Source organism: Manihot esculenta, chromosome 5 (genome assembly GCF_001659605.2).
Source record: "Manihot esculenta cultivar AM560-2 chromosome 5, M.esculenta_v8, whole genome shotgun sequence".
In the NCBI taxonomy this organism is placed as follows: domain Eukaryota; kingdom Viridiplantae; phylum Streptophyta; class Magnoliopsida; order Malpighiales; family Euphorbiaceae; genus Manihot; species Manihot esculenta.
In genome coordinates, this window is record NC_035165.2 from 2,855,400 (window position 1) to 2,924,505 (window position 69,106).

Consider the following 69,106-nt stretch of genomic DNA (forward strand, 5'->3'; position numbering starts at 1 on the left):
TTTAATTTTTTATAATTATTTAAAGTCAAAACCCTTCGATTAAAATTATCATTAATAAAATAAAAAATAATCATATTACTCTTATTTAATTTGAAAACTCTCCAAAAATTTTACCGCTCTCATGGAATAAACATGCTTGCTCAACATTTCACTCACATTTTATTAAATAAAACACATGCATCTCTTCGATCTACTTTGTTTTTCCCTATTCACTGATTTTATTACCGTTAAAATTTTAAATATTACTAAATCAAATCCCCACATTTTCAATTTCTTGAAAGTTAAATAACCTATATATATATTTTGTTCAAATAACCAAAGCATTAAAAAGGTATTTGATTATGAATACAACAACAAAAAGGCTCCAAGTACGATAGATAAGCAAATCTAAATAGATTTATCATAAAAAAAATTAAGATAAAAGATAATCTCCAAACCTATAGACATTATCACAAAAATAGCCTTGTCCTTCACCTCCTAAGGAACCATTTGCCAGATCACTTTGATGCTCATGACAACTGGAACTTATTTTGTAGCTGATAGAAGTAATGCATACAGGACTTTTTGCCTTTTTAAATTAAAAAAAAGGAAATCTTAAATTTTAATTAAAAAAAAAATTTGTACGGGAGTGAAATGCGACTCTAGCGTGCTTTTAAAATGCGAGAGCTTGTGCGGTAGAACACAATTTCTTTATTTATTGCGTTCTTAAAGCACAATAAATAAATAATTAAAAAATTTATAAAAATTAAAATGGGTAGAACACCATTTTGTTATTTACTGTACAATAAATAATTAATTAAAAAAATTTATAAAAATTACTGCACATTTCAAGTGCTTACCACACTATAATTAATCTAAATTATTAATTTAATTTTTTAATAATTATATTATATTTATTAATTTAATTTATTTAATTATATATTAAATTTATATAAATATAATTATAAAAATTATATTAATATTATTATTAATATTAATTATTTTAATTTATTTACGATATAATATTATATTTATCAAATAACATTCTTGTAAGTAGTTTAAGATGGAGGTCGAAGAATACTGCATTTTAAGAAACTCCTAGCATGATCTAATAGATTTTATTATTAACAGAAGGGATTTAGAAGGTTCTAAACGTTAGAGATTTAAGTGTTGGATTTAAAATAGAAAGATCGATACGTTAATTATAATAAAATTCAGTGTTAAAATATAATTTTTTTTTAATATTAAAAAAAATTAATATTTAATCTCTATTATATAAAAAAACTCACTAGTTGATCTTTTAATTAGTTTTAAAAAATATATTAAAATATTTTCAATGTTTTAAAAATTTACCATTTTATTTCTTCGTTAATTTTAATTGTTAAATATTACAAAAAAGTGTAAAATGTCTTTGATATGGAGGGATTAATTAGTAAAATTTGTAATGATTTGAGAGGCTAATTAACTAATAACTTTTAAAATTATAGGGACTAAATAATAAAGTATTTAAAAAAAAATTAATAGAGATTAGGGAGTAAATTTTTTAAAATATTAAAAATTATTTAATATATTTTTTAAAATTAAAAAATTAATCAATGAGTTTTTCCATATCACGAGAATTAAATAATAATTTTTTTATTTCATTTAAAATTCTTTTAATAAGAATATGAAGTTGCATTATATACTTGACTTTATACAACAACGAGTTTTAAAATGATGTAAAACATATTAAATGCACAAATTTAAATATAAATATTTAACTAAATCATTTTTTAAAATGTGGTGTTGAATTTACAATAATCGCTCCAAAAATTCACATGAATTAAAAAGTTTTTTTATTCTCTTAAAATAATTAAATATTATGTTGGAGAAGAAGAGTTCATATTACTTATTGCGCATATTCTTGTTAGACCCCATTACATACTAGCTAGTTCCATGTTATGGTATAAGCATTTGAGTTCTGTTTGTAATATTTTCTATTAAAACGTTGTTTAACTCAATATTTTGGATTTTAGGTTTGCTGTAGTGGGATAATATTTTTGTTATGGGTTTAATTTCAACCTGAATTTTTTTATTTTTTTTTCTGGATTTTAATTAAATATAATTCAATTTTAAAAGATCAATGTTTTTTATTGTAAACCAAAAGTTGTTCATAAGAGAATGCAAGCATTTGGAAGAGACCATCCAACATTATTCCTTCACTTTAACAAATCATAACTGTAAAAAAAAAAAAAAAACTTCCCATTCCAACTGGTTTTTTTTTTTTTTTAAAATAGGGGTTGGGGAGTCGAACCTTAGACCTTTCAAGATTACAGGATGCACTTTCCACCAGACTAAGCCTTGGAGTGCCATTCCAACTGGTTTATAATAATTAAATATACTCGTTAAAGGTAAAAAAGAAAGAGTTATCAGTACAATGTGAAATTCTCAAATGGATTCAGTTCACTATAAAAACATTAAAGTAAATTTTTCTGTTTTTTTATGAAAAAATTATTTATCTGTATTTATTTTATAATAGATCGGATTCAGTTAATATTTATCTCGTGAATGCACGAGTAAAAATATTGTAGAATGACAAAATTTCAGTTTACCATGCATGAGCTCAATCATATAAACCCCTGTAGAACTGTCATTTTGTAGATTATGGCAACACTATATTCAGCCTACAAGTGACTTTCGCCGTCTTCTATAGAATAACAAAAAAAATAAATTGATATAATTATTGTATGTACAACAGTATCATTTATTTATTATGGTGGTGGGGCCATAATAAATTATTATAATAATTATTATACATACAATGGTTATATTGTAAAATTTAAAAAAAAAAAAAGAAAGAAAAATGCCTACAAGGAGGACTGTGGACTGTAATATGTGGTCCCATCTCAACATATAACAAGGATACAAAAAAAAAAAAAAAAAAAAAAGAAATTAAGGACATTTCTTTTGGCCACAAAATACAAATGTAGACATATTTACTCATGTACTACTGCTGCAGCCATTCCTTGATTGCCGATCGAAGTGCATGGTTGGGCACGAGATTGCTGTGTGCAAGCTTATGGTTGTTCATGGGCGAAGTATCATGTCCACTGTCCAGCCATCCTCTTATAGCCTCTGCTTCATAAGTATAACCATCAGCTGCTACATGGGGGTCTTGCATGATTTCCTGCATGTTTAATTGCCAAAAAGAGACAAGTTAGTTAATTGTGTTGGAAATGATAAGCCAATAAAGTCAGGTTTGGGGAGCATAGTGTTCTCCAGCTTCTGAGGAGACGTATATATATATATAACCAATAAAAAGAACAAACACAGCTTTTGACCTAAGACAAAAGATGGGAATAAAGGAGCTTGCCTGGAAAATTGGGCATATAAAATATTGAGGAGGTTGGGAAAGCTCTTTTGAACCTAGCCGGAAGCTTGATGACCCTCCACATGAGGCTCTCAATGGTTCAAGTACTCTCCATACTTCTGATGCAAGATCTGGCCGGTTCTCTCGATTCATCTCACAACATCTCACTGCCAAGTGGGCCAACTGTTCTGCCTGCACATATGGCCAGTCTCCAGCCGAAGGATCCAAGAGGATTTTCAAGTTTCCTTTATCTAATGCACACTGCACTTCTTCTCTTATCCTCATTAAGGTGGATCTTCCAGTCAACAGTCGTAGCAATATAATCCCAAATGAATACACATCTGACATTGGAGTAAGCTCTCCTGAGATAAGAAATATAGGATCCATGTATCCGAAAGTGCCCTTGGGGTTAGTTTTGCAACATATTGTTGTGTTGCCGCTTGATCCTTCATTTTGACAAAGGAGACGACAGATTCCAAAGTCACTTAGCTTGCTGACGAAATTGGCATCAAGTAGGACGTTTGCAGGTTTTAGATCGCCATGCACTATGCTGTATGGTTTACTAGAGTGAAGAAAGATAAGGACAGAGCATAACTCAGTGGCAATGCGTGTTCGAGTTTGCCAAGACAAAGGAGGAGAATTGTCCCTGCAGCTCAGTCGGTCTTCCAAGCTTCCATTTGGAAGATACTCATAGATAAGAGCCCAAGATTCTGGACAAGCCCCGAAGAGAGTGATGAGATTTGGATGCCTCATCTTGCTCAAAACGTCAACCTGATATACAACCGATAAATAGAAATCATGCAGTGCAACAGTTAATATTAAATTCAAATCAGTCTTCTAAACTGCATGGTGTAGGTGCTTCCCTTCTTTGGTGAAAAGGCCATTATAGAAGAACACATAATTTCTTAATTAATGTTCAGTCTTTTTTAGCCTGTCATCCAAAACCTATCAATTACAACCGGGTAGCACTATATATTACTGGAGTAATATTGAAATTTTAGTTGCAAACCAAACCAAATTCAACACAACTTAATTATACAATAATTCCTCCACCCCACATAGATAAACCTATAATTATGTTATATATGAATTTAAAAAATAGTTGTTATAGTTAAAGTACTATATTACCTTTACTGATATAACTCCACTCATATTACTTCCTAATTAAATTATTTTTGAAATTAATAAATTTTACCTAATATACTGATATAACTCCGCTCATATTATTTTCTAATTAAATTATTTTTGAAATTAATAAATTTTATTTTTTAATGTATATATATATATACTATAAAATGAATAAATAAATAATTATCATCTGAATTTTGTGAGATAGATGAAGTCAAATTAAATTTTAAAAAGACGTAACAATTGCATTAATATGATTTTGCTCTTGATTGTTTTTTTTTTCTTTTTTCTACTCTTGATTGTTAGTAATTACTAAACACTAGAACATCAATGTCCAAAAATTAAAGAGAAATTATATAATATTAAATATAATACTACCTAATATTTTATGTAAAATTGTCTATATAAAATCATTCTCTCTAAAATCCAATATAATATATCTATGACTGACTTTGATTAATATATATTAAATAAAAGGGAGACGTAAGCAACTTATAAATGTACCATTTTTTTTATCAGCTATATGCAATAATATTATTACATGGCTAAGTGGAACAAGTTATTACCAAATATATGAAGACTAATTAAATTTGTAGTTACAACATTCTTAGTAATTTAGATTTCCAACTGATGATAGAGAACCCATGCCGCAACATTCTACTGTATAAATATAAAGAATAAGGGATGAGCAAACTTAAAGAGAACTTATAACGTTGATAGAATTATACCTCCTGTTGATATTCTGCAGGTCCTTGCTCGCTATGAGAGTGCGGCACCTTTATAGCCACTTGGGAGCGACGTAACACACCTTTATAAATGCTACCATATCCCCCTTCCCCGATCTTGAGGGATGGATTAGAGTTCTGTGTTGCTTCTTCAATCTCTGAGAAAGAGAACTCGGAGAAAAACTGTGGCATCTGCGAACTGGAGGCTTCAGCTCGGCTCTTCCTCAGCTCATCTGCTTCTTTGAGTGCATGATCACGTTCCATCTGCAATTCATCTCGTTCTTTCTTGTAATTTTGCAACATTTTATCAGAAGAGGTAATTTTTAGCTCCAACTCCTTTACCATCTGATCAGCATCTGCAATTTGGCTTTCCAGCGATTTTTCTTGATCCAAGGCAATATGAAGTTCTTCCATGACTTCATCCCTCTCCCTCTTCATCTTTTTATGTTCTTCCTTTCGTTTTGCTAATGCTTCCTCGGTTTCTTTCCTTTGTCTTGACTCCTTAGCATACAAGCTCTCCGATGCCTTGACCTGTGAAAGAGTTGACAACCCATTATTGGCAATTTGCATAATTTATTAATAGTAGTAATTTTTCTCTTGGGAGTGATTCGAACACACACGTTCAAAGCCTTGAGTTTATAATAGAGACAGATGGAAAACGACAGAAACTAATCACAACATTAACTCTGCAGTCTGCATATGACTTAGTTAAGCCTGTTCATCTAATCCTACCAAAATACTAATTAGCAATGTGGATTATATATTCAGCATAACTTATATCATCTATTGACCGTCCTCTATCCATATCTTCAGCTTTGATGAACTGATTTATGTCAACTTCATATTCCATCTTTTTTAAACAACCAGTTCGCTTTGAGACCAAGGAAACAAGGTGAAAAAGGGAAGGGGAGAGCTTGGGAGAGATGGAAAGAAGAGGAAGAAAGAACGACAAGTTCGTGATCGAATATACCCTGCGGATGGTCTCAACGGCATCTCTTTCAGCTTTTGCAAACCTGACCGCCTCTTCACTCGCTTTTTGCCTTGAAATTGCTACCTCTGTCATTGCCTGTTCAAGTTCATCATAAAGACGAGCCTCTTTACTTCCATCCTGCAAGAATCCATCCGTTATTAAATACTCCTAAAATAATAACTGTAATTGTTAGATTACTGCAATAGCTTGGGTGTTAAGTGCAAAAGCAAAGGTTGAACTTGCAAATTGTGCATAATTTAAATGCTCATGTTCATGAAATAGTAATTTTATACCAATACACTCGGAGGAGATGAAGGGCAAAGTTCTTCTTTAAGTTCAAGCCGTGTGCTTAACTCTGATTCAATCTCACACCCGTCGTCAATAACAAGTGGAACCAGACAAAAATTGACGATCCCACTAGGACAGCATGTCGAGAGAAGGGAACCCCGAGAACTAATCCTCGACAATGCATCACATTCATCAGAGGAAGCAGTTAAAGCTCCTTCCACATCTAACCGGTTCTGTGAAGTTGATGCCCCTCCAACGTTATATGAGGAAGCAGGAGTTAGTGATTCTCTTCCCCGTCGGCCAAGCGACACGGAATATGCTCTGCGGAATAATATTTGAGCTGGATTGAACTTTAGGTGATTTTTCTGCTCTAGAGTAACAGATGGTGACCTCAAATGATTTGATTGTCTAGTTTCAGTGACCGAGGTGGCTTCTTGTGGGGATGATCTGAGTTCTGCACCATTTGCATCCAAATGACCTTCCCTGTTTGGGCATGGATGGCCATTATCGACATAATTAATACACAGTTCAATATTCATGGCATTAGGACTTGCAAAACTCTCAAACAATAAAAAAAATAAACGTATTGTATGCATAAACATTCAAGAAAAAAATTAAGTAAAAAAACAGGAAACAAGCAGCAATAATTAATGGACATGTGAAGCATACTTTGTGTATATAAGCTGCTGCTTGCAAATAAAACGTATTTGACAAGAAGCAGGTGCTTGTAGGCACACCGAGATGGCCTTCTTAGACTTGATGTCCGTCATATTCCTGCGAGTTCTAAGCAGTCAGATAACAATCCTATATTTGGAATACACTTGAAGGGATTATTCTCTTTGGGGTTCTAAATTGAACTAATTAGAGGTTGAAAAGATTGTAAGTAATTCGTATGAGTTGTAGTGGTTCTACTTTGAATAGCGGTTTTCTGCTGCTGCTCCCATAACAAGCTTCCTGATACCATGACTGGAGATAAGTTTCAAAATTCCCTTCTCAATACTCTTCATTTCATCATGCAGTTTCTCAGCCTGCACCTACAATACGATAATCGACAAATGCCAAAATCAATAAACAAGTGTTCATGCCAATTCAATAGGGCGACTTTGTCTCTAGTTCTGCAGCAAAAACATGAACTTATTCCTAACCCATTTCATACATATTCATTTCAAAAATAATTTTATATAATAAATAATTTTATATAATAATATTAATAGATGATAAAACGAAAGGAGAACATATACCCTCATTTGTTGACAAAAAAGAAGGTATTCGTCTAGCATTTTGTGCATGTTTTTCCTTTCAATTTCCCGGTAAGCCCTGACTTCCTGTTCTTCAAGTGAGCTTTCATGAAACTTTGCACCCACTGCAGTACAAAGAACAATAGCAAAACCAAAATGAATCAAGAGAGGTAACCCTACAAAGAACAAAAATACTCTATATCTACAAACAAAATCAACAAAATTTGCTATCAGATTTTGTATCTATATTTGAAATCAAAACATGATTAAAACTAGAAGGTAATAGATGCCATAATATGTTTCAAGAGTTCATCGCCTACTTACTTAACGGAATCATTTGCGCCGGTTGGTGAACATGAAGGATGCAAATCTTCTTCCCTCTTGAGTTCTTTAATGCCCAAATAACAAGTGATTTATTTTTCTTCAAATTTTTCCCAACTGCGACGTATATCTTCTCGTTAAGCACCCGCTCCACCGGCTCCTCCTCTATCTCCCTGGTGGATTCCATGTTTCCTGGAGCTCTATATTCAGGAAAGTTTATCGGAATCATCTGTTGCGTAATTGCTGGAGAAGGACTCAAGACCGCCGGGATTACAATAATGAAACACCTCAATCATCTCTAACGGAGCAACTCCAGAGTTCAAAGTCTCGAAATAATCAACTCATCGACCTTCCCTCTCCAAAACTTCATCTGTCATCCTCAAAAGGATTTCTGGAATCAAAACCTTGAATTTGAAGAAGAACATAGAGAAAAGGAGAGGAAAAGATTGTGTCAAACTTGAAAATATCGATGAAAAAGGAATTCAATAGATAAGCTTTTGAGAAATGGAAATGCAGAATATCTTGGTTTTGCTGTGTTGGGAGTTTGGAGGCCTACGTAGCTGTTATCAGGCTTGAAAAGGAGTTGCTTGTCTTAAGCTATGGCGGCTAGTGGCTACACTTCTTAACCCACCGTGAGTAACTATAAATAATTCCCTCCCGGGCAATTTTTTTAATTTTCTTTAACTTTTTAATACTAAAAAAATTAATTATACTAAATTTTATATAAATCCTACCATAATTAATCATTAATATCTATTCATTATATATATGGCTATTGTGTTATAGTATAAATTTTCTTAAAACTCCATTGGTTGAAGTGACAGTAATTTTTTTAAAATTAAAAAAATAAAATTTAAAAATTTTACATTTATCATTAAATTAAAATTATAAATGCATTGAGGCGACCGCAGTTGGCATACGTCTTTTTCGGTACATTCAATACATGTACCTGTCTTTGATAAAACAAAAAACAAAGACATGAACCTATTTCAATTCCAGTAACACCTCCTCGTCCTCTTTGGCAATAAATATATATATAAAAGAAAATATTTACTCCTCGTCCTTTGTCTCCTTAATTAATTCTAGTTCGAGAGGAAAGCTCTCAGCATCGATGGTGCGGTCACTGCGGTGGGCTCCACTCCGACTGTGGTAAACTTGCAAATCGGATAAATTATATCATTTCATCCTCTACTTTCATATTAATTCCTTCAATTTTAATTTTATTTTCATAGAAATTTTCCTTACATATAATAACAAGTTTTTAGATTTAAAAAATAAAAAATATTATTTCATCCTCATTCCTCTTATTTCTCTAAATAATTAAATTAATCAAATATTATATTATATTTTATTATATTTACCAATAAAACTAATTATTATTAAATTAAAATTCAATAACTTTTAAATTTTAGTATTATTTTATAAAATAATTAAAATTCTAGATATTTATTTATTTACGAAATATTTACTTAAAGTTTTTAATATTTTAAATAAATTAGTATTAATATTTTTAAGTAATTAATATTTTAATTAAAATATTGTATAAATAAATAAATATTATAAAATAAAAGAGACAAATAAAAGAAAAAGATAAAAATGTTATTTTATTTTTTAATCTAAAAACAAATTATCACTTTTTCTAAAATAAAATTAAAATTGAGAGATGTTTTTATAATAAAATAAAATTAATGGATGAATATAAAACTAAAAGTTGAGAGAGAAATGATATAATTTGCTTGACAAATCAGTGAAGTTGTAGCCAGTAGCCACCGGCTTATCATGGACCATTTCCGTTTATTGCAATTACTAGTATTATTGATTTCTTTTTTCTCATCTTGTTGATTTCACGTTAAAAATGACTGATTAAGTGAGAGTTCATGATACGAAGGAAAGAGTAGTCCACTTACGATTTTTTCCCTCGTTGCCATATTGGAAGAAGTTTAGGTGGGTCAATCCACAGAGGAATATTTATTTGCCTCTCTACATGACCGCCATGGGCCGGGGCTATTTTCGTTTCTCCAACTCAACCAGCCAAACTTTAACAGCTTGTCACAGCAACAATCTTCCACGCGTCATCATTTTAACGGACGATACAGCTGTTTAAACCGTCGCGTGCGGCAGGATAGTCCTAGTCTCCTAGACCTTAGTCCCGTTCATTCAATTTAAAAATACTTATATAACTCGTATAGTACAGTATTTAAGTCTCTTCGATTAATTTTAATTAAAAATCTACAATTACTTAATTTTTTAGTTTTATGAATGCAGATGTCACTGCTAAATATTTATCATACAGGAGAGATAAACCATGCATGGACAAAATAGCAAGCATCAATCATAAATTATCCAGCAATGCTTGATTTAATTAGGAAGGAAATATTATTGAATATTAAAAGACACGGTTTTAATGAATGAAGCTTTTAAAAGTCAGCGACAAAATTCCAAAGAAGTAAAGACTAAAGACAGCCTCATCTTGTATTGTTTCCTGAAGCCAAATCCAACATCTCAATCGATCATAATTTCCAACTTAATTTCATTGGATCAGTCAAATAAAATGCAATCGGGGAAAAATTGTATCATCATTAATTGACTTTTAGTACAATTAATTTATTTAATGGTAATACTAACTGATTAAATTTTATTTCATAATAATTAAATTACGACGAAAGTTCTCTTTTAATTAATCAATTAAGGATAATTTTATCAATTTTTATTTATATTTAAAATATATAAATTTAATTTATTTTGAAGTATTGATATTTGTGATTAGAAGAGAAAAAAATTACTTTTTTATTAATTATATTCAATTTTTATGCTTCATTTAAAAATATTAACTTTTTAATTCAATAAATCAAGTCTTTTTTTTTTTTTTTACTAGTAAACAAGCTAAATGATCCAGTTGAGTATAAATTTAACAGACAAGAGAAAACTCGAGATTAAGTTCTAAGCCTGAATTCACATTTAATAAAAATCTAAGTAAATTCAACTGAACTTTTAAAACTCCAAATTGGGACCAGAGGGAGATAATTGATTAGGCACACGTGTCTTCTTTTTATTGTCTCCTGCACTTCAGGTCACGTTACAAGGCCGGCCGATGAGTCATGGCTGATGGGCACGCGAGGCGGTGAGAGCGACTGCAGGATACAGTCAACAAATTAATTATTAATTAATTATATATAAACGCGTACACTATTACAATACATATGGGAATCAAGCTTATTCCATGGAAGAATATTCTTGGAATCACTATCCAATGCCAATTAATAAATAATGAGTTAACCTATTACACCAATATTATTTAATCTATGTGGAAATTAAGAGGAAAGAAAATAAATTAACTCAACATATGAAAGGGATTTTTTTTTTAAGGAAGAAAAATATTTTTTTCATATATTTTTCCTTTAATTGAGAGAAAAATTAATAAGTCTATTTGTAAAACATTTAGAACAAATTTATAAATGTACTATAGTTTTTTTTAAAAATTAATAAAATAATTTTATTTTTATTTTGTTTATTTTGTTTTATATAAAAATAAAAAAATAACAGAGAAAAAAAATATTTTATATTCTTCGCTTTTTATTTTTCTTTCACTCTAAAAATATTTCCAAGCTAGAGGTTAAACGATGCATATTTAATATAATCTCAAGGTATACAAAGAACTAGTTTATTAATTATTAAATTAAATAAATATATATTAATTTAATGTAATAACTTTTGATATATTTTTATATAAATTTAAACTTTCATAATCTTATATATACAGTCAAAATCAATGGTATTTTTTAATTTATTAATTAATAAGCTAGTAAATGTACGTATGATAAGGACACAAAGATATATAAGAGCTAGAATTTCAAATTTAAGATTTTTCTTGTTTGAAAAATGATAACACAAAAATTCTTTCAATAAAATTTTCATCTACACCAAAAATATAAAAAAAAAAAAAAATTAATTCATAATAAGTCAAAGGATCGATTCACCTAAAGAATATGTTAAAGCATATTCTTACCTCCCTAAAAAGAAACAGGATAACTATCATATGATTTTTATAATAAAAATATAATACTCTCCTTATCCTAAAAAAAAAAACTTATTTTATTTTCTCTTACTATTAAATTATATGTTTTTTTTTTAAATATAGTTTATTAAATGTATGGAAAATAATATTTTATTAGTCTTAAGAACAATTTAGTAATCAGAATTTTTTCAGTTTTTAATATTTTTAATAAAGTAATATAAGTGAATAGTATATTAAATATTAAATAAAATTTATTACTTTTAATTATATATTAATTATATTTTCTTGTTTAATATGAAAATAAAAGTAACCTTATATTCATGGAGTTGAGAGAGTAAATTAAAATTAAAATTTTAATATTTTTTATTAATATGTTTAAAATAATATTCTTCTTTAACAATAATAAAATAATTAATTGGTAAATGATATACATAGCCATACAGAAATCTCATAAGCATGACCAAGCAATACAGAAATCTTACTTTACAAGAAATGTAAGACTTATAGTTGAAATTTCACTATCATAATAATTAATGTTAAGAAAAAATACATGAAAGAATTTTCATGCATCTTTTATTTTCCTGCTGGGTCAATAAATCCAAACCTACCTTTAAAACGCAGGACGTCACCGCAAATAACGCACGAAATAATTAAATAGTTGAAATTTATACTTTTTAGTATCTTTCTAGAGGGTAGTCAAAATTAAGATTAAAGTTTATAATTTTTGGAATCCAATCAAAAGTACCATCTATATTTCTCTCTCCTTAGAAAATAGAGAAACGACTTGATTATTTAAATAGATTAGAATTATAGAATGGCTACTATATAGTAGGTTGTATTTTATTTTCAAATTTATGCCACGGGACCCATCAGCAATAAATAAAATCTCTGTACTTTTTTCAATGGCTGCTGAGGGGTTACTTGTGATTTTGAGTGGATGCCAAGTCTAGATGTAACCAAGCAAGACTTTAAAGTTGAAATCAATTTGAAATTATATAAATTAAAAATGAGTAAAATAAATATTGAATTTAAGTGAAAACAATTAATTCTAATTTTGAATTAAACTATTCCTTCTATCGTGTCTAATTAAATCCAGCTGATTTCATTTATAAAAAATTTATCTAAATTTAATTCATTATAAAATTTAAAACATGAACGTGTTGATTTTATCTAATTTTTATAAAAATTAATTTTTTAAACCTTGTCATCTATAGTAAATTAATTCTAGGTAAAAATTCTACCCATTTAAACATTTGAAAATTCTTCCAATCTCATAGACAACAAAATTCTCCTATTTATGATTGGCTCCTCGCAAATTCAATGGGAAATTCATCATGAGCACACAGTCACACAGCAAGTCTATGTTTTTTTTTCCCCAACACAAGAAGTCTATGTAAAACTACTACAATCGTGGATGAAAATTAAACTGTATCAAGTATAAATTGGAAATAGTTTGCCGCCGGCCTAAAAAAGAGAAAGTAAATGGGCCTGTCTAAAGAACTCAAGCCCTTCTAAATGAATGGCCCACTATAACAAAAACGTTACCCAACCGGATAGAACTCGGCTCGGAACCCGCAAAATCCATTTCCCGCCATGCCGCCCCCGTCAGGAAGGCGTAACCAGTAACCACCGTGATTTCACGCTCCTTTTCCAGCTCTTGAAGTCCTAGCTCCCAACAGATCTCTCTCTCTCTCTCTCTCTCTTTCTCTCCATCTCTGTATTGTTCAATTCAAAAGATCAATTTCTTTTCTGCCAACGGAACTCACTGTTTCACTTCGCCTTTGAATATGAAGTTGAAGATCAACAAAGCCTGCGATCTCAACTCTATTTCGGTCCTTCCTCCTCATTCAAGGTTTTATTCTGCTTCGTCTTTCTTTCTGTTTGTTTTCTCAGAAAATGCACGAAATCTCAACAACACCAAGCTCTAAAAATCTTCATATTTCACTCCACAGAGTCGCGCGATTTTCTCATGGTTTTGTTGAGTTAGCTTTCCAGATTTTAGAAATTCGAATAGCGTGAAATTAAATTATCATCTTCTACTTTTTCTCGGTTTTCTGAGCTGCCAAACATCGACCACAAGCATGCATTTTGCTTCTCTTGAGATTTTGCAGATTTTGGACATGATTTCAATCAGTATGATCAGATTGTTTGCTGGAAAATAAGGAAATTTCATTTATTTCTAACATAAGTTTGTCATTATAGAATGTTTCACTCTCATATCGCTTTAATAGTTCATAGCTTAGTTTTCTCCCTTCTTAATTTCAAAATTGCCAGACATAAAACTGCTTATCCACTATGATTCTTCTCACCTGTGTCTTTGTCTCTTGTGATTTTTTAACTAAGGCTGAATGCTACCTAATGGTGCGAAAATATTCAGAATTTCGAGCTTTCTAATCTTACGAGTTCATTATCTATTTCTGCTGAAACTATAAAGAATTTCTATGGGTTTTAATTTATTTTATTCAGTTTTATCAATGTAATTCATTTTTCTTCTCCATTATTTCCCCTTAACCGATTAAAAGAAATGAGAATTACGTATCAGTTTGTTTTGGACTATTCTTGTGTATGTGTATTTGTTGGGATGTAAAATTGTTTACCGTCTCCCATGTGCCTACACTTTGGCTCCTTTCATGCCGTAGGAAGAGAGACAAACATTTTGAACTTGGAAACTTTGTAATTTAGGACCTGAGACTTCAGAGAATGGGTAGAGAAAGTTGGCGTTACTTTTTGAATTCCTTGTGCTTTGTCATTTACTCTGTTGTATTAATGATATAAAGGAGATTGAGTGCTATACCAAGCGGACTACAAACATCACAGCTTAGATCGCAACCGTCACAGCAATCATTATCACAGGGCATTTCATCACAGCATGGCGTGTTCTCTCAGCTCTCTCAGACCTCTTTTGACGAAGCTCTGGCAAATGACCAGGTTGAAACTCATTTCTGCTTTTGGTTTTATGGTGTATAACGAGATAATGGAGAATTTAATATACTTGTAGCCATTTAAAGCATGAAAAGTGAGTCATAAGCATATTCCACCCGTGAATGAGAACTGAACGTAGATTACTAGATTTGTCTGTTTCTCTGTCCCTGTTCACCAAATACGACTCTAAACTAGAATGTTATTTTCATGAACAGAGTTCCTTTTCAGGTAGATATGATCACTGTGAACTATGAAGATATAATTTCTCACATTGCATTACTCATTGACCATTGGCCATGCAAGAAATAGAATTGTTTTTATTTTAGTGGGCCTTCTATTGATATTCTGCTCCCCCGCCCCTCAAGTAGTAGATGTTTCTGATAATTAGACTTCGGAGGAGGAAAAATCCTCGGGACTACGTGGTTTTCTTTAGAACTTCTTCTAGATTCCTACTCCAGGGCAGTTTCCTAGTCTGAATTCTTTGCAATCTCATCTTTGCCAAAGATTGGATGTAGACATGTATTTTGCATGATGATTTTGGTCTTATATATCAAAATGACCAGCCAATTTAATATTGCAATCCAATCAATTATATTCACGTTTTTATTCTTATATGTTTTCAATGTGGGATTCCCAACAGTGATGCACTTTTCCGTTGTTCATTTATTATTTACAGAGATTTAGTTCTCAAGAGCGAGAGAATTCTGTGAAGAAGACATCTTTCTTGCCCCCAGTTAGCAATGCATGTGAAGAGAGTCAAATGCCAATCTCGAGATCCACCTCCACTTTAATGCGAAAATGGAATCCGGTATCCATACCACATCATAAATGTAAGTTTTCACTTTGAGGTTTAAAAAATGTTATGATGTTAAGTTCTCAGTGGCTTTGTGTGCATGGCATACCAAGTCTGTATTTATTTGAACAGGTCAGATACTTGAAGAACTTGAGCATCGGGTTGGAATGATGGAAACTTCATTAAACAAGTTTGGAATGATCTTGGGTTCTGTTCAGAGTGATGTCATGCAAGTAAACAAGGGAACAAAAGAAGTATCACTGGAGAGTGAGTTACCTAAGTCTGTTATGTTAGATGGTAGGAGCTCAGTAAGAAAATTGTAGCAAAACCTAATTGAGGAATTTAAATATTTTTCCACAATTTTGAAGTTGAATGCAGTTGAATAATCAAGTGAATTATTTTTATTTATTTATTTATTAAATGTGATCCATGTTCTATCTGCTGTAATTTCAAAAGATAGAATGCCAAAATCATTTTTGTAGTAGTTTCACAGCTTTCTCATGGCATATGATCTTCTAAATAATACTAGCACAAACTCTGTTTTGAAGTAACTTCTTGTACAAATTGTCTTGCAGTGGAAGGCATACGACAGAAACTAATTGTCCTCGACAACTCGTTGCAGCTAATGGTAACAGCAATTTACTTTCGTCCCTTTTTGACTTTCAACATCTACCTGCCTTTGTGTCAATGTAAGTGAACTTATTTGTGACATGACTGAGGTATTGAAAACCAGATCAAGGGACAAGAAGAGACTAAATTTAGCCTTGATGGGAACTTGAAATCCATATCTGATCGACTTAGCAAGGATATATATCAAGACAAATCACAACAGATTTTCTCCGTGCTTTCTGCCTTAAAAAAGCAGATGGAAGCTTCTCTGCTGAAATTGCAAAATGACCTCTGCATGACCTTTACCAAAGTAATGCAGGCATGTATATTGTTTTGTGAATAGTGTTAACTTTCAAATATGAAAAAATAACATCAATATTGTACTCCATTTCTTAGCTTAAAAAAAATTTCACAACTTGCTGTTTTAAGTATTATTACAATTCTCAGCCTGTTAATATCTTTTTTGTAAATCATTTCCATTCTTGCAGGCAACAGCCTGCAGCCTGAAGATCCCCAGTCAAGGTAGCCCGTCAATTACTGTGCTTCCTCCAAAGGTATTCCGTTCTAAACAAAAAAACAGAATAACTTATCCAAGCAGTTAATTTATGAGCATAAGTTCTCAGAAAACTTTTTGCCCTTGCAAATTTTGCAGGTTACTGGTTGTTATACCATTCCGCAAAGAAAGCAGGAGCCCCTTAGGAAGTATGTGGAACTCTTTCTGTCTTTTGTTCTTTACTTCTTTTCAATTAGACAGAATATAGCTTATATCCGCTGGTATGGCCCTATGCATTGTTGATTCTACAAAGGTCAGATTGTTGGGACTTCCAGGCTTATCTAACGGGATTCTTTTCCCCCTCAAGTCCTAATAACTGAGAACGTTACATGTATGGACCATGGAAAGAAATCAGAAAGAAACTTATATTTCGCTTGATGGAAAAATGGTTGACCTCTGAGGATAAATATCTGCACCAATGGATTATCCTATATCTGCAGTTAAATTACTAGAAATGTTTTCAGCATGCTGACATTAGATAGAGGTGCATAATGATCAGTTCAATTGATTTCTGTTCAGATTGCATATCTCCTATTCTTCGTATATGTAAATTCTATAGTTCTTAAGCTTCATTACGTTTATTCCAGCATCTAAGCTCTTGAGAATTGTCAATGCTTTTTCTGGATTATAGTCCAGCCATGCCTCCAAAGGCTTGCGGGCAAGCAATAGTGTGTCCAAAGATAGAAGTGGGAGCTTGGAACACTGTAAGGCCTGAAAAAGCTACGCAAAGGGCATACCACAAGGAAGAGAAGTGCAAGGGAGTTTCTTCTTTTCAGAAGGTAGTTCCAATTTCGTGTTACAGGTGTGTGCATGGCACATGCTTTTGTATCCTTGCCCTTTGGTCAAAGATGTTGCATCTTACATAATTGAGCCAAGTTGCATTCTTTAAAATGATGAGTAGAATTCGTCTCTTACTGGAATAGTTTCTTTATGAAATTTTCGAGCGATTTAAACAGTTCATTTCATTAAAAATTGGAGATGGTATTCCATTATGCAGGAAAAACAATGTAGTGTGATCATTGAATCAGATGAGGAGATTGATGGAGGTTTTTCCTGCTTGATTGCCGAGAAGGAAACAGGTAATTAATGAAGCCAATTTTCCTGGGTTTATTATTTCTTATAATTACTCTCTCGTCCCTATTCAAAAAAATTTACGGAGGGTACATGCTATAGCTGCAATGTTCAACAGAAATTTTGGGTAGTTTTGCAATTAGACATTATTAGCCAGCAGGATATATACGCAGAAGGATGATATTTTATATTTTGGATTATTCTACTGCTCAAAGAACATTATACATTCACTAGCCATGCTCACAGGCTATTTTGAAGAACTATTAGCTGCAATCTCTTATAAGATAAACATGCCTGAAGTTTCAAAATGAGTTCATTAATCCAGTAAAACATGACTTCATTTTTCTCCAGTTTTTTTTTTGGGGTGCTATTATTGCTGTAAACTTAACCTGTTTCCTGGGGCTAGGCATTGGAAAATACATGATTGAAGCAACAGAAGAGTCTGAGCGAATTCTGAGAAGAGCAAGGAGGCGAAAGAGAAAATATTGTAATACAATAATTATTAATTGAAGGTATACCTCTGCCCGTTGCATTTCCTTTATTCTCCACCGACTCTCTGAATTTTCTTATAAATCTTGTCTTCTGTAAATTGATCTCCTTCTGATTCAATATTTCCAATGAAATTAGGTACTGAAACCAAGGATGTAACATGCAGATTGATTTGTGCTTGTGTGTATCGTCCTGATGGAAGATTTTCCCGTCATGAGGTATGGACTCTTTTGAAGGAGTTATTGCCAATGTCCCTAATTCAGATGTCCCATATAAGCTTTTTATATGAGTTTTGACTAGATTACCATTTTCTTCCCTCACATTGAGATGCTTTCTTTACTTAGAAGCATGCGACCGAGTATAGGCAATGCACGCAATAATTAGTGGTTGAGCGAGTATATAATTTTTTTTTCTCGGAAATTAGTAGTGGGATCGGGTTGTATTTGTGGGGGATCTTTGACTGAATTCATGTGCACTGATCTAATAACCGGTAGATATTATTGGGAAGAAATTTTTTTTTTTTTTAATTGAAGGGAAGAAAAGTTGATGTGACTTTCGGTGCGCAAGGAATATGAAACAATGTATGGGAACGCTTTAAAACCTAAATTTGGATAGTAGTGATGAAACAATTTTAATGTTTAGGTGAAAGAAAATAAAGGATAAAAAAAACACCACTTAGTTCTCTCAAGTAAAATGTCACAAGAAAATTAACTCTCATCTTCACACAATATTTTTTGAGTGGAGTGATAAGTTGAATTTGCCATATTAAATAGTGATAAGAATTAGAACTTGCAAAAGCAATATGATATATTAAACTCAATTAATTGAAACATTATAAACTTGATAGGCAGTTTTAACTTTATATAAATCCTACTTAAATAGTCATACTAACATATGAGTTGAAATCCTGACAGAAACAATATAACATAATCTTATTGAACTATAAAAATAAAAAATAACCTAATTAGAAAATAATAAACTAAGTGTAAAGAAATATAAACTGAGTAGAAAATAAAAATAAGAGCTTGTTGTTTTTAGTTCATATGTCACTCCTGAATTATTGATAGTCTTTTAACTTAGTCTAGAACTATAAAATTTTCCATCTTAGTAACTTTCCAAAATTAAACTCATAATCCAATAAAAAACCACAAAAATTTACCACATATAGACAAATATGACCCTTTTTCTAATTTCTAACCTTCCAGGAAAATAGAATTTGAGTTGAACCTCTCCACTTGTGTTTGGCCTATCCAAAATAGACCCAATTTGACTACAGTTAGGCCATGCATCTATGAACCTTACTCTCACATGATTTTTTCTTTTTTTTTTTTTTTCACTTTATATATATATGATTGACATATTTCAAGGTTCTATAGTTATGAAAACCTTTAACCTGGAGGCACATCAAAGGTGCTTTTCTTTGTTGGGTTTCTTTTTCCACTTTCCTTGAGGAATGGAAGACCGATGTTGCACAGCAGCCACAATCCATTCCATGAATGACTTTACCAGGAAAGGATAAAAGAAAATCAATTAAAATTGAGTTGGAAGTAACTACTCCATAAATTTGAATTTTAAACGGCTATCAATAAACACTAAATGATGCGTGAATTTTTCGCCTAAAAGAAACATATAACTATCGATAAGCAGTTCATGAATAATTGCAGGCATGTGATAAAAAGGCAGGGCAAGCAGACAAGATAGACTTTTTCTGGTGACAAATTGGCAATTGCACGAATCCTTGATGTTTAACAGTTGGGCCTGTTTCAAAGGAAAAGTGCTTGTCTTGTCAGTTTAAAATTTTCAAGTTGGGCCCATCATCATGTGGGAATTTAAAGCCCAACTACTTATTTCGTGTGTAATGCTGGGCATGACAGCTTAAAATATGCGGAGCATGCGATGAAAATTCCTCCCCGTCTCAATTTCAATTTAATAATTTTTTTTTTTTTATAAAAAGTATATTTAGATTCAAACCGATTACTTCCAAAACAAATATATAACTTAATTTAAATCAGTTTTATTTTTCAAATTATATTCTGATTCGCTTTTAAATGTCAACAGAGCAATATCAAATTTACTATTTTTTTTATCATAAATCCTCATTTAAAAAATCGAAAGCCTAATTCTTATGTTGGATAGATAAATTAACATGAGAGTAAATTTTTTATTATATTCAAATTCAAATTATTTTGTTAGATAGAACCCTAGACGATTTAAACTTTTAATGGGCTATTTTTTTTTCTTTGTATAGAACAACCATTCATGTATTGCCTTTATTAAGAGCAATCATATAGCATATGCTCAAAATCCTTCTTTGTTGTTGTTTCTTTTAATATTTAAAACTCACTTAAAAATAATAGGACAAGGATCAAACTCAAAATTTCAAAATCGCGCCAGATACTGTCAACTAAGCGGACTAAGTGTCTTTAATTTTTTTTTATTTGTAGTCATTTTCCCTTCCCTCCTTCTATTATATAGCCTTTTGTATAAATAGGGTATGCGTAATCCGGAGCCTTCTAAAAACTGTCGGCAATGTGTTGTGGGACTTTCACATTTTAAAGATTAGCCTGTGCTCCCAAACATTTTTAAAAAATAACACGTGCATCCCATCAACACCTAACTATAACTCATTAATATATATTATAAAAAAAAACAATCATGATTATTATATGTCCATCAGCAAAAGGATAAGGAAAAGGATTTCAGCTCCCTTTGTTTGAAGTTGGTAAAACGACAATTCTTGTTCTTGTTATCTTCGATGATTCTCTTTTAATTGCAAAGCCAACTAATTAAATATTTAGTGTTAATTATGTTATTGAAATAGAAAGTACATATTGTGTTGCTTATGAGGAAAGTTCATGTAAAGATAATGTAATGGAGGTTGTTTATATTTTCTATCAACATTAAACTAATGATTAAAAGTTGATTACATTAGTAGAATGTTGCTTACCAATCAAAAAAAAAAAAAAAAAAAAATCAAAATGCCTTAGTTTGTTTTTCATAGACGAAAGCTTTCTTGTCTTACTTGGAAAGGAATATATAAAGAAATGCCTACAGTTTCAATGATTTAAACAACTCATTTTTTAATGATATTGATATTTGATGCCATTGTTAAAGCATCTTGTGCATATTTTCAATAAATATTTTTGCGGCAAAACTAATCACCGTGTTTCCGGAGCCTCCTTTTCGTATCATGTTTAAAAGACTTTATATTACATTTAATAAAATAGTTTAACATTATTTAATTGTTTTAGAGTTATCTAATTAAATTGATCCTAATATATCTTTTTTTTTTTTGGTTGGTTTGTTGTGATTTGAGGATATTTGAAGGTTAAAAAAAAGCTTAAATGCTAATTAGAGCATATACTTTCAACCCTATATATACATATTCCATTAAATTGGGAAAAAAAAAATTTCATATTATTAAACAAAATCCTTATATTTTACAATTTTTATTTTTAATTAAACATAAATATGAATTTTCTTATAAGTTAGTTTTTTTTTTCTTAATTCTTATATGTTAGTTGTCTTTTATTTTCAAACTATATGAAATTAAAGGTGACATTATGTTAGAGAAATCAAATTCTTTTGGATCTCCCTTATAAGTTTGAGGTATTAAATTGAGTATTTTTTTGGCATGATATTAATCTTCTTAAATAAAAACATTAGAGTTTTATTTCTAAATTTTTATTAATTAAATTTCAGAAATCTTTTGTCTTCCTAGCTGAAGCATATATAAAAAAAAATTTTGGTTAGAGTTGTTGTTGGTCTCAATGGATTTAAACTAAAGTGGATTTCATCACCTCTATAAAATCTGTTACTCGAAATACAACTTCAATTATCCTAATTAGAATTGGTTTGGTGGATTTTATTCATCACTTAAAAAAATAGATAAAAATTATTATTTAATCCCTTAAATTTAGTAAAATTCACTAGTTAATCCACTGAAAAAATACAATAAAATACTTTTGAATTATTAGAAAATCTATTAATTAGTCTCTCTATTAATTTTAATAATTAAGTGTTGAGAAAAAAATTAAATAAACATTAATTAGTTTAATTTTTATAAAATTAAAAGACCAATTAATAAATTTTATTCATATTATAAAAATTAAATAAAATAACACTTAATATTTAAAGTCAACAAATGATTGATTAGTGGATTTTTTTAATATTTTAGAAATGTTTTAATGAGTTTTTTTTTGAAATAATAAGTGAATAGTGAATTTTATTATATATGGGAATTAAATAATTATTTTTTCAAATATATATATATATGTATACATAAACTCAACTACAACGTGACTGTCATTTTCTTTATAAAAAAATGAGGTATGGGATGGGATTCCGCTTTAAGATATGGGGTGTTCATCAAAAGATGGAGCATCCAATCCAATGCTAATAAGAAAGAGTGGTTGAAGTGGAAAGAGATAAAATCATGTATAATTAGAAACAATCAAAACCTACCCACCTACATTAGTTGAAGAAGTTAACTTGCAAGACTCAAGTAAGTTGTAACAATGAAGTCAGTATTCTAACTAGCTTTATTATGACCATTCGCACTAACTTAAATAAACAAATCCATTTGCTGTCCCAACAAATTGGCTCACCTGAATAAATGACCTCATTTTGAGTGACCTTACATTGAGAACCACTAATCACCAAATTAATGTTGGATGCTTTTGTTTTTGTAATGTAGTGACCTAATCTGACTATAGGGTTTCAACCAACTATATATATACCCAGAAAAAGAAATTATTAATTAGGGTTAGATCAGCTGATTTTAGAGAGAGAGAATGAAATTGGGCAACTGGGTAACTTGAATTACACTGAAACATGAATCATCTATAAAGAGCATGGTTATTTTCCATGGTGGTTATAGTAATTGTCATTGATAAAATTTTCACCTGCATTTGGACACCCATTGTCTCCATCTGCATGCAGAAGGAGAGTTGATGGAGAATGATTGAATTAGAAATGAGAGCTTGAATGGTGTGGACTTCTGTTTCCAATTCCCCATTTCTATGCCCCTCAGCCTTTAATAATCTTCAATATCTTTAAAGGAAAGCAATTAAAAAAAGCTGCCTGCCTGCCTAAAAGTTAGCATGCAAAAGCTTTATGAGGCTCCTCCTTCCCTTTCTTTCCTTCCCCACCCTAACCCCAAATAAAAATCATACCATGCAGCTCCTCCCATAATTATTTGTTCTATAATTTATTAATTATAAGTTATATTTTAATAAAATATATATTAGGGCTTAAACTTAGTTGTTAAGACTAGTTTAATTTGTCTTAATTAATGAAATTAAAAAAAACAAATCCAATTCAATATAATGCAAGAATTGTAGCAATTTAAGCCTTTGATTGGTTCAAATTGTTTGATTTTTCATAAAATTAAGAAAAATAATCAATTAAGTAAACATAATTTTTATATTTTTGAAAAATCAAAATTTTTACATGAATATTGTCATTTTATAAAAATTATTTTAAATTATTTATCACTCTAAAAATTTTAAAGTATCATTAATTTTTATTTTACATATATATACTTTATTATTTTTTAAGTAATTTCATATTAATATACTTTCAATTTAAAATATATAACATTAATAGATTAATATTTATCATAGCATCCATTAAACGTCACGAGATTTAAAAAAGGTCATGATCTGAGTCCTATGAATGCATAAGAAGAGCATATGACAGGACTGTGAGAGGAGCACAGGCATGGCTGCTAAATTGTCTGACATAGGCCCGGCTCCAAATATTCGCTATTAGAGCTGGCGAATGAGTGGGCCCAACTCTTTTTACTACGGTGGTGACCCGACTCAACCTATCATCATTAAATCACTTCTGAGTTTTTCGATAATATTAACTGTTTTAATAATAAATAATAATAATTATAATAATTAATTAAATATTATAAAAAATAAATTTTTATAATTTATTATTTAAATTAATAAATCATTATATATTTATTAAATTAAAAAATTAAACACTTCTTTTTAAAATCAATATGTGTCTTAGCCTTACGACTACATCAAATGTTTTAATATATATCATTTTAAATATATTAATTAAAATTTCATTGACCAATTTAATTTAATATATTTTAATTATAATAACTTTTCAATCTTACAGGTGTAATATCTGTAGATTCTGTTTAAATTTTGAAAAAAAAAAATTACATTGAACACTTAAGAAAATTATCAATAAGAAGTATTTTATTATAAAAAATGTCATTTTGAATGAATTTATTTTCTCTTTCAAAATAAAAAATTTTCACTTTTAGATCTAAATAACGTTATTAACACTATAACTATTTTATGAAAAATAAAATTTTAAAAACATTTTTCACATTTAAATGGGAAACAAGTGGATTCTTAGAAAAATAAATTATTAATTATAAATACCAAAAAAATTCTAAGTTTATTTCACTTTATATTATATTTTAAATTGAATCTTTTATATTAAATTAGAAAAAAAGTAAACTTTATATAAAAAATTAAATTTACAATAAGAACCCAATTTAATTTAAGGCAAAATTCATATTCGAATTCAAATTGGAACTATCCATCATTACTACCATAATAGCATTTCACGAAAAGTGTTTTAGTCATAAGCAAGCCACTGGTAATAATATTATTATATCTTTAATTATCCCTACCATAATCTCATTTACCCTAATCTTCCAAAACAAAACAAACAAATAATACAAAATAATGATTGTATTATTTTCAATAATATTAAAATAGCATGTGTTAGACTATTTTTTTAAAACATTAAAAATATAAGGAATGACAGCTAAATTTCGTACACTCGAAACAAGAGTATATCCTAAAGAATAATATAAGTCCAAGAGATCCATCAAATTCTTTTTAAAGTAAGTGAGTTCTATGTGACGCATTCTAGTTTGGTGATGAGAATCAAGTTGGATAAGTCACGCGCAGACCCATTTGAATTAAGTCTAGTCTAGTGATGTAACAAGAGATAGAAAAACAAGACAAGTCACTTTTAATTCAGTTGACATGGAGAGAGATTCTAACACATTTATATGTACGGATCTGAATAACGGATGTGGATGATATTGTAATGAAAAAACGATAGCGAATAAATTGAAAAAGATTTAATATAATAAGAAATTGTATAATTTATTTTAATAAAAATAAACTCATCTCATTTAATTTAGCAATTTGTTTAATATTTTAATAAATAAAACAAATTATTCAATATATTTCCCTACAAAATAAAATAATATAATTTAACTTATATAAATAATTAGATATATAATTTATAAATGAATTTTTTCTCGATGTGAATCCGTCTAGTGTATTTCTTTTCCATAGTATTATTACCGTTTCGCTAAAAGGAATAAACCGTTAAAAATGGTTGATTCGCTTCCGAATTCAAATTACAAATGTGCCCCTAGATTTGTCTATTTACAACTTTGCCCCTGTCATTGATCGCATTCATCGTTGCTATGCTATGCTTACAGTCAGAGTCCATAACTATCACTTCTCCCTCCTTCCCTCTCTCTTGAAAAGGAGGGAGACTAAAATCCAGAAGCTAATTCTGTGCGTGTTCTCTATCCGAAAGACACAGAGAGAGGGAGAGAACGTGGAGCTGCAGAGGAGAAAATGGAGCAGCAAAACCTTTTCTTCAATTTCAATGCAAAGCTCTCTCTCTCTATCTCCTTGCAAATGGGCCCATAATCAATCTCAATCCCAAACCCAACTGTCACGTATTCTTCTTCTGCGCTACTCTCTATTTCTATTTCTCTTTCTCTTTCTCCTCGCCTTGCCAGCAGAAACTTTGTAAAGCTATCAACTATCACTTTCACTCCTGTCACAGCCTCTCTTTCCCCGCTTTTTTCAGTCTTTAATGCCTGCCCACGCGAAGAAGAATTTCGCCTGAAAATAAAAAATATTGGGTCGGTGCTAGATGCCTAGATAAGCATTTCAGTCTTCTATTCCTCGTTCTTTTTTGCTTGTCAAAAGATGCCCACTCACCTAACCTCTTTAGAAAACAAAATTCCTTGTTTTTACCTTCTCGTATACTAGAACACGTTGAATATTGATCTGGTTTTTTTTTTCTTCTGCCAGCTTTACGTTTTTTTATCCGTGAAGGGGGGGGACAATTGCGTTCTCTGTTTCGCAATCTGTACTGTTGCTGGCAGATTTTACACTTTTTTTCCCTTATACTTCTACGATGATTGATGCATTCCTCTAAGAACCTGTTGCATAATTGATTTGGGTATTGAAGAAAAAGGCCGGTTCATCGGTGTTGACTGCCAATTGCAGAAAGTTAAGTTTGTAATTAGAAGTTGCAGATATTAACATCGAAACCAAGTTTTCAGATGATAATGCCTTCTGCTGGAAATTTCGATTAGTCTCTGCTTCGATATTGGGTATTACGGTGTAAAAGAAAGCAAGCTTTTATGCCAAGTTTCTATCGATTAATTTTGCTGATCGGTGACATTTTGAAGCTGAATTCTTCATCTGTGACCCACTCGTGAGCTTGAAATGTTACAGTTACTTCCGTTAAAGGAAAGATCAAAATATCTAAAGCTTGAGGAAGTGAGGAACTTCAGGCGCTAGTTAAGGCTTGTGGAAAAAAAAAAAAGAAGCTTTTCAATAACTTGCAATCCAAAGAAAGCTTGGGCTATTTTGAGATTGAAGCGTCTGAAGAAGCTTCAATTGTTGCAATTGGAATTTTTGTCCACTTTCCTTTGGTCCAGTACACACAGTTGCACTGTTGTCCTTCTTGGCTTCATCGAATTTGAGGTATTTCTTTTGCTCATTCCATTCTACTTCTTTATCGTCAAAATCTATGTCCCATTCTATAAGTTAGTTAGGACTATTTTCTCTCCTTTTTTACGCATATTTCTGGACTTAAATTATTTGATAGTTCATGTGTTCTTGTATCTGAAATTTTTGGATGATAAGAAAACGAAGGAATATGTGATATTACTGAACAGAAGTTGTCAAATTACTGTTGGGACTCTGGAGCCACTGGTACTGGATCTTCCTTTGAGAGGCACTAGTGATTTGAGTTAAATCTCCGTCAATTGACTATTCTCAGTTTGATTGTGAGCATACAGAATAAAAACTTGTTGATTGACATTAGATATGTCTGATTGAATTTCATTCTAGCTGTTCACAGAATCACTTTCTTGTTTGAATAATGAGAATTAAGCTAAATGATGAAGAGTCCGAAATCAGAACCTCTTGATGTTCTCCCCACACACTTATCCCTCTTCAACTTTTCTTTAATTTTTTTTTAAAGAATGGATATTGAATTGTTCTTTTTAAATGACCAGGCTAGAAAACTTGTTCTTGTGGATTTAATTCTCTTGGTTTGATTATCTTCAATGGAGAGATATGGCTAGAGAAAAAGTTATTCTTCGTTTTTTGTCATTGAGGAGTGGAAGTTGGATAATTTATTGTTTCTAGACATTTACGTCTTTTTTCCAATTTTTCTCCTATTTTGTGATCTGATACTGATGAGATCATTAAATATGTTAGGAGGACCACTAATTTGTATTACCACGTGGACTGTGGATGTAGGAGAGTTGAGGGAGATCATTGATATCCAATTTTATTACGTGTTATTATAAGATGTGCAAGTTCCCTCTTGTACTGCAAGTAATCATGCCATGAGTATTGGTTTTCCTTTAGGACTTTTATTGATTAGAAAAACTTTCAGCGTTCCTTAGTCCATATGTATGGAGTTTTGATTTAAAGCATCTGTGATTGCCGTCTTTCCAATTGCTGTTTCTTTACTTATTGCCCTTGTTTATCAGATTCAAGTGAGCCCCAGTAGTGCAGAAAGTTGGATGAGCAAAACATAGCAAGTATCAAACATTCATCATGGCAAAGAAATCTCAGAGACGCTCTGTGCGACACGAAAGAGACCAATCTGGGTGTATGTGGGGTTTAGTTAGTATGTTTGACTTCCGCCATGGTCGATCAACTCAAAAGCTGCTTTCAGATAGGAGACATGGGCCCAGGCGTGCTGTTGGTAAGAAACTCTCTTCTACATCCATAATCTAAACAATTATTTGACATTTGCCAGCATATAGGTGGACACACACACGTGCAGTGTAGAATCTTTGGGCAAGAAGGGATGGTACATGCAACATACAGCATTCTTTCTATGATTTTTATCTGGCCAATCTTCCTTAGAATAAGCAAATTCAGGAAGCATTGATAACCTGTTAATGATTTTGTACTTATTATTGAACCACAGTGTTCTAGTTAACATGTTAGCTATATCCTGAGAATTTCTGACAGATGAATTTTTATTATTCACTTTAAGTTTGCAAAACTTTTCCATAACTGTTGAACTGTGTTGTTCTTCTGCAGCTGCTGTGAATGCAATGAATAAGTCTGCCTTGCTGACCAATCTCGATGAAAATCATCAAGGAATTATTGTAAGTTTGTCAACTTTTGCATCCACAACTGAATCTCTCTTGCACAATTTTTCTTGTGATAATTTTCCTTTTGATGAAGGGATCTATAATTGTAGTGAAAGCCTGTGAAATTTTGTAGGCTGCTCTCTCTTTGTAAATTACTTAATATTTACTTCTTTGCAAAAATATCAGGGGGGTGAAGAGAGCATAACAGTAGCAGTTGATGATGGTAAACCTAGTGTGAAGAAACTAATGGAAGAAGAGATGTTTTGTGAGGAAGACTTAAAGAAGCATATGGACAGTGCGGAACCAAAACAGTCTAATTCAGAATATGGAGGCAATAAAAGGAAAAACTGCAAAAGGACAAACAGAAGTCGCTCAAAAAGTTGTGAGATATGCATAGAAGATCTGGATGATTCTGAGAAGTTGGAACCTGAAATGCCTTGCCTTCAGAATTTAGAAAAGCAATCTACTAATATTCTTGATGTGGATGATATGATGGAAGAGTTCTGCCGCCAGATCCATCACATTAGCTGCGTAAAGCATGATGAGCATGATGAAGTTCACAGCCAACTAAACCAGAAGAATCCTGATCTTGAAGAGAAATTGCGCGAGGCAATCGAACTTTTTATAAGTCAGAGGCTTATCAGTGCAAAACATGTCTCCGGAGATGGAGAAATCCATCCTTCTAAAGAGCTCAAGGATGCACTCAGGATTCTATGTTCTGATGAGGAATTATCTCAGAAACTCTTACACGGTCAAAAGTCCGTAATGGTGAAATATGTTGAGAACTTGTGGAGAGCTCATGTAGAGAAAGATGACATCTCCAAGCCACTTGTAAGATCAAACTTGTCAGAACATGTGATTGATGACTTCAAACAGTCTAATGAGATTATCCCTGGTAAACGGCTCAATTTTTTCAGGAGGAAGGCCAAATCTCTAGAAAAGAACCCATCAAAGGAAATTATGGCTTCTCAAGCTTCAAATAAGATTGTTATTTTAAAACCTGGACCTATAGGTGTGGAAAAAACTGGAACGGAAAAAACCCTTGGGTCATCACCTGAATCTCAGAGTATCACAAGAAACAAGGGGGCAAATGGAGTTGGTTCCTACTTTTTTCTCACTGAAATTAAAAGAAGATTAAAACAAGCTATAGGCAAAGAGCAGCAAGAGATCGCTCCTGATGGTGCTTCAAAGAGATTTGCTAACAAATATCGAGCAAGGGGTGATAGTGACAAAAAATATAGAGAGAATAATGGAAGAAATTCTCTTGGTAAGGACCACTTCTTTATTGAAAAGATTGCCAGGCCTCCATCTGCTGTCAGAAAGGGAGAGAAGACTGACATGTTGAAAGAATGTGAAATAGGTTTGGAGCGGGAAACTGCTGCTTACCCCAATAATAGAATGGCTAACATTTACGTTGAGGCCAAGAAGCATCTCTCTGATATGCTTACCAGTGGCACAGGGGTTCAGAATTTTTCGAGTGGACAGGTTCCAAAATCTCTTGGGAGGATTCTCTCCTTTCCTGAGTACAACTTTTCTCCTACTGGAAGTCCTGGAAGAGAGTGGGGGCAAGGCTTTGTTACTGCACAGATGAGGTTTTCTAACAATAACGAGTTTCAGAAACATGAAAGTAATGGTGGCCATCGTGGTCGAATGACACTAAACTCAGAAACTGACTTGTGTGTTTCTAATGACCCTGCTCATAGTCAAGCAATAACATCTGCAAACCCAAATTCAAGTTCTCCGAGTGAACTTGCCCAGGATAATGAAGTTGATAAAATCTTGTGCACTATTGGAGATACTTCAGGAGGTATTACCTTCTCAGTTGCCTATGGCAATATATGGATGGATAAATTATTTCCTCCTGCATTTTTCCTTAATATTTCATCGTCCATAAATTATGCAGGTGATGTGGATATTGTAAAATCAGCTGAAATTGGAGTACAAGAAGACTGCAATATCTCAGATACTCTTTCTGAACCAATCAACTCTTCTGGGACTGGAGATGACCAAAATGGTGACTTATCTGAAGCTTGTGATGGAAAAACATTTTCTGGCTGCTCAAAACATGTAAATTTTCTTGCTGATTTCTGTGTCCTTGGCTACCTACTAATTCTTCCTCCTTCTTCATCTGTAACATTTTAAGCCTAAAAGCTTTATTGTTCCTTGTCCAGGATTTAAATGAAGAAAACCAACTTCCACCTTCTGAATTAACATCCCCATCCACCTCTCCAATCACCAAGAACGATAACAATCTAGAAGGTGCTGTAGAAGTGTCAGAGCGGCCAAGTCCTGTATCTGTTCTTGAGCCACTTTTCACAGAGGAGGATGTCAGCCCAGCAAGCACCAGACTCCAACCTGGTAGGAACTCATACAAAATTTTGGTGACAAAATATTTATTTGGTACTTCAATATCAAATGATGTTTGAGCTAATATCAGTTCATTTGGCTTCAGCTCCTCTGCCAATTCAACCCCAAAGAATTCAGTTTGAAGAGCATGCCCCTTCCTCTGTGGATATAGGAACTCATTTCAAAGCTCATATAGCATACAAGGAATCAATATTCGAGTATGTGAAAGCAGTAGTGCAAGCCTCTGGAGAGAACTGGGATGAATTTTATATCATGTCCAATTCTTCTGACCCACTTCTTGACCCATCAATATTTGATGAGGTAGAGTTCTTTCCGAACCAGTTTTGCTATGACAAGAAACTTCTCTTTGATTGTGTTGATGAGGTTCTCATGGAGGTATATGGGAAGAATTTTGGTTGCCCCCTTGGGTTATCATTCGCAAAACCTACTGTCCGGCCTGCTCTAGACATGAAAAATTCTATTCATGAGATATGGGAAGGAGTTTATTGGTATCTCCTCCCATTGCCACTGCCTTGTACATTAGAGCTCATAGTCAAGAAAGATATGGCTAAAACTGGAACATGGATGGACCTTCGATATGATAGTGAAACTATCATCATTGAGATTGGGGAAGCCATTTTCAAAGATCTGATGGAAGAAATTATGTTAGGCTGTATAAGTGGGATTTCAGAAGGTGGATATTTTTCAAATGCAGCTGAATTGAAGGATCAGAGTAGCATCAAGTTGTGAATGACATTTTACTTCTATTTTTTCATACCAATAATTGACTTCCATTGTTACTGGGTGGGAAGGAAACTAACGAAGCCATTGCTTGTGCGGCCGGAGCAGTTACATTTCAGCAGAAGGCAGCTTCTTTGACCTTTTGGGATGTCCAGGACAGACTTGACACAGATTTTTATTTCTAACTTTGCCATTGAGATCGTGCACATATCCAACAGTTCTGACATAAAACCATGAGAGCTTGGGAACTCTACTAGGCACAAGTCCTCTAATGAAGGTTGCACACTTCATGGACAGGAATCAGAGGGAGCAATCAGGCAAGTGCTTGTTGCTATCAACAAAGACTACTTGCTCTCCATGGCAATTTCTTCAACCATGACCAGATCAGCGCCTTACGCTCAGTTGAAAATAGAAGTTGTTATCATTGTAGAATTTGTAGATTACGGTGATTGGTGTGCATTGTGTCAGTTAAGAATGCTGTGTTATTTCTTGTTTGCCCTGATTTCATTCATGTTCTCCAGTCCAACTTTTGTTTATTTTGCCTCTTCTTTATTTATGAAGTTGGGTTTCTGTGAGTTTGTGGCTATTTGGATGTATCATAGGGGGTGATTTTGCACGAGTGCAATTAACAAGCCATTACTTTGTGATCTGATTTATGAATAATTAATGCAGGGAATTTATGGAATACATGTGATGTGCTTGCTTAGCGGCTCTCTCTCACACTCTTTCCCCCTCTCTCCCTCTCCTTCTCTCCTTTCTTGTATGAGGAGATTAATTACTGCTTGTTCTTTAATCAAATATTTTGGAGCTTGATCTTAAGCTACCACCATGGAGATGGAGCCCATTAATCACACATGAAAACTTTTTTTTCTTCGTAGCCTTGCAATCCTTTTTTTCTTTTTTTAAAAATTTTCTAGTAGTTGCTATTGTAAAATCTCCGTCTGAGTCTGAAACTCTTAGATAAAGCAACTGAATTGGGTGTTGCATATTAATAACATGTGCACCAAGTTAAAACTCGTCGAAAATTTTGTCAATAGCTGTATCTTTGCGTCCGCCATTTGGCGTTGGTGGGGTAAGTAGTGAGTGTGGGCTTGACGCCTGCTCCAACGCAAGAGGACAACGGTCAAAGAGACAGCAAACCGGCGAGTTAGTATTATTTATTTCCCATATATCATACTTGGTCGTCTCCTCAAAAAGGATAAAAAAATTAGGGGTCAAAAGTCATTGTTATGGCCTATAAGAAAAATAAAAAAGAAAACAATAGTAAGACATAAGGAAAATGTACTTCAAGAAATTGAAGCCTTCATCTAGACCTCAAAGCTGGAGCGAAATTAGTCCAAAACCAGTTTGGCCTAATTTCAATATAATTTTTTTCTCTTTCTAAAAAGGTTATATTGATTAATTTGGTTTTCTATAATTTCTTATTATAGAAACCAAATAAATATATGTGTTATAAATTTAAATTTTATAAATTTATATATAAAATTGAATATTAGTATTTTTTTAGAAAAAGAAATTGAACCAAAGCGGAATTCAAACTTCAATGGAAATTGTTTTGAATCATAACAATTTTAAAATCATAATTCTTGTGAATTGTAATCGTTTTGAATCAAAATCAGTTTGAATTATAAAACTCATAAATCGGCAGTTCCAGCCCAAAATCATATCAAAACCAACTACTGTGCTTGTTCTGAAGAATCTCTAATCTATTGAGGTATCAATATTTCCTTTTCTCTCAAGTTCTAACTTCACTGGTTCCGAATGGAACTCTTCTCAATTTCCTGCATAGGAGCCTTGTAAATATTTATTAATGGTTAAATTAATAAAAATAAATAAATAGATAAACAAAAGCATGTAACGCATACGAAATTAAAAAACATATTAATTTATTTGAAGCATAAAAAATACAAATAAAGATATAATTTTAATAATTTTTTTAAAATGTAATTTATATGTATACTTTTGTTATTTGGATCAAGGAATGCAATTATCATAATGGGATTTTAGCATTTAGTTTTTATTTATTTGTTTTATAAAAAGTATTTTGTTAACAAAATAATTTATTTTTTATTGTTTACTTTTAATTTAAAGAATAAAATATACAAATTTATATATAGATATTTTTTATAAAGTTATATATATATAGATGTTTTACTAAAATTTTAAAATATAAAATTATTTATTTTTTTGTTAATTAATTTTTTAAAATATTTTAAATACTAAAAATATATATATATATAATATTTTATATGAAACAAAAATCGCTATATATTTTTTTTTTTGTCTGTTTCACATTATATTTTTAAGGGATACAAACCTAATATGAAAGCCAATAAATTATCGATTCTGTCACCACTGCGTCACGTGCAAAGACAATGGATTGGGTAGCCTACCCTACCCTCCACGTAACATTATTTTATTATCCAAATAATTGCGAGATTTTGAAATATAGCATTTATTCTCCTTTTATCTCTTTGTACATATAAATATTTAAATTGAATTTATATAAAAATATAATATAAAATAATAATATGTTATTATAAATACATGTAAATTTGATATAAATAAAAATTTATTTATTTTTAAGTAAAAAATAATTTGTGAATAATTGTGCTTGAAATTAAGTGGCCATCGATTAAATTTGCAATCAAGCCTTTGTTCATTATATTGAAAAAATATTTTTATATTTTCTGTTTGGAATACCTAAATATTAAAGTAAATCCTGAATTATTTATATCCGTTACTGATAAATTTGCTACTAACAGGATAACTAGTGAATTTAAATTAAAAATTAAAATGTCAAATTATCATTTTAATAACATAGATAAAGTACACTTAAAGAAAATATAAAATACACAAATCCTGTTTTTCTATACATATAAAATTATTGTCAATCACTTCATCATAATTTTTAACAGTAAAATATTGGATAATTAAATATTTAAAATAAATAAATATAAACATAAACATAAAACTTTAATAATACAAACTAATAATAAATACATTGATGAATTGAGATCTAAAGGGTTTTAAAATTAAGATAACCTTCCATTTTGAAAAAAAATTAAGATAACCTTGATTCAATGAAAATTTAATAAATTATATTAATTTTTAAAGATGTTAAAATTTTTTGAGAGAGAATAAAAATGGTAAATTTAGTGAAAATTTAAAAAAAAATACGTGACTTTGGATTAGATTACAGGTATATATATTTTGGTCATTTTTATACTCTTTACGTTACGTTCCAATCGAATTGAACAAAAATATTTTTTTATAAAAATGTCAGCAGCTTATTAATAGTGAACAATTAACTGATAAATATAGAGTCGTTTAACTCATATCTTATCTATTGTATACATTACATCACTCATATTCTATTTACTGCACTCATTACATCAGTTTAATTCATGTACATTTATGATCTCGAAGATATTCTAAAGAGACGATCGATCTGTAAGGGATTGATTTTGTATTCTAGTTTCTTTAGGTCATATTTAGCTATCCGGTCTATATTAAAATGAGCTCTACTCGATTAAAAAAATCTATCAAATCATATATACATATTTTGATTAAAAATTTCTTATAATTTATATGTTATTATGTGTATGCATTATATAATTTTGATAAACTTATATTGAAATGAAGAATTAATTTTTTTTAAAGGGTAATTGAATGGAAACAAAACTATATATTTAAAATATAAAATCTTATATTGCTGTTATATATACACAAATTCACAATGAAATCACTGGTATAAAAAAAATAATCATAATTATTTAATAGTCCAAGTGGATATACGGTGCTTGAATTTACCAATACTGGTGAAACATGCTTTACCTAGTGGCTATGCATCATGCATATAATATTTTCTATAAAATTGATTATTTATCTAAAAGGTTATTATTCAACCTCTCTTTAAGAACGCTTTCTTTTTCTATAAAATCCACATCATCTTTCATTTGTCTCTAGTTTTTTATTTTTTGTATATTTGAATCTGTTTAGTTATTTTTCCTGTTCCTACTAGACAGAGGGAGGCCTTTTTCTTCATTGATGAGTTTTTTTGTTTTTATTTTGATTTTGGTATGCCCTTTAGGGTTTGTAAATGGTGCTCTTATTGTCTATTAAGTCTGAACTACTCGCATGCATGTGATTGTTGGATATATAGTGTTTGACTTATTTGGTTAGTTTTCTTTTGTGTGCTTGATGTTTCTTTGATTTTTCATGAAAGTTAAAAGACTCTTATTGTTGGTTTTGAGTTCGACAGTCTAAATTATAATCCATTTTATCTCAATATTTTTGAATTAAGGACGATATGCTTAGTATGCCACATATTGGATTTGTGGGTGTCTTACTGTGAGCTCCAGTATTTTCTTCTAATAATAGCATTCTTGTTTTGACTGTTTTCGAGAGTTTGTTTAATTTAAAATCGAATTTAATAAATTAAAAATTAAAATTTTAGTATTTATAAAAATTAAATTAAATTTGATCACTGCTAGTAACGGACACTCAGATTATTTTTGTGTTAGGAGGTTTCTATTTTGAGTTTGATTGGGTTTTCAATAGGCTTAAAGACCTAAGGTTTTTTTATTAATTTTTTGTTATTTAATTAATAAATTATATCTTTAAAGAAACCTAAAAAAGAATATCTTCAGCTTGTACTATACTACTGTCCTAATAAAGAGACAAAATTAATTATCACAAAATAATAAAAAAAAACTAATAAGAACATGTTTGAATATATACATATGTCTATATTTATTATTCAAATATGGAAATTATTGAAAAAATTTGGAAAAAAAAGAATGAAAAAGGAGATTAAATATTGAATAATGGAATTTGTGATGGTTCCTACTTCCTATCTTATGAAAAATACCCATGTCGAATTTGAATTTTGTACATTTGAATACCCATAATCTAAAGTTATTTATATAAGTAAATATATAATATTATTTATACTTTTTTACATGTGAAATAAAAAATAAAAAATTAAGTTTTAAATGATATCAATTATAAAATTAAATGAGTTTGAATAAATGGAGTATTAATTATTTTTAGCAAATGGATATAAATTAATTAATGTACACCATGCTAATATTTGTACGGACATCTCAAGCTCTTTCATAGTAATTAGTGTGCAAATCAAACTCTTGGCTCTTGCTGCCATATTTACTGACAATAAAAAAAAATCTCCATTTTGAATTTACATAAAGCATTATTTATATTATATGAAATCTTATTTAATTTCATATAAATAAATATATAAAAAATTAATTTATAAATTACTCCGTCCCTCATATAATATTATTCACCTTTTCTTTTCTTTTTATTGTGGCTAACACATAAATTAATTATTATAATCATATTTAATTTTAATTTATTTTTATATTAAACATAGTTACAATTGAAAATTCAATAAAAAACTATTTTTTTAATTTATATAAAAATAAAATAAATAAAAATTATAGAATAAAGTGAATATTAAGATATTTTTTTGACATAAAATCAAAATGGAAAAATAAGAAAAACTCAAACCTACCCAACATGACCAATGTGATCCTTTTCCTTTCCTCCTTTTTGGCATGAACTTTTTTGGGTTTTATATAATGCAATAATAGGTCCAAGGAATTATGTCACTTTAAAGCTTATAAATGCCCAAAATGAATTTCATCTTCACCAATGTGAAAAAGTGACCCATTTCCACCATTACCATCCTCATCACTTATCCACCAAAAGCAGCAAACCCTATCCCTCTATCCCCATTCTCTCCCCTTAAGTTATAAAAAAACAGGACTCACATTTCACCCACTTACACATTTCCTAAAAACTATGTAGCCAAAAACACCCCAGATTTAGATTTGTCATTAGTCTTGGGTATCCATTCACTTTTACCATTTTGCCCCTTAGATCATCAACCCAATTGTCCAAATGGCAAAAAGGAGAAGGCTTTGGAGGGCAAAATGGGAACAAAAAACATAAAGTATGTTTAAGAGTGGTTATTTATTTTTTTTAAAAAAGATGATTAGATCGCTCCCCACCTTCTCTTGTATTCTAACTCAAGGGTAGTAACAGAAGCATCATCATCATCGTCATCATCATCAAAGCTAAGAGAGTCAAAGACCTCAAAGCCCGAGACCCTTCTCCAGCCCACTTTCTCTCTCTAAAATAACACACATCCTTTTTATTTCCTTTCTCTTTCTGTACAGATTTTTCTGTCTTCCTCTCTTTAATTCATTCAAGGTACGGACATGAGCTACCTCTCTCTCTCTCTCAAATCGCAATCTTTAATTTTTGGGTTTTTCGTTATCGACCGGAGATTAGGTATTAATTTGCGAATTTGCCATCAAAACCCTAGCTTTCCCGTCTGCTTGGAAACTCAATCTTGTGGCTTTTAGTAGTTTGCTTGTTACGTTTGAGTTAGGATCAGAGCCTCGGTCTAAACCCTAGTTTTGATTTGTGATAAATTATGATACTTTTTCTTTTAGATTTGGCGGCTTTAGGACGGAATTTTATTTAGTTTAATAGTGCATACTTGGTGGGTATTGTCCGATTGGGTGTTGGTTTGATTCAGTAGATTTATGATATTTGCGTATGGATATTGTGCTATTTGCATTTGGTTTTTGATTAATTTGTATAAAGTTTTCAGCTGTCTGGGTTGCTATGTTTGGAGGGAAGAAAAGTAAAGAATTTGAGGTATTGTTGATATTATTTACGCCTAGATCGTGTAGATCAAAGTAATATCGTTTAGTGTACGGTCTTGTTTGTTATGAAGGCAGCTGGTTTTGTGGTTGATTTAAACTCTAATAAAGAGAACTCTAGAATTATGGGCATTTAGCATATTCTAGCTTCAGTATTCTGTCAATTAAAATTTTTTATTTGCAGCCTTGATCCTTGTAACCTCACTTATGCTGTTTCCAATTTAATTTGTTTCACAATTTAAATTTTTTCTGAAGCTACAGCTGAGTTAAGCTGCAGCAACTTCAGGATTCAAATAGTTGTTGCTTGCAATAGCTTAAACATTATTGATATTCGATCCTTATGTTGGTTATTCTTTGAGTTATTTCATAATTTAACGTTTTTTTTTGAAATATGTACTTAATTTAATGGATGCTAATCACTACAAAATAACCTAGTTAAACCACTTCGCTTCTTGTCTCCTTTTTTTTTTATATATATAATAAAAGTTTGCTGGGAGAAGCAGCCTGAAATTTAGTGACTTTGACAAAGATCATTTTTACTCCAATTGGTGCTGAATTATCATCTTGAAAGTTCTACATCTGTGTGTATACTTATTTATTTAGTTTAAATTGTTAGATTATAAAACTGATGGGCAATGCTTAAGTTTGGATGAAAAGTATAGAATGCATTCTTGATCTTTAAGTATGAGAAATTTAGAGTTCAAATATTTATTTCGCTTTGAAAGGCCTTTAAAATTCTAGCTCAAAGTTGAGTTAGATTCATGAAAAGTATTGTTAATCAATGGAAACATTCGGTTTTAACTTGCCCTAATGGGAGTTCTTATTCTGATGATTTGTCGACTAGCCATCTTTTCCTCCCCATATTCCTTTGTTCTTGCTTACTTTTGACTCTATGACATGCTGCTTCTTGTATCTATTGTCCAACAAGTCAGACAGTTAGAAAGCAATGCCATATAGTTGGTTTTCTACTTGGTGTTTTAAAATGTAATACTTGAGAGGAACATAGTTTCCGATTCACATTATGCAGTTGTTGATGAAAAGTTATCATATTAGCTTGCGGTCAGCAATTGCAATTCCTGTTTGTGGGATGCCATTCATGTCTGTTTATGTTGACTTTAGTTTTGAATAAATAAAAATACTTTCTTAATGCAGTTTAGCTTGTGGAGCTTCTTATAGTGGTTTGATGTTGGGAGCAGTATGCCGGTGACAGTTTGGAGAAATGCAAAGGTATCATACTGCAAACTGCACTGGTGCAGTTAATAATTCAATTGGTGGGGCATCTGCTAGGGATACCAGCAGGGCTGACTCATCTTCATTGCCAGCTAACTTCTCTATTAATTCTAGGTAACTTGGTTAATTGGTGCCATTCATGTCCTTTTATACGCAAATAGCGAACTAAATTGTCCATCTTTCATCCAGTCCACTTTTTTTGTTTTAATTATAATTTTAATGCTTTGTTTTGTGATGATCATCAAGTAATAGCCTGTTAATTTCCTCTGGTGAATATTAAACATAGCCCATTAGTATTTTCTGAAACTAAGAGTGATTGGATCTCTGTATGCACTCATTTTGTTGTTATATTTATTATTAATTGCATCCATTGGCGAAGATCCAAATACTTGCATGTTATGATTCTTTCTTTTTATTTATGGAGTTTGTAGATGCTATGATAATTTATAGTTCTTGCATTCTATCTTTTGAAATTGTGTTGCAATGTTGAAACTTTCTTTATATGTCTTTTGGCCTAACATAGAATAAGGGGCTTGCATGGCCTATTTCTCTAGTATTTCCATAAGTTGAATATTATTTTTTTGTGGATGGTGGTTCACTTTTCATTCTCTCTGGTCTGCTGTCAAGTGGGAAGAGGCATTCTCTCTTTAAAATAGATAATAGTCATTATAGTTATTCTGAGAGTTATGAAATCTGCAACATTCTAGATAGCCAATTTGTTGTCTATGATGCCAGCTCAGTTAGTTGCTCTGTGTGGTGCAGGAGGCCGCCTCCACTAACTCCGTACAAGTTGAAGTGTGACAAGGACCCCTTGAATTCCCGGTAAAGTCAGCATTAGTATTTTTTTTTTTCAGTTTGATTATTTTTCTGGTTGCTGAATGATTTTGTTTGGTAATTTAATGGAATGCAACATTGTTTAATGATTTTTACATGCTCTCTTTTTTGCTGTTTAACTGTTCCACTATTATTTTTTTTTTTCTGGATGTCATATGGATATGGTTCTTATCCATGTTATGCATGTTAAATGCTTTAAAATCTCAGACTTGGGCCGCCCGACTTTCATCCCCAGACTCCAAATTGTCCTGAGGAGACTCTGACCAGAGAATATGTGCAGTCTGGATACAGGGAGACAGTTGAAGGACTCGAGGTATGTTTTTGTTGATTGAGGTTAATTGCTTTTAGTTGAATTTGTATATGCTGATGTCATAATGCACTTCAGTAATTGGTTGGTACAATTATATTGTTTATCTATTGATTTTACCATTTGCTAAAATACATTACTTCCTTGGCTGTTTGGTCTAATTTCCTAGATCTCATGTTCCTGAAAATAAAACATTTATCAGCTTGTTCAATTTGTTTTGAGAATACAGTTTCTGCTGAATGCTGCTTGTTAAACGGGCGATTTATATTTTCATGTAAAAATATAAACATTCCGCGCTATTAGTTTGGCGTATTCTTACATTGGTTTAATTGCTGATTTGTCAGGAAGCTAGAGAGATCTCACTGACTGAGGTTCAAGTCTTTACGAAGCCTGTTGTCATAAAATGCAGAGAGGTGACTATTTTTATTTTTTATTCTTTCCTTATTTTCTAATAGTAATTAAAAAGAAAAAAAAATTCTTTGTAAAAATTGACTGGCAGTTGATGGTAGTTGAGTCTTTGCTTCTGTCTGCAGGCAATTAGAAAATGTCTGAGGGCCATTAATGAGTCTCGTGCTCAAAAGCGCAAGGTAATCCTTTTTTTCTTTTTAGTTATAGGTGGTGTCCCCAGGGTGCAGAGCCTTTCTTTGCAGTTTTATGCTGATCCAGTTTTTCATTTCAAAAACTTTCCCAGTCTCCACATTTTTAGGTTTTGAGGAATCAAATGAATGAATCTAAACCTATACATTTATCCTCAATGTGACAGGCTGGTCAAGTGTATGGTGTGCCTCTTTCTGGGGCATTATTAACTAAGCCTGCTGTCTTTCCAGACCAAAGGGCATGTGGTGAAGACTTCAAGAAGAAATGGATTGAGGTATAATATTCTTTTGTGTTCCACTTATTATGCAATTTGTTTTCCCATTCTGAAATGATAGTAGCATACCTCTTTTTCTTTTTCAAGTTTGACAAAAAACATAATTTATGTCATGATGAACTGTTAGTAATATCTCCTCTTGCTTGCTCATTCATTCTGTGTAACTGTGTGTTTGTTTTGTGGCTATGTATGTTGGATCAAGTGAAAAGTGTTTGTAAGAGTAGTCATATATGTATACAGAATACTGGAAAAAGCATTCTCACATCTCTGCTTTACTGGGGGACTTCAGTGATTGAATTCGCTTCCTCAAAGCCAAATTATAGTTACTATATGCATTTGGATATTGTTGCATTTACATGATGATTAGAGTTCCAGTTTTGTCTTGAGTTCAAACATTTAGTTATACTGAGAAGTTCTAAACTGGTTACTCTTTCAGTTATAAGTATAATCAAATTATTGAAGATTATGGATTTAAGTTGCTTTTGCAGGCAACATAAACAGGCCTATAACTGCTGTAAATATAATGCTAATGGCCTATCGCTACACAAGTTTTTCTTGAAAAATTTGCTTAATTCATGAAATGAATAGTCTTTGAAGATATAATTGAAATAAAGGGACAAGACCGAAATATAATGATAAATACATCAAATAAAGACATTATCATCTTTGAGTATCATGCATTAATCGATTTAAAACTAAATCAACTAGGATCCTGAATGGGCATATAGAGTGTTATGTTAGAATCCTTCATTTCAAATAAACCTTCACTCTTTGATGATCTTAGATCAAGAAATGAAGATGTGTGAAGATGGAAATTTGAGAGATACAAATGAATTGCAGAAACTAGAAACGAATTACACTCTTTGCCTCTCCACACCACAAGTGAAAACAAATGTTCCCTGTCTGCCAATGTGGGTAACAGCCGATACTCGTTAAGTGGAGGCCTTCACCCATTTCAGTTTTTTTTTTTCCCCTTTTTAAAGGTGGTTAGCTATAACAGTACCTCTAAAAACTAGTATAACAGCTTTATATTACATAATGGTTTTATGTAAAACTGTTAAGTCCACACAGGCCGAGTATTGGGCATAAATAGCTTCATATATGATTTGGGCAATCCTCCCCCGTCCCCCCCACAAGGTGCCTTTTTCAGACTTTGTCCATTTTATCAACATGGTATGAGAACTAACCTTAGTTTCGTTGTTGGACCGCCTGCAAATGTCGATTCTTGCAAATTTCTCATTCAGATATCCAATCCTAGGCATGAAGTGTTGTGTTATCAGCTGGCTATTGTGAAGGATGCTTCAAATATAATTTGGATAATCCCTCCAAGGTGCCTTTTGGGTGGAGTTGCGCCCTATAATTTTATCAACAAAAACCGTGCTGAAGATATTATGAAGCTGAAATTCTTGCCTTCCCTATTTAGTCACAGTGCATACATTGACAATATCTCTTAGGCTAATGCTTATGTTTCCAAATTCATCTGTCTTGCTTTTCTCGAAGACTACGTAGCTGGAGCTGGTTGTATCTTGATGCTTCCTGTATTAATTAACTCCTTAGAAATTTGGAATTGTTCTTTGATTAGGAAATTTAGAGGGAGAGATGGATTCAGACTTCAGAATTTTGTTAAAGAATTTTACTTGTTTTATATATTTTCTTGTGTAGTTTTGAATTTTAATAGCACTAGTCTCTAATGGATGTTGATTCTTTAAATTAGTTCAGTGTTTTGAATGTCTTGTTGTTTTTTTTATTATAACTATAAAAAATGTGAAGCCACAAAGAAAAAAGTTGTTCGAGGAGGTAACAGTTAACCTAATATAGGCTAGACGTACAATGCCTTTTCTGTTCATCAGGAATGTGACAATGTGGTGGGGTTTTCTTTTGATGCAAGCTGTATAACTTAGGTAAATATGTCTATCCATGATGCAGGGTGCAGGCTATATGCTTTTACCAGTAAAAGTGCCAAGTGTTATTACTGTTATTTGCTACTATATAATTTCTTTATACTGTTTGGTTCTGGCTGTAGAAAAAATGATGGTTATTAGAGAAATTTTGAGAGCCTTGAAGATGTTATTGTTGAGCATTTATATCAACTTAGAGAAGCAACATATTTAATAAAGCGCCTTTGTTCTTATGACCATAGGGACCTCTTATTCTGTAGCAGAGTGTAATGTGCTTAATTTTAGCAGATATCATGTTTTATGGTAGAAAAATAAGTACTTGTGGGTCCCTTTTCATTTTGAGCCCTTTAGCTTTGTTCCCTATAATTATTCCCCTTGTGTTTCTTCTTACACGCCAGGGTTTATCACAACCGCATAAACGATTGCGATCTTTGGCCGATCATGTGCCTCATGGGTACAGGAGGAAATCCCTTTTTGAAGTTCTTATAAGGAACAATGTTCCATTACTACGAGCAACTTGGTTTATCAAAGTAACTTATCTCAATCAGGTAAAGCTGATTAAAATACTATTCATTTATTTGTGGATGCCTTAGTCATAGATGGCCACTTCTAATGGCAGATTATGTTTGTCTTTTGCAGGTCCGTCCTAGTTCCGCTAGCATTTCGTCTGGCACACCTGATAAAACTCAGTTGTCGCGGACAGAGCTTTGGACAAAAGATGTTATTGAGTATTTGCAAATACTGCTGGATGAATTTTTTTCCAGAAATAATTCCCACTCTGCCCCACACGCTAGAGATAGATCGCCTCAAATGCTTTATGCTGGTTCAGTACATCACAGGAGTGATCCAGCACCAGCACTTATTGATGGTGAGGAGCCTTCCCTACATTTTAAGTGGTGGTATGTGGTAAGGCTCTTACATTGGCACCACGCTGAAGGGCTGCTTCTTCCTTCCGCAATCATTGACTGGGTTCTTAGTCAATTGCAGGTACTATTGTATTGTGCCAATTTCCTTTTTTCCTAGTTCTTTTAAGATAAGTCATAAGAGGAATTGTTTCTGAACAGGGTTAAATGACAATACTTTATTGATTTTTTTTTTTGCTTCTGGTTTTGTACTTGAGCTTTTTCAGGAAAAGGACATACTTGAGATTTTGCAGTTGCTGTTACCAATCATATATGGTGTTTTAGATACCATTGTTTTATCTCAAACTTATGTACGTATGCTTGCGGGAATAGCAGTTCGTTACATTCGTGAACCTTCTCCAGGCGGATCAGATCTGGTAGATAATTCTCGAAGGGCCTATACGATGTCTGCTTTAATTGAGATGCTTCGATACTTAATTTTGGCTGTACCGGATACATTCGTTGCTTTGGATTGCTTTCCTTTACCACTAAGCATATTGTCTTATGCAGTAAATGATGGGTCTTTTGTGTCGAAGATATCTGAGGAGGCGAGAAAGACTAAAGATAATTCAGCTGGTATCCTCAGTATATTCAGAAATAAAGGTCTTGATGCTCAATATCAGTCCTTTTCCTTTGATCAGGTTGTTTCATCCATTCAGAAGCGAGCAGATAATCTTGCAAAGGCTGCTTGTCCTGGATATCTGGTTCACAGTGTAGCAAAAGCTGTACAAGCATTGGACAAGTCTCTTTTGCAGGGAGACATTAGAGAGGCATATAGTTTTCTTTTTGAAAATTTTTGTGATGGAGCAGTTGATGAAGGTTGGATTGAAGAAGTCAGTCCTTGCCTAAGATCATCATTGAAATGGATTGGTACTGTGAGCTTGTCATTTGTTTGCTCTGTATTTTTTCTTTGTGAGTGGGCAACATGTGACTTTAGGGATTTTCGGGCTGCTCCACCTCATGATCTGAAGTTTACAGGCAGAAAGGACTTTTCTCAAGTTCATATTGCAAGTAGGCTTCTTAAGCTTACGATAAAAGATTTGCAGAGCAGGTCTCGACAGAAGAATGATAGATCCCTTGGAATCAACAGTCTTGCCAAAGGTCTTGGTCGGCATAATAACGTTGGAAGGGTTCCTGTGGGAAATGGGTATGAAAATAAGGGTAAGTTAAAAAATGTGAATAGAAAAAATGCTAATTCATCATATATATTTGAGAGCCCTGGTCCTTTACATGATATTATTGTGTGTTGGATTGATCAACATGAAGTTCAAAAAGGAGAAGGCTTGAAGCGTCTTCAGCTGCTTATAGTGGAACTCATACGATCTGGTATTTTCTACCCCCAGTCATATGTAAGGCAGTTGATAGTAAGTGGAATTATGGATGCAAGTGGGCCTCTAGGCGACTTTAACAGACGGAGGAGGCATTATCAAATTCTGAAACAACTACCTGGGCTTTTCATCCGTGATGTTTTGGAAGAGGGGAGGATTGCAGAAGGGTCAGAACTTTTGGAGGCTGTGCATGTTTACTCGAATGAACGTCGCCTTCTCCTACGTGGGGTCCTTTGTGAACAGTATCAAAATTCATTCAAATCAAATATATCAATGCAGAAGCAAAAGCATCATCTAGCCTCTGTAAAGGATGGTGGTTCTACATCTTCTATTGATCAGTGGAAATCTATCCAGTCCTGGTCCAATATCTTGATGTCTAAAAAAGCCAAGTCCAATGCTGACATTGAGGAACTGAAGACTACCATTTTGTTGCTCTTACAGATTCCTAACTTGTCCACATCTTCAGACACAGGACCTGATGAATCTCAAGGGAGTGTTAAGAGGGCTGCTGAGTCAATATCCAGCAAAATGGATTCAGTAGAAGGTACACCTGGGTGTGAGGATTGTAGAAGGGCAAAGAGGCAAAAGTTAAATGAAGAAAAGAGCTCTTGCTTTCAGGGTCATTCTCCAACATCAGATGATGAAGATACATGGTGGATGCGGAAGGGGCCCAAATCCTTAGATTCATCCAAAGTAGATCCACCACTGAAGTCATCCAAACAGGTCTCTAAGGTTAGGCAGAAGGTTGTACGTAAAAGTCTTGCTCAGTTAACGGCTGCTAGAATTGAGGGTAGCCAGGGAGCTTCTACAAGTCATGTGTGTGATAATAAGGTTGGCTGCCCTCACCATAGAAATGGAACAGAAGGAGAAACTCTCAAGTCAGTGGATGGAATTAGAACGTTGCATGGTGGAGATATCGTTTCAACTGCAAAAGCTTTAAAGCAATTGCGTTTTGTACAGAAGAGGTCCATTACTCTTTGGTTGGTAGCTACTGTTAAACAGCTTATTGAGGAGACTGAAAGGAATATTGCCAACTCTAATCAGTTTGCTAGACCTTTTGGTTCAGCTGATGATAGAAGCTCCATTCGATGGAAGCTTGGTGAGGATGAGCTCTCCATTATATTGTATTTGATGGATGTTTGTAATGATTTAGTTTCTGCATGCAAGTTACTGCTCTGGCTGTTGCCGAAGGTAGTCACCAATCCCAGTCCTACAATCCATAGTGGAAGGAACATTATGATGCTCCAAAGAAATGTGGAGAACCATGTGTGTGAAGTGGGAGAGGCATTTTTATTATCATGCCTCCGAAGGTGAACTCACATTTGCCTAATTTTGAAGTTCTAGTCTTATCGTGACATTATATTTTAAGTTCATTATTACTTGTTACCTATGTGCGCTTATTGGCTTCTTATATCAAAGATAATTTTGAATTTGTTTATGGCTCACAGACTGGCATTTTTAGCTGAGTAGTGCTGCGTTGATATAAGTCTGACAAATTTATTTAATGAATGAATTGGCAGATATGTAGGTAGAATACTGACTGTTACATGGGAGAGTGGTGATTGTACTCCAATGGAACTCTTTTAAGCTAAACATTATGTAACATCTTCTTTTTTTTATTATTCTGTTTAAAAGGATCTCCCTTGTGTTCTGCTCTTTTTTTTTTTTTTAATTGGCAGTGCTTGTCAATATTATATCATAAAATTCTGAATTTGTTTTCATAATGCTAATAGTTCAACTGTTACTTTTGGTAATGTATTTCTTGGTTCATTGGTGGGTTCAATGTTTGCTATCATGCGGCTATCTTGTGTATACTTACTGTACAGTTTTAAACTGTTGAGTTTTAAGTGAACACTTTGCTGGATCATAGGTCCAAAACTTCTGTTTGTGGGATAAGTTGTCCCATGGAATTGAAAAAATGCCTTCTGTCAGTAAAGGTAAATAGTGTTTTCTTGTAAAGCAACATTCTGCAATTTAGAAATATGTACTTTTTCCTGCAAAATTATATCATTAACCCCAACTTTTTGTTCTTGTAAGATGTGCTTCATATATTGGTATTCTCTTTATCATTTCTTCATTGTTGGGCTTGCATAATAAAAATTGACTCTTCTCTTATGTGCATTGCAATGTTGGTTGTTCAGGTATGAGAACATACTCGTTGCAACTGATCTGATTCCTGAAGTCTTGACAGCTGCAATGCAACGTGTTGCAGCACTTCTGGCTTCTAGTGGAAGGGTTTCAGGTTCAGCAGTCTTAAATTATTCTCGGTATTTGTTGAAGAAGTATGCCAATTTGCCGAGTGTCTTTGAATGGGACAAGAGTTTTAAAGCAACTTGTGATAAGAGACTTATTTCTGAACTTGAACCAAGTCGATCGCTTGATGGAGAGTTTGGATTTCCACTTGGAGTTCCAGCAGGTGTTGAAGATCTTGATGATTTTCTTCGTCAAAAGATAAGTGGTAATCGGATAACCCGAGCTGGTATCAGCATGAAAGATACTGTTCAAAGGCACATTGACGATGTTTTTCACTATTTCTCTGGTAAGGACAGAAAGTTCTTTGGTGCTGGTACACAAAAAAGCCCTGGGTATGAAAAATCTGATGATGGTTACCAGATAGCTCAGCAAATAACTGTGGGATTGCTGGATTGCTTTCGGCAGACTGGTGGTGCTGCTCAAGAAGGTGATCCTTCTTTGGTGTCTTCGGCTGTATCTGCCATAGTCAATAATATCGGACCAACTATTGCAAAAATGCCTGATTTTACTGTGGCCTCTAAGCATTCAAATTCATCATCTGCTATGGCTTCATTAAGTGTTGCTAGGCGTATTTTGCGCATCCACATAAGCTGCCTCTGTCTGCTTAAGGAAGCCCTTGGAGAGCGTCAGAGCCGGGTTTTTGAGATAGCCTTGGCAACAGAAGCCTCTTCTGCTCTTGCTACAGCTTTTGGTCCAGGAAAAACTTCTCGAAGTCAGTTTCAATTGTCTCCTGAAGATTCCAATGTGAACAATGATGTGTTGAACAGTTCTGCAAGATCTGGAAGGGTAACAAAAAGTGCTGCTGCAATCTCTGCGCTAGTTGTTGGGGCTGTTATTCATGGTGTTACGAGCCTGGAGAGAATGGTAACTGTCTTCAGATTAAAGGAAGGATTGGAAGTAATTCAATTTATAAGGAGCACAAAATCCTATTCAAATGGAAATGCTCGATCGATTCCAGCTTTTAAGGTGGATAACTCGATAGATGTTTACGTGCATTGGTTTAGGCTGCTTGTTGGAAATTGCAGAACTTTATCTGATGGTTTAATAGTGGAACTCCTGGGTGAACCATCTATAGTTGCTCTTTCAAGGATGCAGCGAATGCTCCCACTTAGTTTGGTATTTCCACCTGCCTATTCAATATTTGCCTTTGTTATATGGAAACAAATTATTCTTAGCAAAGATCTTGCAAACCGAGAAGACATAAATCAATTGTATCAATCTTTGACAATGGCCATAGGTGATGCCATAAAACACCTGCCCTTTCGGGATATATGTTTGAGGGACAGTCAAGGCTTTTATGACATTGTAGCTGCAGATGCTAGTGATGCTGAGGTTGCTGCCACGTTAAATGGTTTGGACATGCACTCTAAATCTGCAGCATTTGTTCCCCTTCGTGGAAGGCTGTTTTTAAATGCACTTGTTGATTGTAAAATGCCACAGTCTCTATCCGCTCATGATGACAGCAATCGAGTTTCTGGACTTGGTGGATCTAAAGGACAACATTCAGAGAACGAGACAAAGCTTGTGGATAAGCTTGTGAATGTATTGGATACTATACAGCCTGCAAAGTTCCATTGGCAGTGGGTTGAACTCAGGTTACTTTTAAATGAACAAGCCGTTGTTGAAAAGCTGGAGGCCCGTGATATGTCTCTAGCAGATGCTATCCGTTCTTCCTCCCCTGGTCCTGAAAAAGCTGCTGCTTCTGAAAATGAGAACAATTTCATTGTGATAATCCTCACAAGATTATTGGTCAGGCCTGATGCTGCACCCCTTTTCTCAGAGTTGGTTCATCTTTTTGGGCGGTCACTAGAGGACTCAATGTTATTGCAGGCTAAATGGTTTTTGGGAGGCCAAGATGTTCTTTTGGGACGAAAAACCATTAGACAACGTCTTATTAATATTGCAGAGAGTAAAAATCTTTCAACTAAGGCTCAGTTTTGGAAGCCATGGGGCTGGTGTAGATCAGGTTTTGATACTGTGACAAACAGAGGAGAAAAGAAGAAAATTGAGGTCACCTCCCTTGAAGAAGGGGAAGTTATTGAAGATGGCACAGACACAAAAAGATCTGGAAAAGGATCAACTCAAATGTATAATTCTGAAGGCTTCAATATGAGCCAGCAATATACAACTGAAAGGGCACTTGTTGAACTAGTTCTGCCCTGCATAGATCAAGGTTCTGATGAGTCGCGCAATACATTTGCAAGTGATTTGATCAAGCAGTTGAATAATATTGAGCAACAGATAAATATGGTTACTCGTGGTGCAAGTAAGCAGTCAGGATCAACTTCTTCTGGACTGGAAGGTCCTGCAAATAAGGGTAGCAATCGCAAAGTTATGAGAGGTGGTAGTCCAGGAATGAATAGACGGAATGCTGGAGGAGCTGCTGATTCTGCTCTGCCACCCCCTGCAGCGTTGAGATCATCCATGTCGCTGCGGTTGCAATTGTTGCTAAGATTGCTTCCCATCATATGCACAGATGGGTAATTGTTCAATTTTTTTTCATATTTTGTTATGTCCTCCATTTTGCTTTATTGCTATTGTTAAAATCTCAATTTTCAGTACCCATTTGCATTTTTATGAGTTATTCTTTATGTTCACTAATTAGTTGTGGGGATGATTTGGTGTTATATATATTCATTATATGTGTCCTCTTCGATAAACTGCTGTTCTGTTTTCTGTTGTAGGTTATGTTTGCATTTTCTTTACCAATGTATAGGGTAATATTTATTCTGTGTGAACATCTAATTGAACGTGAAACACCAAAGCAGGCTTCAACACTAACACGAAGGTTTAATTTTGTAGGTTGGGTTGGCAAGACTTGCCAGACCAAATAACTACAACATCTCTCAACATGAATATCATACACATAATTGTTGTTGTTGTTTTTTTTTTTTTTTTTTCCAGCCTAGTGCATAAGGTATATTGTGCATTCCCTCCCCTCCCCCCCCCCCCCCCCCCACACACACACACACAGAGTTAGGCTCACAGACAACCACACACGGTTTCAACTAGAGACACCACACTCCTTGATGCTGTTGTTAAAAAACTTTGCTATGGCAGATACTCAGTTTTGCTTTATGTTTTCATTTGTTGGACTTGTCAGGGAGCCATCTGGCCGGAACATGCGGCACATGCTTGCATCTGTCATACTTCGTCTCCTTGGTAATCGGGTTGTGCATGAGGATGCGGACCTATCATTCTCTCCAGTACAAAGCTCTCAATCCAAGATGGATATGGAGTCACTATTGGAAATTGTGTCTGTTGATTTGTCTGGTGAGAGTCTTTTTGATAGGATGCTGTTGGTCCTGCATGGATTGTTGAGTAACAGCCAGCCAAGTTGGTTAAAGTCGAGGTCTCCCTCCAAGTTAATGAATGAATTTCCTAAGGACTCTTCTGGTCTTGATCGTGAGGTGGTGGAGAGTTTACAGGTTTGCTCTATGATGATGTGCTTTTTGAGTTAAAAATTGTTTTGCTATTAGCAAACCCACCTTCCCCACCCCCCTCTCCAAATCTCCTTTCTTTTCCTTTTGTCGAACTTGGCTACTTTCAGGTATGGGTAAAGTTACCAGATTATTATCTTAGTATGTTTGGGTTGAATTATTTGACCATTAACCATTTGCCCATGTTTTTGAGGCATATTTGTCATGGAGAACCCTAAAATGAGTTCTTGATGCCCTATGAAATTTTTAGAGAACAATCGAGTTGGCTAACATGCATTCATCAGCACATTCACCAAATCAGAATAAATAGAAGAAAGTGGTGTATCTTTATTGGAATGTCAGAATAAATGTCTGATTGTATATTCTTGATTCTTAGTGTTGCCAAATGCATTCACTTTATAAATATGATATGATTTGATTTCAACAATTATTGAGGTTGAGATGCCCTTCAATCCTGTCACTTTTTTTCTGCTGGAGTATTGAATTAATATATTTTCCCTTAAGTGTTGCACTTTGGTGTACAAGTGTTTCTACATCTCATATTTATCAGTTATTTGAAATTCTTTGTTTCCAGCTTTGTCAACTATTTAAATCTTATTTAATGGATAGAAAATTAATTAATTATATTTTACTAATTTATTTTAAATGGTTAATATGCTTATTCATGAAAAGGCATTAGTTTGTGCGTTCATGTCTTTTATCACCTCCATTCCTCGAGTTTAAGACTTGTCTGAATAATAAATGTATTCTATCATACTAAACTAACAGTGATGTTGTGAATGCAGAATGACTTGGATCGAATGCAGCTTCCAGGCTCAATCCGGTGGCGCATCCAAGCTGCAATGCCAGTTCTTCTTCCTTCAGCAAGATGGTCTGTCTCCTGCCAGCTACCATATGTTCCTGGTGCTGCTGTTGCTTCACTTCAACCAAGTATCACATTGTCTGGGTTCTACTCTTTAAACCCCTCACAGAAAAGTCCTCTTCCTTTGGCACGGATTATGACAAGTGGACCTGGAAAATCCAAGCCATTGCCATTGCAACAGGAAAATGATGTGGAAATTGACCCATGGACACTGTTGGAAGATGGTACGGGATCAGGCCCATCTTCAAGTAACGCCGCTGCGATTGGCAGTGGTGACCAAGCTAATCTTCGAGCCTCCAGCTGGCTTAAAGGGGCTGTAAGGGTCAGAAGGACAGACCTCACATACATTGGGGCTGTGGATGATGACAGCTGATTTAAGTTTAACTTTCATTCTTGATTTGGCCTGGAGTGAATAATCCCCTCAACAGGTAATGTTTTTGTATAATGCATATTTGGCGATCAAGGTTCACCTTGTTCTAGCCGTTCTTGCCTTTGATGGCAAAGTGAGCCGTTGGGAGGGACATTCTTAAAGTGAGCTGTCGGGAGGACATTCTTAGGGGAGGGAATGTAATGCTTGTGAAGGTAGTGAAAGAAAGATGCTCTTACACAGCCTCCCCCCAGGTCTGGAGCTGCTTGACTGCTAACATTTTGATCACCGCCAATCTGGACTGTGTACTCCAGGTGCAGTTCGGAGGCTTGTTGTATATATAGAGATAATTTTTTACTCTACCAATTCATCAGGGTAAAATATCAAAAGAATGATCTGTATCCGTTTCATGTGCATCAATCTATTGTCGCTCTCTCTGTCTCTGTCTCTGTCTCCCCCCCTCCCCAAATACCCCACCCCCCCCCCCCCCCAAAAAAAAAAAAAATAAAAAAAATAAAAAAAAGGTAGAAGAAGAAGAAAAAAAGAAAAACAACCTTCATGGCTTGTGAATTAATGCCTGTGCTGCATGCTAATGTGAGTGCATGTGACATTTTGATGCCTGAAGTCTTGTTCTATTTATGGTGGCACGAGGCTTACTAGTTTGTTGATTTTCTTTTTTTCAAGTAACAGATCAATTACTCCTCTTGTTGTTTGATAGTGGCAGCTGTTTTAAGATCATTTGATAATGGATTATGAGTGATCGAATTCAAGATGAAATATAATTTACAACAGAAGGGTGATTATGTTGGATGATAGAATCAGAATGCGTGTCTTATATTTTTGTTAAGTATAAAGAGCATATAATGCGGGTACGTCGACTCCAAACATGGGGAGGGGATGAGATCGGATGTTTGATTTTGCTAGGTAGAAGCGGTGTTTGAGTTAAAGCTTTCGTTACCGGGATTCCTTAAAGAAGTCTTTCCGTTGGGTAATGGATTTGCAATGTTACACTATAAATTTACTCTACTTGTAATCTTACCCTGAAACTCGACTCAGATGCCTTGCTGTTCTTGCATTTTCTTGGAGCCTTACTCTGCCTATGGAGCATGTAATGTTTCTTATCGACTCGAGAATTATCAGTAGTGGTTTTGCATTTCATACTCTTACCTTTTTGTGGCTTTGAAATTTGAGAATCATAGTATAGTCAGATTTTTGAGATTTAATAACCTTTTACAGTTCAACATTTTCTGAGCCGAGTGAGCAACATATCATTAACCTACTGTCTGGTTCTTACTGTTGGATATGAATCTCTAAGATGCTCTCTTTCTCTTTTTGCCTTAAAGAGAAGGTGATTTTCACCTTAAATAATTTGAAGGTTATACTTTTCTATTTTGTCTGGGTGCATTAGGATAGTTTTATCGATAAAGATTGGCTTACATTTTTGTCAAAGTAATATACGTGTTTGTCAATGGAATTTTCCGTCATCGACGATTTAGGCAGTTAAATTGAAGACTCCAAACTCTTGCTATGTGAAATGTTAGTATCAAATATTGATCAACTTGAACTCACGGTAGTGCTGGCCAAAACAGAACTTCTCTACAAAAGTTGTTCATTGGTGGTATGAGAACTCCTCCTGGATTAAAATAGCCCTTGTTGATTTTTGAACTCATTTATGACCTTGCTTTCTCACAGATTTATCTACAAACTGAACATCTTCAATCCACGCAACTATGTTGAATGCTAGGCCTTCCAAAACTCTTGAGTAGCTCTCTAGAATTGCTTTTCCCACATCCTGCAAATATTTATATTCCCATTGTTAGATTGTTCACTGATGTACAGGAATTTGGGAATGAAATTTCACTTTACTTACTCTATTGTACTGTATCTTGCACGTGTCCAAGGATGTCTGTGAAAGTTCAGGATACCTCTGCTTCAAGCAGAAGAGCAAGCTCTCTGCTCTTTCTGCTAAAACGTGATTTTTGTCGGTCCGATCAATGTCGGACATTAGATCTTTTACCATTTCCCAAGATGATTTTGAATGATTCATGCATGCTTTACGCCTCCATGTGTACATTGAAGCTTCTACTCGATCTGCAAGCTCAAGTGCTTCATGCTCTGATGCTACATTGAGACAGTTGAGAACATGGTCGGGTGAAAATTTGTCTGTTGCAGACATGTAACGGTAAATTATGTCCCCAAGACTTGCTCTTCCACTCTGAATTTGCATAGAACAAATTGTTAAACTACTGGATCAGCAATGTTTATGTAATATTCAAGTGCCAATGATTTGATTTGATCAGCAGGGAGGTACTACGGCTAACCTTAGGAAGAGATGCCATGTATGTGTCTGGAATATCCATCTCAGCAAGAACACTACTATTTATAGCCATGGCTGCTTTGTGAATTTGATTAGCACAGTCCCGTTTATGTCTCAAGTGCTTCCTTGACTTCTCAGAGACACCACCTGGAGGAACACATGGAACTGGCACCCACCACTTCTCCTCTTTCCGCTGAACAATAATTCTGCGAAACGAACCTGAACGAGTTGAATTCGATGACATGCTTCCCTGTTCTGCATACCAGAATTCTGTTTCCTGGAAACCGTCCAGTATTTCCTGTCGAAATAAAGAAAAATATGAGCTATGATCTTTGGAAGAAAACAGAATTCCTTTGGTTTAAGCCAAAGAAAAGAGGGTCTTACAATTAGCATTGCATCGAGCTTTCTTAATGCGGGAAGGTTGATATAAATGTCTGAACGTGGTATGGTCTCCATGAACTGAAAAGCCAATGGATCATGTTAGAAACAGGAGAAACATCCAAATTCTCATCTGAAACTCGGTTATGGATTACAAAACTATACCTCGAGAGCTGATCCATTTTTCAGATTCTGCGACTTTGGGACAAATTCTACAATGTAATCACAAACAGAAAGAAGACAATCCATTTCTCTCTTCCACATAGCCTTTTTCTCAGGATTCAGTGGCTCCAACCTCAAATTCTGTCCGAATACAGTTGCTGCAGAAAGTAAAATAGATTTAAGTAATCACAGGAAAAGAAAACAAGAACGTTTTATTTTAATGATTTAATGTCGTCTGTGTTTGAAATGTACACACCATAGAGATTGGTTATGGAATTTGAGATTGTGACTGCCGTACAGACGCCTTTGCCACTTCCAGACATGTCTTCACCGAGCAAGAGCTTGGCGAATCTTTCTTTCATCATCTCAAGTTCTGTCAGAAATTTCCATGAATTTAACGAAAACTTACTACCTACAGAACAATGTCCCACCAAAAAGGCTCAAAACTTGGCAGATGTAAGCTCACCTGTATCTACTGATTCATGATCATCGATTATTTGCTTTCTTTGCTTCATAGCTAGCCTTCCAAGAACAGGCTGATTATGGGGTGAGGATCTGTTTTCTGACCAGTGACAAGGAGAAGGTTCACTAGAATAGCTGTTGTCGTCTGTGGGGTCAGAGAAGGCAGAGGTCTGTGAATAAACCCGGCGAAACAAGAAAGAATCGCCACTGGTTGTTGAGAACCTTGGAGTTTCAGTTTGATCCAAAGAAGAAGGTGATGGATGATAACCCTGATCAGAATTATCATCATAATTCGATGAAGTATCCATTTGAGGCGTAATAATTATCAATGGAGGCCTGCTCGCTCAAGTCTCTACTCTGAAAAGATAATCAGGAAATTGTGACAAATGTGGTTACTGGAGCCTCTTTTTGATCATTAGAGAAACAAAATAAAATGGTGGAAATTTAGGATTCTTCAGAATTTTATTTACTTCTGGAAGAATAAAAGAAAAGAAAAAGAACTGTTCATCTTTGTTGCTACAAAAAGCAAAAGGGGTTACTCACAGGTCGTTATTGTCATCAGAAACGCAAATAATTCGCTGAAAACTCCGAAGATTTATACGTAAAAGCCTTCTTTGGTAAAGTTATCAACTCCTTTTTGAAACAGAAAATTGAAAATTTCAAGGCAACGGTCTGAAATTCCTTTAACATACCTTTAACGTGCACAGGATTTGAATTTGAGCAGTTGATTTGATGCAGGTGATTACCGTTACAAACAGTTTCTTCTTCTCCTATGCTTATCTTTCCCTTCTGTAAGCTTTTCTTTCCAAAAGAATCACTTTATTTGAGCAAACCCACGTCGCCATTATCGTAGAAATTGAAAACTATCAGCCGTCTGGTCGTGGATGAGCTCAGATGAAGAAAGATGGAACGCGAAGACTCAGTTACAGAGTTGGCAGTGTTTTTCACCAAAGAACACGTAGAAGTGCGTCTTAGTTGGACATGAACATTAGTGGGTTAGTGGGGTTATTTATTCTATATGGGTATTGAGTACGTGAGAAATACAATATTTTTATGGAGGAATCAACAAATGATTTGAATTATTTTAATGGGAAATTATCCTTCTTGAGAGATTCGATTTATATTTGGATAAACTAAAAATGGGGAGAAATGGAATTCAAGACTTACCTTATCGGGGAAAAACTTATTCCATAGACATATAAATAGCGACTTATTTGGCAATTATTAGCAGCTAGAAGGCTAAAATCAACTTTAGTTGCCTAAAACTAATTGAAAAATTCCTAGAACGTGTAAATACAGATTGCATGTTTTAGGAATATAATAAGGTGCAGTAGTTAGCATGGTCGGGGGTTGGCTTAGAAGAGAGCAAATAGATGATGACTTCTTAACTCTCATTTTACACAAATTCTCAAAGAAAAATATTAGTTGAATACAAACTCTGTTTCCTCATTATATTATTTAGAAGAATCAAATGATTTCTGAAAATGGGTAGTGAGAAGATAGACGTGCATCCCATTCCTCAATTTGAGTTTTATGCTTTATTTCATTTGGCCTATGGATGTTCCGATGGGGTGGGGGGCGGAAGTAACAAAAATAAACAATAGAAAGTGTCTTCAGGTCAAATACTTCTCTACGAAGCAAATGCATAAACAAGCTTATAAGCAGCAAAATAATAATTCCTCAACTAATGTGGTCCAGCGATTGAAAGTCATCTGGTAACCCAAATTTGAATATTCTCTCTTTCAATCTCTACCAATAAAAAAGTTCTCAGTTGAGAAATTTAAGTTCTTATTAGTGTTATAAATTTATCTGTTTAATTGTTATTTTTTCTTATCTGAAAAATCAAAACATTTCATCCTTTAGTATATGGAAAATAAGTTATTTCTTTAAATTACTTTCTAGAAGGTGAAAGTCTCGAAAAAAAAAAAAAAACCATTTGAGCTAAATAAGGTCCAGGTCTCTTGTCCATGAAGTTACTGAGCAAAGTAGAGCAATCAATCCAGGGCTCTTCAACTAGTCTGTGTCCATCCAGTTACTAAACAAAGTCAAGTTTCCAGAAAAGGATCAACAGCAATAGATTATTCAAGAGCTTCACTCTAGGCCAATAACACATGGGAGAGAATGTATTAGCTGGTTGGTCTTATTGATTCTGAGCCATCAAGTGTCTGTCAATAGCATAACCCTCTTGTCTACTCACGCTAACAGACCTAAAATTCTATGCATGGCAAGGCTATGGCCTATAAGCAATAAATTCTATTTTCCCGAGTCTTAAGCATGATGTTATCCTAACCTCAAGGGGAGAATCTATGTTCCTGATTTCTTTACAAAGCTCAGCTTCACATCAGAATTCCAGATCAAGGAGCGTGTTTCTTCTAATTTTCCTTTGGCTTATTCCTGGTTATCAATTGACTACAATAAAAATAGAACCTTGACCATGAAGATTTCAAGTGATTGATTATATATCTGCAGAATGATTGTCTTGGTTCATTGACTGGTGTCACGGACGCTGTTTCTTCTGTAGGCATTTCTTTCTGCAAAATGTGTGATTATATCCTCTTTCAGTGATCTAACCCGCTAAGGCATAACAAATAACAGAAACATTGATAAATTTCATACTATATGGGACTCACATTGGTAATGAATTTGAGCCCAACTTTTATCTCTCCTTTGTAAGTGTCATCTTCAAGCACCACATTGTATGGAACTGGTTTTACTTCTAGAATTCCTTCATCAATTCCGTCAGCTATCATTCCTCCAATGTAAATTCTAAAGCACAAAGAAGAAAAAAAAGATAAGCTGAAAAATATATAACAGCAAAAGTTCAAGAAGAGATAAGAAACTTGTCCTTAGTCATTACATTGTTACTACACCTACAGGAATTTATTGCGAAACAAACTGTACAATGCAAAGTACCTTTGTTAATGTTGAAGCAAATTTTATTACGAAACGAACTATAAATTTGGTTATTCTGCTGCAAGCATGGATGAAACAGAAGAAGTAAAAAATCAGATCTTATTCCAGCAACTCTTTCTCTCTTCCTTAGTTTTCTTTTCTCCCTCCCAATCCAACAGTTAAGAATAATCACTCTCACAGGTTCTCTTCTGTCTAATTCTATCATTTAATGACCATGAGACATAAGAGTAGTATCATTGTTGAGTTTAATTAGAGGTGGAAAAATATACTTTACTCTCATACTTAGAAATTAGAATATTGATTTTCCCATTCGTTCCACATGGAAGTTAACATAATATCAAATTTCAAGAATCTGGTTAGGTTGGCAATGTCATCTATGTAAAATTATACAACATCGAGATTTCAAAATTAAAGTACCAGAAGTATATTCTAAAATAGAATTATTTAATATTTACATTGTTTCACCGACAAATCCACCATGTCTGAGGAATTCCTTATCCATGATTCTGAATTTCAGATGGGTCAGGTATTTCCAATCAATTAGTGGAAATTCAAACCTGAATTTCTCATTCCACCGTGCTTCTTCATCTTTTCCTGCATGACGAAATGCAAGCACTAGGATGCTTCAACAATCTAGTAAGTATGCTACAGGAGTTATTCGTAAAAAAAATTCAAAGATGAAAGACAGGAAGCAAACCTAATGATACTTTGCTTTTATGTACTTTATTTCCACATTGTGTGACGACATAGTAGGCTGGTGTTCCTATAACCAAATGATCAACTGAAAATATCAATTAGCTGTAAGGAGTTAAAAACTGAAACAACACACAATCACACACATATATTTCAGCGAAAGGAAACTCTAGCTACTTCCAGGGAGAAATTGAGATGCAGAACTATCAGAAAACATAACACTGCAGATAGTTCATAGCTAGAAGCAGGAAGAAAAACACTACCAACAAGGTTTGTGTGCCGAATGCGTTCAGCTCGAACAAGTAGCACTTCAAGGATTCCTTTTTCCATTTTTGAACAGGTACACCTAGCATGCATGTAAAAGCAAGCAACTATACATGCGCATACCAAGACAGAGAAAGAGAGGGAGAGAGAGAGAGAGAGAGAGAGAGAGAGAGAGAGAGAGAGAGAGAGGGACAATGTTCTTACAAGAAAAAGGACTTGGAGTTGTATTGGATTAAGAACTTAATTACGGGGAAGTTTCAAAAGTTCATTTAATTCAACAAAATTGCTACGTTTGTATTTGAATTCATAGCTGTCATGTGAGAAGAGATATAAATAAGTAATTAAAACTAATTAAATGAATCCCAAAATTGATAACTTTAAAGCAATAAAAACTTAGTTATTTCATCTTTATTACAGTAACAAAAAAAATCAGCTTTTACAGGGTTGAAATTTCCACATTCGAGCTTTGCTTGAATAACTTGGCGTCTTCAACTTCATCTAACTGCATCTTTCTTGAGATTCAGAATTTTATTATACCTGTTCTGTATAAGTAATGTGATAAGGAAATCAAAGAAGCTAGACAAAAGAGTGGTGTCATTAAGTTCAAACTTTTTTCAAGTGACCTAAAACTCAGGTGCATCAAGTTCTTTCTAGTTTAAATTCCAGAATCATCCATCCTCTCATATTATTACCAATAAACTTCCTTTCCAGACAGCTATTCTTTACTAGGAATTCACTCGCTAAACATTATGATTAAACAGCCATTTCAAATTTCTCAGGATTATCACAAGTGAACTGAAGTTACTGAAGTCCATAATTGCAATTTATAATCCACGATCATCATTTAACCTCATCTATAATTATCCAAATAAAAATCATGAACTGAGAAGGGCAAAGAACAATCAAACTCACATTCCTTAGCAACCATGCATGTTACGATTGCAGACGCAAAACAAACGCAATTAGGACAAAGCATAAGAGCAATTGAACATTACCCCTCATGACTCCTTAATTGAAACCACGGTGTAACGATTAATTTGATTCATGTCTGTTCTCTTTGTCCATCCCTTCTCATCTACTAATTTTTTTAAGCCTTTCAACATATTTCCACACATCCCCTTCTACATACAAGGGACCACCTCAATTGACCCATCGCGTTTGGATCTACAACAAGCAAGAAGAGCTCCCAGATTCTTTTATCAGGCTCCACTGTCATTTCCTTTACAAATTTAAAGCTTCCTTATATTGCCACGTACGGAGACTTGTTAAATGCACCAAACAAGCATAGTCCGCAAGTTTTGCAGTAATTCCACATTTTACTTGCAAAAAATAACACACCAGGACTCGCTCATGTCCGCTCTTCTTACCAACTTGGAAATTTTAGATGTCCTAGTCTTTATAGTGTGTAAACATTATGGAGCATGGAAGTGTATTACAAACAATATAAGGAGTTGCTTATGTGAGAGTTCCCCTTGGCAATTCATCGAACAGTTTGTCTTCATGTTTTAGAAGATAAAACATAATTATTAATAGGTTTAGCGTATTGGGAAAGATAGATACTTGAGACGTTGAGCGAGATTTTGGACATGAAATAGACTGCTTTTTTCTTGGGAGGTCATGAGAGGGTGGGCGAGAGAGAGGACCCGCATGTAATCCAAAACACCGTTTTACGCGCAAGGACGTGCGTTATTGTGAGACGACGGTGAAAATAGAAGTCGGAGGATTCAACGACGCCTTGTAAGGCGAAGGAAGATATAGCGTTCAACGCTTGGGAACAACGACGTCGTCCACACGCACGGGCCAAAATTAATGAAAGAAATTTAAATTTGCTAATTCACATTTTTCTGTTTCAAATATTAAAAAATAATATATATATTAATAATTGACACTAGTATATAAATATCAAGAAGCATTTTATTTAATAAAACATAAAATGAACTAATTTAAACACACACACACAAAAAAAAAAGAGTAAATCTAAACTTTCTTCCAACATTAGTCTAATGGCTGGCCTGCTTGGATACAGAAATTGATACTTCGAAGGGCCGAAATATGTAATAATAAAAAATATTTAAAAAAAAATACATTACGTGTAATTTTTTTAATTCTATTAAAAAAATAAAATAATAAAGTAGAACTTTAAATGGCCTAAAAGGAAGTTAAGGTTAAGCTAAGCAAAATCGCATATAATAAGATAGCTTCCGCAAGTTGAAATTAATGGTGTTAGAATTTTATTTTATTTTTTTAACATAGAATAAATATCTTTCTTCGGAATTTTTTTTAATTTTTTAATTTATTTTTTATAAATTTTAACAGTTTAATATATATTTTTAATAATATAAATAGAAGTAAATAAAAAAATTATATAAAAATAAATTAAATAATAAGTAAATAATTTATTTTATAAATATTTAAAAATTAAAAAAATAATTTACTTAAAATTAAAAACTTGAAAATTATAATAAAAATTTTTGTACCGAAAAAAGAATAGAGAAATAGGATGGTTTATGAGAAAAGTAATTACAAAATTTTAAAAAAAAATTCATTAGTTCAACTCAATATCAAAATTATTCAAGCAAAATATATTAAATAATATGTGATATTCCGAAATTCAGAGAATAGGGTTTACAATAGTTGGGTAAGCTCTATCTTTAAGAGATCCCCTCCCTTTTATCTCTTTTCGTCTGACTTGTTAGTGACGCTTAACGGCTTTTCTGCTATAGTGACACATGTCTCTCTCGTCTAGCTCCGTTTTCTGCTACAGTGACACATGTCTCTCTCGTCCAGCTCCGTACGCACAGTGGTGTTAGTTTCTTTATTCCTATCAGGCGGCCATTTAATTTCCTACAGTGCACGTGCAAGAAGAGCTGCGAAAAGACCGAACCTGCTGCCCATCCTTGGGTTCCATCACGAGGCTGGCTTCAACACAACGGATTCTGGGCTCGCAGGAGGCCCAAGTCGGCTAATATCTTCATGTCCGGTCCACTGTTGTGGGCAGAATTCCCTTGAGGTGCTCCGAGCTCTAGGCCGACCTTTGCTATCATGGGCCCTGACCCAGCCTGGGAGGGGAAGAAATTCAGCGGTTATCAATATGTATAATTAAAATTATATGAACTAAATAACATAAATATTCAAGTAGATTAATGAAATTTTTTAATAAAATGAATAAAAAATTTAATTTTATAAAATATAAAAATATTTTAATTGTATAATTTTAAAATAAAGACATATTAATGAACTGTTAAAAATATAGGGGTTTAGTAATATACTTACTTCTTATTTATTTAGAATTAAGAGAAAATGGTAGATAATTGAAAAAAAATTATCTAAATACTTCTTATAAATAAAAAAAATGTATAAAAATAATTTAAATAATCTTGAATATTAAAAAAAATCTAAGTAGAAAACTTTAAAATTGAAAAGTTCAAGATTTAGAAAAAAAATTTATAAATTAAAAAATAATAAAGGTGAAAATATAGGTGAAGATTGCTATGAAATGTCTTTTGAAAGATTAAAGTGTTATTTATTTAATATTTGAGAGAAAATTGTTTAAAAACTCTCTAAAAAAATTTTAAAAATTTTAGGAGGCCTATAATCTCTTGACACGCGACTATACGGTAAAAAAATATAGTTAAATTATAAAATTATATTATATTTAATTTTTTTATATAAATATAATAATCTGTTTTAAAATAGGTATGCATGTGAAAGGCGCATCATTATTGTTGAATACTATATATACAAATATTTTATTAGAAAATAAATAAAGTTCTAAAGGCTTCGTGACCAAGCACCATATGGGATGGTATACACATAGACTTCCCCAGCAAGAATTCAACCTCTAGAACTGAAGCATAAGAAACTCCCCATATTTTACCAAAGAGAACCTTCTTACCAGCCTGTCATGCTCCATAAGACTACAACTTGTACTATTTAACAGCTTCCCATAATTTCTTTCATCACTTGCTTAGCAACAACTATTTCTAATTACATTGCTGATGACTTATCCTGAATTATTACAAGCAAATCCAGTTGTCACATTTATATATATATATATAACCAATATTCAACTTATTACACGCCCAGCATGGGCTTGACAGTTTGCTTTTAAGTTTTTGACCAGCACTACATAAATGACTAAAGAGTATAGCCTCTTTGATTATTTGATTTTTGCATGTTCCCAGGCACAGTTGATGGCTCTTCTTCTTCATGGATTTTGTTAAACTCAATTGGGTTTCTCATGATTCTTCAATTTGAACATCTATATATAGGCCTAAACTTGTACAAGATCCTCACAAAGTCACTTTGTGCAATAATATATTGTGACTGCAGGAACAATGCCTGACTGCTGCAAAACTTCTGTTGAGCTTCCCATTCTTGACATTTCCAAGCCGTTATTACATCCATCTTCTCTGTCCTCCCTTGCTGAAGCCTGCAAAAAATGGGGTTTTTTTCATATAAAAAATCATGGAATCTCCAAACAACTTTACAACAAAATCTATTCGTATTCGCAGGATATGTTTAACCTTCCTTCTGATGCAAAACTTGAACTGGGCCCTTCATCTTCTTTGAAAACTTATACTCCTCATTTCATTGCTTCCCCTTTCTTTGAGAGTCTCCGAGTTTCAGGACCTAACTTCTTTGCATCTGCTCAGAGTTCTGCAAACGTCCTTTTTAATCAACAGAGCTGCGAATTTAGGTTGCCTTCTGCTGATGATATTGTGTTATTCATATGGTGGCTGTTTCTGTTCATACTGATTGAGATTTAACTTGTTTTTCTTTCTTTTTAAAGCGAGGCGCTTCAGGAATATGGGAACAAGATGACAGAGCTATCAAAAAGAATCATAGAGATTCTCTTGCTGAGCTTGGAAGATGGCCTTGACCATAAGAAGTACTATGAATCAGAATTCAAGAATGGCCATGGATATTTGAGGATTATAAACTACACACCTCCAAAATGTCTGGATGATGAGGTTGAGGGCCTCGGGATGCATACAGATATGAGCTGCGTAACGATTGTATACCAAGACCAAATTGGTGGGCTTCAGGTGAAATCTAAGCAAGGGAAGTGGATGGACATAAGTCCCTGTGAGGAGACTTTGGTGGTGAACATAGGAGATATGTTGCAAGCTTGGAGCAATGAGAAATTTAGATCATCAGAACATCGAGTTGTTTTGAAGCAACCAGTTAACCGATTCTCTCTTGCTTTTTTCTGGTGCTTTGAGGATGAGAAGATGATCTTGGCACCAGATGAAGTAGTTGGAGAAGGACATGCAAGAATTTACAAGCCCTTTGTTTGTTCAGATTATTTAAAATTCAGAGAAAGCAGTGAGAGAGGGAAGTTTGAAAAGGTTGGCTTTACTGTCAGAGATTTCGCCGGAATAAATCTCTGAATGTCATGGCAGGAAATCCAAGTTGAAATAGTTATTCTTCAAGTACTTTGGTTATATTATTTATTCATGTTAGCTAGCTAGAGCAAGTTATGGTTTGTAAAGTCATGAGCTGGGTTGGTCGAGTTTGGGAGGCTTGACATGTTAGGTAGTTAAAGTACTCAATAGAGAAATGGCTGTACAGTTGGAGATCAACTTCCAACTTCACATGTTTGTATATTATATCATTTTTGTAATTATGTGTTTAATAATGGATGGGATATAATAAATTAAAGCTATTTCCAAATTTACAAGTTATTTTTGTTAATGGTTATATCTTTCCAAATCACATATTCTATCAGCAACTGATGTCAGATAAGCGTTATATGAAACTGGGTATCAAAATTTGTATTTTTGTCTCATGAATTTTTTTTTTTCTATTATTATTATCTTAATGGACCAAGAAACCAAAACTTCATAGAAATGAATAGCAAAAAAAAAAAAAAGCCTCAAGCTGCAAAAAGTGGGGCATAATTACGGACACAGTTGATCAGCTCAAATCTATTGAAAGCAGGTAGGAAATAGCTTGAAGTTTAAGCAGGTACAGCTACAAATTACACAAACTATCTAGTAGAACTAGAAGCCAACTCTCTATTGAACAGGGATAGGTTGAAATTATAACACCCTTCCAGCTGTTAATTACAGCCAATCTTCAAAAGTGCTTGTTTAATCATCCCTGCAGGTGCAACTGCTGCTCCTCGAAACTGAAATGAAGTTAATCAGATTAACGCATTGTGTGAAAATAGAATAACAAAATAAGAAGTTTAAGGCAGTAACTGGGTCTTCTTAGGTTCGCCTTTAAGCACAAACCTTAGACTTTAGGGTCACTGTAAGAATGCCATCAATAGTAGATGACTGAACTGAGTGCACATCCAAGTGAAGATTATTGATTTCATCCATGATGTCAAGCAATATATATTCCCTGTAAGAACATTTCATCTCAACTTCAACCTCTTTCTCTCGCATGGAGACCTTCACATTTGAGGGCACATCCTGATCAGATACCATTTCATCAAGCTCTGTGACAGTTTCATAAATGTCACTGGCCTTCCTCTTGCTTGTCCAAAGCTTCTTCTCATTGTCAGTATTCTTGTTTTCATAGTTATCTGATGTCTGCTCTACCATGTCCAAATCGTTTCTTCTGGGTCCCGCTGTATACTCCGCCAAGTCCATGCAAGATTCCAATTCTTCAACTCTTGCCTCAAGCTCTTGTAAGTATTTAATCATGTCATTGACGATTGATGCTTTGTTCATCTATATGAACACGACAGGATACCAAAATATTGAACTTCAGAAATTCATAATTAATGAAAACATGAAATTTCTAGTCATTATCAAGTTTGGAATAAATTTTAGATAAGGCAGGTAATTACCTCACTAACAGAATGAATCATTAACTTGAGTCCCTGGCATATTTCATTGCTTTTCAGTTTCCTAAAGGAATCTTCCCCTCCATCTTCAATATGAGGCCTAAGAGAGCTTCCACTGTGCATCAAAGGGATTGTAAATAAAATTTTCTTTAACATATTTTGTTGTAATTGTGGCTTATGACCATTGAATGCTCCTTTCTTCCAGGTAAAAAAATTGGATTTGTGATTCCCACTGCAGAAACATGAGTTTCCACTCAACTGGGTTGAACTTCTCAGGACTAAAGATAAAGTTCTTCTGTAGTGCAAGTTATCACTGGCTCCAAGATCCAGGGAGCTGAATTTCCTGTTGTTACCTTCTTGAAGTTCTTTCAACTGAAAGTGGCTTATATTTTTGTCCTTGGGACAGGAGAGAGAGTTTCCTTCATTTGCAACAGCCTCCGACATACAATCACTGGAAGTGACAGAACCTTCGGCGCCATTGCTTAATTCACCATCCGTGAAATGCCAACTTTGAACATGAGAGGTTCCACCATTTATATATTCGAGAATAGAGTCTTCAGCCCGATGATTCTTCTCAAAGCCATTTGAGCAATCATCAGCAGAGTCCATGTTTAATTCTTGTTGCCCATTTCCTTGCGTATCTGCAGGGTGATGCAGGTCCTCTGAAGCATATACTGTCTCGCAGTCAACTTGAACGCATACTGGGCCTTTATCATCATCTGCACTATGAGGAGCAGACAAAGATTTTGCAGCGCAAACAGGCTTCGAAAATTCTAATAAGGAAGCCTTGATGTGTTGAATGAGGCTAGGATCCTCAGCAACCTTAAGATGAGGCAAAAGAAAAGGGACGTTCAATGCATTGGTAAGTTGTTCTATGACTGTAATGGAAAATTGGACATAAAGAACTTGTTCTTATTCCAGAAAGGAAATTACCAGTTCAGTTACACCCAGCTCAGCTACTCCACCGAGGTGGGGAAAGCATACCACAGTCTGCAGAATCAAATTCACAAGCAACTTGTGAACATCAATTTTCAGAGCACAAATCTTCTGAATTTGGTGATCTGTGAATTAAGTTATGCGTTGATCACCAACATGTAATAGAAAGAGATCTTCTTACCTGAATAGATGCACTCTAAGGGCAGTGGTGATGTCCAGTCACATAAAAAAGAATACCAAAAAAGGGAAAATGTTAGTTTTCCATCTCTGCAGGCCAGCAAGAAATTTGCATCAATTGGAATCATATATCAATCGCGAAAAACCAACCTTGGCAAGCAGAGAGCGAGAAAATACTTTATTGTCTGCATACTGAGCATTGCACAACCAAATGGTTTCTCTATTTTCTAATGCTCTTCCTGGCAAACTGCGAGATAATTTTTTATATCAGAATTATGATCTTCATATCGTAGTGCATTCAAGAAGATTAAAAAGAAAGGTTTCAAAATTGCAAGAGAGATTAGTACCTTTGACCAGGACTGAACAGGAAGGACATGCAAAGCAAGTAATACCACTCTGCATCAGAAAGATCCTCTGGAGACAACGCAGCAGAAGGCCTCTTAGCCTGCTGGTCAGTTTCACATTCAAGAAGAGATGTATAAAGTTCTCTCAGCTGCTCACTTCTCTGTAATCCTATTTCGTCATGTTTCAGCTCCAGAGCTTGTACTGTCTTCCTTGTCTTGATGTCTCCATTATAGTACCCATCCACCCACTCCAGTACCCTTGAGAATATCATTCACATCAACTTTTTTTTCCCAATACAGGCATAGAGAAAAGATAAAAGGAGAGAAGGTCTGATAAATAATAGATTCTACCAGGAGAAATCTGGACTGGTGGGTCTAAATCCCTTATGATTTATGAACAGTTATTTTCATGAAAGAAAAGAAAAGAACAGGAAAGAAAAGAAAAGAGGCACCCTGTTATGAAATAAGCCGAGAAACAAAGACAGAATTGCAGAGAAATTATCAGTTGATGAAATGAAGTAAAAAAAATACGTACCCTTTTTGCCTAGTTGACAGTGACCAGAAAATTGCATAGCTCCACTGGATACTCCTCACAGCAACTGCAAGCTGTTTCCTCAAGTTCTCTGTCACCACCTCCTGGCTTTTCTCAGTATCAGCCATTGCAGAAGACATCTGTATACCTAAATCGCAACTCACAGAAGTGAAACACCAATCAGTAATACATCA

The 69,106-nt window shown here is 33.5% G+C and overlaps 8 protein-coding genes across 24 annotated transcripts in view; 4 read left to right on the forward strand and 4 right to left on the reverse strand.

The window, feature by feature from the left end:
- Positions 1–2,869: 2,869 nt before the first annotated feature.
- On the reverse strand, positions 2,870–8,600 carry LOC110614316 (U-box domain-containing protein 33). The gene is made up of 9 exons (XM_021755827.2): positions 8,002–8,600; positions 7,681–7,802; positions 7,352–7,473; positions 7,109–7,213; positions 6,445–6,922; positions 6,152–6,289; positions 5,185–5,712; positions 3,332–4,099; positions 2,870–3,145 (listed from the first exon to the last, which is right to left on the reverse strand). Exons 1-9 carry the CDS (start codon positions 8,225–8,227, stop codon positions 2,966–2,968), a joined length of 2,667 nt encoding a protein of 888 aa, XP_021611519.1. The 5' UTR covers positions 8,228–8,600; the 3' UTR covers positions 2,870–2,965.
- Positions 8,601–13,591: 4,991 nt separating this feature from the next.
- Positions 13,592–20,361, forward strand: LOC110615087 (putative recombination initiation defects 3). Of its 6 annotated transcripts, none has more exons than XR_002487898.2 (13): positions 13,592–13,865; positions 14,791–14,941; positions 15,612–15,765; positions 15,861–15,995; positions 16,304–16,356; positions 16,462–16,656; positions 16,826–16,891; positions 16,990–17,039; positions 17,522–17,669; positions 17,888–17,969; positions 18,368–18,473; positions 18,589–18,668; positions 20,115–20,361. XR_002487898.2 is itself a non-coding variant. In XM_021756793.2 (12 exons), exons 1-11 carry the CDS (start codon positions 13,801–13,803, stop codon positions 18,469–18,471), a joined length of 1,203 nt encoding a protein of 400 aa, XP_021612485.1. In that variant the 5' UTR covers positions 13,592–13,800; the 3' UTR covers positions 18,472–18,473; positions 18,589–19,079. The 6 variants fall into 6 exon arrangements, 4 of the variants coding, with proteins under 4 accessions (XP_021612485.1, XP_043812423.1, XP_021612486.1 ...); XR_006350642.1 differs by having other exon boundaries at positions 18,617–18,668; XM_021756793.2 differs by lacking the exon at positions 20,115–20,361 and having other exon boundaries at positions 18,589–19,079.
- Positions 20,362–25,941: 5,580 nt separating this feature from the next.
- LOC110615465 lies at positions 25,942–32,651 on the forward strand. Its single transcript, XM_021757306.2, has 7 exons — positions 25,942–27,227; positions 28,247–28,464; positions 28,809–28,876; positions 29,048–30,668; positions 30,765–30,928; positions 31,033–31,219; positions 31,314–32,651. Exons 2-7 carry the CDS (start codon positions 28,314–28,316, stop codon positions 31,955–31,957), a joined length of 2,835 nt encoding a protein of 944 aa, XP_021612998.1. The 5' UTR covers positions 25,942–27,227; positions 28,247–28,313; the 3' UTR covers positions 31,958–32,651.
- A 5,100-nt stretch (positions 32,652–37,751) lies between these two features.
- LOC110614620 (mediator of RNA polymerase II transcription subunit 12) lies at positions 37,752–53,379 on the forward strand. Of its 4 annotated transcripts, none has more exons than XM_043956693.1 (13): positions 37,752–38,185; positions 39,796–39,870; positions 40,636–40,695; positions 40,915–41,020; positions 41,359–41,427; positions 41,548–41,601; positions 41,778–41,885; positions 44,182–44,331; positions 44,423–44,770; positions 44,913–47,323; positions 48,155–50,746; positions 51,370–51,694; positions 52,492–53,379. In XM_043956693.1, the coding sequence occupies exons 2-13, from the start codon at positions 39,863–39,865 to the stop codon at positions 52,939–52,941; spliced, it is 6,681 nt and encodes a 2,226-aa protein (XP_043812628.1). In that variant the 5' UTR covers positions 37,752–38,185; positions 39,796–39,862; the 3' UTR covers positions 52,942–53,379. The 4 variants fall into 4 exon arrangements, with proteins under 4 accessions (XP_043812628.1, XP_043812629.1, XP_021611888.1 ...); XM_043956694.1 differs by having other exon boundaries at positions 39,801–39,870; XM_021756196.2 differs by having other exon boundaries at positions 37,753–38,185; positions 39,796–39,987.
- Positions 53,380–53,700: 321 nt separating this feature from the next.
- On the reverse strand, positions 53,701–58,241 carry LOC110614621 (rop guanine nucleotide exchange factor 3). The gene is made up of 7 exons (XM_043956695.1): positions 56,259–58,241; positions 56,049–56,165; positions 55,796–55,950; positions 55,637–55,711; positions 55,257–55,550; positions 54,806–55,150; positions 53,701–54,727 (listed from the first exon to the last, which is right to left on the reverse strand). Exons 1-7 carry the CDS (start codon positions 56,560–56,562, stop codon positions 54,602–54,604), a joined length of 1,416 nt encoding a protein of 471 aa, XP_043812630.1. The 5' UTR covers positions 56,563–58,241; the 3' UTR covers positions 53,701–54,601.
- A 127-nt stretch (positions 58,242–58,368) lies between these two features.
- Positions 58,369–61,931, reverse strand: LOC110614622 (elicitor-responsive protein 3). 6 transcript variants are annotated; one of them, XM_021756201.2, is made up of 5 exons: positions 60,124–61,931; positions 59,865–59,930; positions 59,623–59,782; positions 58,885–59,020; positions 58,369–58,785 (listed from the first exon to the last, which is right to left on the reverse strand). In XM_021756201.2, exons 1-5 carry the CDS (start codon positions 60,215–60,217, stop codon positions 58,627–58,629), a joined length of 615 nt encoding a protein of 204 aa, XP_021611893.1. In that variant the 5' UTR covers positions 60,218–61,931; the 3' UTR covers positions 58,369–58,626. The 6 variants fall into 6 exon arrangements, with proteins under 6 accessions (XP_021611893.1, XP_021611895.1, XP_021611894.1 ...); XM_021756203.2 differs by having other exon boundaries at positions 59,865–59,948; positions 61,120–61,930; XM_021756202.2 differs by having other exon boundaries at positions 59,623–59,761; positions 60,124–61,930.
- A 2,020-nt stretch (positions 61,932–63,951) lies between these two features.
- Positions 63,952–65,654, forward strand: LOC110614347 (gibberellin 20-oxidase-like protein). Its single transcript, XM_021755866.2, has 2 exons — positions 63,952–64,823; positions 64,917–65,654. Exons 1-2 carry the CDS (start codon positions 64,462–64,464, stop codon positions 65,515–65,517), a joined length of 963 nt encoding a protein of 320 aa, XP_021611558.1. The 5' UTR covers positions 63,952–64,461; the 3' UTR covers positions 65,518–65,654.
- A 373-nt stretch (positions 65,655–66,027) lies between these two features.
- Positions 66,028–69,106, reverse strand: part of LOC110615767 (transcription factor MYC1) — a 3,392-nt gene continuing 313 nt past the window's right edge. For 2 of the 4 annotated variants that reach the window (XM_021757857.2, XM_021757858.2), the window contains exons 2-9: positions 68,916–69,060; positions 68,384–68,638; positions 68,187–68,283; positions 68,041–68,055; positions 67,857–67,913; positions 66,927–67,745; positions 66,364–66,807; positions 66,028–66,257 (exon numbers count right to left, since the gene is read on the reverse strand). In XM_021757857.2, the coding sequence (XP_021613549.1) occupies positions 66,189–66,257; positions 66,364–66,807; positions 66,927–67,745; positions 67,857–67,913; positions 68,041–68,055; positions 68,187–68,283; positions 68,384–68,638; positions 68,916–69,052 (1,893 nt within the window). In that variant the 5' untranslated portion in view covers positions 69,053–69,060 and the 3' untranslated portion in view covers positions 66,028–66,188. Of the gene's footprint in view, positions 66,258–66,363; positions 66,808–66,926; positions 67,746–67,856; positions 67,914–68,040; positions 68,056–68,186; positions 68,284–68,383; positions 68,662–68,915 lie in introns of all 4 variants that reach the window. The other 2 variants (XM_021757856.2, XM_043957045.1) reach the window with 2 other exon arrangements.

What these genes read in the sequence shown, in the direction of transcription:
- LOC110614622 (XM_021756201.2), bottom strand. Translation starts at nt 60,217, where the DNA reads ATGCATGCTAGGTGTACCTGTTCAAAAATGGAAAAAGGAATCCTTGAA. An exon ending in TCGGCACACAAACCTTGTTG is followed by an intron (nt 59,931 to 60,123) that starts GTAGTGTTTTTC and finishes ATTTGGTTATAG; the next exon opens with GAACACCAGCCTACTATGTC. An exon ending in GGATTTGTCGGTGAAACAAT is followed by an intron (nt 59,021 to 59,622) that starts GTAAATATTAAA and finishes TTTGTGCTTTAG; the next exon opens with AATTTACATTGGAGGAATGA.
- LOC110614347 (XM_021755866.2), top strand. Translation starts at nt 64,462, where the DNA reads ATGCCTGACTGCTGCAAAACTTCTGTTGAGCTTCCCATTCTTGACATT. An exon ending in CAACAGAGCTGCGAATTTAG is followed by an intron (nt 64,824 to 64,916) that starts GTTGCCTTCTGC and finishes TTCTTTTTAAAG; the next exon opens with CGAGGCGCTTCAGGAATATG.
- LOC110614316 (XM_021755827.2), bottom strand. Translation starts at nt 8,227, where the DNA reads ATGATTCCGATAAACTTTCCTGAATATAGAGCTCCAGGAAACATGGAA. An exon ending in CAGCAGCTTATATACACAAA is followed by an intron (nt 6,923 to 7,108) that starts GTATGCTTCACA and finishes ATGCCCAAACAG; the next exon opens with GGAAGGTCATTTGGATGCAA. An exon ending in CATCTCCTCCGAGTGTATTG is followed by an intron (nt 6,290 to 6,444) that starts GTATAAAATTAC and finishes GGATTCTTGCAG; the next exon opens with GATGGAAGTAAAGAGGCTCG.
- LOC110614620 (XM_021756196.2), top strand. Translation starts at nt 39,863, where the DNA reads ATGCAAAGGTATCATACTGCAAACTGCACTGGTGCAGTTAATAATTCA. An exon ending in AAGGACCCCTTGAATTCCCG is followed by an intron (nt 40,696 to 40,914) that starts GTAAAGTCAGCA and finishes TTAAAATCTCAG; the next exon opens with ACTTGGGCCGCCCGACTTTC. An exon ending in TTATTATCATGCCTCCGAAG is followed by an intron (nt 47,324 to 48,154) that starts GTGAACTCACAT and finishes TTGGTTGTTCAG; the next exon opens with GTATGAGAACATACTCGTTG.
- LOC110615465 (XM_021757306.2), top strand. Translation starts at nt 28,314, where the DNA reads ATGGCAAAGAAATCTCAGAGACGCTCTGTGCGACACGAAAGAGACCAA. An exon ending in AAAATCATCAAGGAATTATT is followed by an intron (nt 28,877 to 29,047) that starts GTAAGTTTGTCA and finishes CAAAAATATCAG; the next exon opens with GGGGGTGAAGAGAGCATAAC. An exon ending in TTTCTGGCTGCTCAAAACAT is followed by an intron (nt 30,929 to 31,032) that starts GTAAATTTTCTT and finishes TTCCTTGTCCAG; the next exon opens with GATTTAAATGAAGAAAACCA.
- LOC110614621 (XM_043956695.1), bottom strand. Translation starts at nt 56,562, where the DNA reads ATGGATACTTCATCGAATTATGATGATAATTCTGATCAGGGTTATCAT. An exon ending in TCATGAATCAGTAGATACAG is followed by an intron (nt 56,166 to 56,258) that starts GTGAGCTTACAT and finishes AATTTCTGACAG; the next exon opens with AACTTGAGATGATGAAAGAA. An exon ending in GCAAGATACAGTACAATAGA is followed by an intron (nt 54,728 to 54,805) that starts GTAAGTAAAGTG and finishes AAATATTTGCAG; the next exon opens with GATGTGGGAAAAGCAATTCT.
- LOC110615087 (XM_021756793.2), top strand. Translation starts at nt 13,801, where the DNA reads ATGAAGTTGAAGATCAACAAAGCCTGCGATCTCAACTCTATTTCGGTC. An exon ending in ACAACTCGTTGCAGCTAATG is followed by an intron (nt 16,357 to 16,461) that starts GTAACAGCAATT and finishes ATTGAAAACCAG; the next exon opens with ATCAAGGGACAAGAAGAGAC. An exon ending in AAGCAGGAGCCCCTTAGGAA is followed by an intron (nt 17,040 to 17,521) that starts GTATGTGGAACT and finishes TCTGGATTATAG; the next exon opens with TCCAGCCATGCCTCCAAAGG.